General features: G+C 48.1%; 1 protein-coding gene across 2 annotated transcripts; it reads right to left on the bottom strand.

Annotated features, from left to right (window-relative positions):
• Positions 1 to 33,307: 33,307 nt before the first annotated feature.
• LOC115083545 (zinc finger protein 883-like) lies at positions 33,308 to 64,037 on the bottom strand. 2 transcript variants are annotated; one of them, XM_029587430.1, is made up of 4 exons: positions 63,837 to 64,037; positions 58,594 to 58,935; positions 44,666 to 44,798; positions 33,308 to 35,930 (listed from the first exon to the last, which is right to left on the bottom strand). In XM_029587430.1, the coding sequence occupies exons 2-4, from the start codon at positions 58,918 to 58,920 to the stop codon at positions 33,520 to 33,522; spliced, it is 2,871 nt and encodes a 956-aa protein (XP_029443290.1). In that variant the 5' UTR covers positions 58,921 to 58,935; positions 63,837 to 64,037; the 3' UTR covers positions 33,308 to 33,519. The 2 variants fall into 2 exon arrangements, with proteins under 2 accessions (XP_029443290.1, XP_029443291.1); XM_029587431.1 differs by lacking the exons at positions 58,594 to 58,935; positions 63,837 to 64,037 and adding an exon at positions 54,834 to 54,838 and having other exon boundaries at positions 33,308 to 35,801; positions 44,709 to 44,712.
• Between the last annotated feature and the right edge of the window lie 3,566 nt (positions 64,038 to 67,603).

Below are 67,603 nucleotides of genomic sequence, written 5' to 3'. Positions count from 1 at the left end.
CGCTGTGCGCACAACCCAGATGTGCGCGCAGTTAAGCGTGTATCCCTACGGACGTGCTGCAGTTAGGCACCTCGAGCTTCTGGCCTGCTCTGCGTGTACTGTCGGTGAGGGGAGAAGATGGCGCCGACGACCCCGGCAACAAGATGTGTGTGGACCCTCGACCAGATCGGGGCCTAGCCAGAGGATGGTTGCACAACCCGATTTAAACCTCGCCGGAGGAAGGTCGGTACGGCTGTTCGAGCCTTGGAGACCGGAGACTTAGAAGAAAAGGTTTCTACCTTACCTGGACTCGGCGCTTACCGGTCGCGAGCCAGGCAGTCTCCAGCTGCCGGGGAAGAGGGAAATACCTTCACCGCCACGCTCGAATCTGCACCCGCTGCCTTTCAGCCACCCTGGGGGCTACGTCCACGCTGGGAATCGGCCGGCGGACTAAGGCTCACCTCTGAGGGATATCGAATTGACCTCAGGAAAGTCTCGACTGGAGGAGGGACCCTTAGGTTTCACCGCAGGAGAAGCAGGGCTCTCTTCTTAAAGGTAAATTTTCCTCTTTCTTGTAAATGTTACACTATTCTTTTGGGTAGTGTCCTCATCTGCTATGGGAGACAGGGAAATACTGAAGAGCTAAGCATGCTGCATGGGTATATGTAGGCTGAGGTCAGCTTTGAAATCTGACGCCGTCTCCCAACTGCTATCAGGAGAACAGAATACCCATTGGTTCTGAGTTAATCTGTCCACACTAAAGAAAACGAAATTATCAGGTAAGTAATTTCTCCATTATCTGGTCGGTGTGTCTTGTAAGCTGCATGGAGCAGGGACCATCTACACGCTAGGAAATGTGTGAATTAGAGATGTTTTTAAATAAATAAACAAAAATCTATTTCCTGCTGGAAAACAAAACAAGCTGGACTGATACAAATCTTACACAAAAACTAAATGCTAGCAGAATCCCTCACCTCAGTCCCACATGCAGGGCCAGAGGAACCACTAGGCGAGCTAGGCCTTTGCCTAGGGCGCCGAGACTTAGGGGGCGCCGCGGCAGGCAGTAGAATTTTGAAAGGGCAAAAAGTGCCCTTTCAAAATTCTGCCAGCCCCCGACTCGCCTAGGTGGAGAGCAAGTGCCGAGACTTAGGGGGCGCCGCGGCAGGCAGCCAACTCCCAACTCGCCCTGCCTCCCCACCAGTGCCACCCTCCCGACACCCCCCTAGTGGTCCAGCGGACGTCCCGGAAGCGATCTGCTGCTCCCGGGGCCTTGGCTGCCACTAAGGAAAATGGCGGTGGTGGTCTTCAGCCCCTACCATGTGACAGGGGCTACCGGTGCCATTGGTTGGCCCCTGTCACATGGTAGGGGCTGAAGGTAACCGGCGCCATTTTGCTTAGTGGCAGCCAAGGCCCTGGGAGCGGCAGATCGCTCCCGGGACCTCCGCTGGACCACTAGGGGAGAGTGTCGGGAGGGTGGCACTCGGGGGGAGGCAGGGCGAGTCGGGGGCTGGCTGCACCCCTTAAGTCTCCGGCTGCGGTGATCTTCTTTCTGTGAGTGTGTGTGTGTGTGAGAAAGGAATCTGCCAGTTTAAAAAAAATGAAATATGATAATACATATACTTCAACTTTTGAAAAGCTGGATGAAAGATGAAATTACTGAATTTTAAGCATCCCTCTTCTGGAAAATAAAATGTAACTTAAAGTGGGTAGAGACAAATATTAAAGCAAAAAAAAATTCAAGTATTTAAAATGTTCATCTCAGCAAAATCACAAATTTAAGATACTGATGCCAGGTGGGGTTTGGTTGGGTTTTTTTGAAGCATAATTTAAGCAAGACGACTAGAATAGAATCTGAAACGGTTTTGCTTTTTTTTAAGCCTTTAGAAAATGTATATTTTTAAATGACTAAGACTGGAATCTTCCCATTTAAAAGGGAAGCGAACTAAGGATGTCTTTCTGTTCCATATCTCCCACATGAATAATCATACGACTGATAGTTTGAAGAAAGACATTTGCTTTACTGCCTGAAAGCGTAAAACAAAAGAAGCTGTATGGTGTGGGTGGCTGTCCCTTGGGAGGACAGAACCTGAAGGAAGGGTGTCATTTCGCCTTCTGACAGGAATGTGGTTTTCTTATTTAACCGTTAGGAGTATCACTTTCACTTTTAGTAAAAGTGAAAAATGCTGCAAGTCTGAGAGTGTAATGTGTATGTGAGATAGGGAGGGTGCTTCTGTATGTGTGTGGTGTATATGTGAGTGATGGAGGGTGCTTCAGTATGTATGTGGTGTATATGTGAGTCAGGGAGGGTGCTTGTGTGCGTCAATGTGTGTGTGCGAGAGAGATGGAGCATGTTAAGAACATAAGAACATAAGAAATTGCCATGCTGGGACAGACCAAGGGTCCATCAAGCCCAGCATCCTGTTTCCAACAGAGGCCAAAAACCAGGCCACAAGAACCTGGCAATTACCCAAACACTTGTTTGGGTAATTGCCAGGTTCTTGCCAATGTTTTTGGCTGGCTTGTGGCTGTGAGAGAGGGCATGTGTGTGACTGAGCCTGTTTGTAAGTGAGATAAAACATGTGTGTGATTGAGAGCTTGTGTGTAAGTGAAATAGAGCATGTGTGTGATTGAGAGCCTGTGTGTAAGTAAGAGAGAGCGAGAGAATTGTGTGATTGAGAGAGACTGGCCAGAGAGGTGACATGTGTATGTGTGAGAAAGACTGATCAGGGAGATGACTGGGGGGGGGGGGGGGGGTGTGAGAAAGAGAGAGACTGGTTGGGGAGATGATTGGTGTGTGAGACAGAAACTGCTCCTGAAGGTGTGACTGGTGTGTGTGTGTGTGTGTGTGTGTGTGTGTGTGAGAGAGAGAGAGAGAACAGACTGGTTATGGTCCCTAAGGGTGAGGACAGCTTCAGCAGCTACTGCTGCTTCTGGTATGGCCTGCAAGGAAAAGGAGTAGGAGAACTGCTGGAGAGGGTAAGTAAAGGTGGCTTTTTAAGTTCATTTTTCTTGATTGACTACCATTTTAATTATTGGGTAGTATGTGATGTGTCTGCTGTTTGAAATATTTTATTTGGTGTTTGGTAAAGCTTTCAAAATTTGCATGAGTCTTTAATTACTGGATATTCTATTCACCAGCTGTTTTGAAATTATTTTATTTGTATGATTTTATAATTATGATTCATGATTTATAAATCTTCATTTTATTGATTGTTTCATGAGGAATGGTGACATTTTTGTTTTTCCATTGTTGCACTGTATAGAGTCTGGCGTGATGTGTTTTACAGTTCAGTTTTTGTCTGCACATTTCTATTTATACTTTATGTGGCTTTATTCTGTATTTGGTGAGAGTTTGTGTTCTGCATGCAAAGACTGAGGATGAAGCATTCTTTTAGAATGTGGTTTCTCTGTAGGGATCTGTAGTAGCTTGGCATGTTCTGTTTTCCTGATAGGTGTATTGACATTTTAGATTCCGATATAATATTTTTGGTATTCTTTTTGATAGGTAGGGTTGTTATTCTTTGAGTGTTGGCAGATAGTACTGTGTTGATATGGGAGGACCATGCTGAAATATATCATAATAGGTATGATGCCATATGACGCCATAGCCACGACTGTTCTGTTATATGGAAACTGATACGATTTGATATTTTGTTCAAGAATGTCGGTATAGAAAAATTATAAATAAATAAATAAATATGAATTCCAAGATGCAAAGTTTTCTTGTTGGCATCACAACTGTGCATGAAATTATCACAACAACTTGAATATTAATTTTACCTCAGAATGTCATTTTTCCTGTAAAATATGTTATAAGTGCAAATTTAAAATTGTGTATGGGGAGGGGGCGCCAGACTGTAAGGTTTGCCTAGGGTGCCTAATACCCTTGCACCGGCCCTGCCCACATGGAATACAGAGACAGACCCTCACCAAATACAGGATAAGGGAATATCAAATTGAAAAAAAAAGTAATACAATTTATAAAATAACAATAGTAAAGCAAAATTACAGTTTACAGAGAGCACAAAAGATAAATCTCAGGTTTCTGTATGCAAGTAAAAATAGTGACCTTTGAGAGGAGTCTCCTGCAGGCTAACTCCCCTCTCCTCTCTTTACGGGGTGGTGCTTAGCGCCCCCCCCCCAATTCAAGCTTTGACCCCTAAATCCTAACATTTTAATGCTCAAGTTTCTGAAAGTCAAATTATTGTGAATCCTAAGGGCAGCAATCAGAGCCGCTCATAAGAATGGCTGCAAACACAGAGTGCGACTTAAAGACCTGGATTGCCACCTTGACTTCCTTTCCACGCTCCCGGTGCACAGCGCCCCCGCCCGGACCCCTTTACATTCAGTCCCGCTGCCTGAAGAAAACGTCACAGGGACACCAGAAAAAAACGGGTTAGAAAGACACCGCTTACCCTCCGGGGCCGAGCTTTATTGCAGTCGCTAAAGAATCATCACTCTGCGACTGTTGGCGGAGCTCTGCTGCCGATGAGTCATCATTCTGCGACTGCTGGTGGAGCTCTGCTGCCGAAGAGTCATCACTCTGCGACTGTTGGCGGAGCTCTGCTGCCGATGAGTCATCACTCTGCGACTGTTGGCGGAGCTCTGCTGCTGATGAGTCATCATTCTGCGACTGCTGGTGGAGCTCTGCTGCCGATGAGTCATCACTCTGAGACTGGTGGTTGAGCTCTGCTGCCGATGACTTTTCATTCTGCGCCTGCACGTGGAGCTGCTGGAGGGATTGTGCAGCAAAGGAAGAAGCCGCAACAACATTGTGGGTTGCTGGCAGTTAGGTGGCCAGCCCAGACCTAACGCAACCGGCACAAATGGTTTTTCCCCCCTGCAGAATGGGAAAAGAAATAGCCCAGCTGAGTGTGAAATAGCCCATCCTGGCAACAATGTTTGCACTAGTGTGGGGCCATAATGTTTGCAGGTGAGCTAGGAGGAATCCCCCCCTCCTGTAGGTGTGTCGGAGGAATATTTATGCCAAAGAAAATATACATAAAGAAATTAGAAATTGTCTCATTACAATAAATGCAATATATACTGCAGAAAAAGTACACCTGGAGAAATCTTGAACGGCAAAGAAGAAAAATATAATCTTCAAAAAAGTATTAACCTAACCTAGTAACTCAGTAAAATGATCGCATCACCACATTGTGCTTTTTAAATAAAATACAGCATGACCTTTCCTTTCCACTTCCCTGCAGCCACTATTTACTCTTTATTCCTGTGAATAAAAAAACTCAGCTCACACTTCCTCCACTTCATAAGAACATAAGAAAGATGCCATACCGAGTCAGACCAATGGCCCATCAAGCCCAGCATCCTGTTTCCACCAGGTTCTAACAAGCACGTGGCAAGTATCCAAACATAAAATAGATCCCATGTTACTATTGCCAGTAACAGCAGTGAATATTCCCTAAGTCAACCTGATTAATAGCAGTTAATGAACTTCTCCAGGAATTCGTCCAAACATTTTATAAACCCAGCTACACTAAGAGGTAGATTTTCAAAGGGGTACGCGCGTACCCCCCGAAAACCTACCCCAAACCCCCCCTGCGCGCGCCGAGCCTATTTTGCATAGGCTCAGCAGCGCACGCAAGCCCCGGGACGCGCATAAGTCCCGGGGCTTGCATGGAGGGACGTGTCAGGGGCGGAACCGCGGGGGTGTGGTTTCGGCCCGGGGGGGCGTTCCGGGGGCGTGGCCGCAGCCTCCGGACCGGAACATGGAGCGCAGCAGCCGGCCCGGCACGCGCAAAGTTAAGCCTGCTTCCAGCAGGCGTAACTTTGCCGACAAAGGTAGGTGGGGGGGGGGTTTAGATAGGGCCGGGGGGGTGGGTTAGGTAGGGGAAGGGAAGGGAAGGTGCAGGGGGGATGGAAGGAAAGTTCCCTCCGAGGCCGCTCCGATTTCGGAGCGGCCTCGGAGGCGCGTGTGCGCAGATTTATAAAATCTGCCCCTAAGTGTCCTAAGCACATGCTCTAGCAACGAATTCCAGAACTTAATTGTGCATTGAAAAATAATTTTCTCCAGTTTGTTTTAAATTTGCTACTTTTAACTTCGTGGAGTGCCAAGGGGGAGCAATTTTAAGCAGCAGAGTTTCAGGGCTGGCCTCACAGGTCTGGGACAGTGGAAGCACTAGATGTACTAGGTCAGTGATGGCCAACCTTTTGAGCTCAGTGTGTCAAAATTCATAAAAAATAAACCGAGCATAACTCGAGTGGTGCTCTAATTAATAACAAAAAGTTATAATTTTAATATATGTACTGTATTTATTAATAAAGCAAAAACATATAATTCTTTACCTTACTTGCTTAGTGACTTTTTAGTTGCTGAATTTCATTGGCTAAATCTTCAATTAAGCTAATAAGGATTTTAAAAAGCCCCTGCTGTCCCTTTCTGTGGGAGCTCTTGATTTCCAGTCACCCTGATATTGTCCAGGATTAGGAGGTTATCCTCTCTCTCTCTCACACACATACTCACATGTCCATTCTCTCTCACACATACACTGTCACATACATACACATTCATGCTCTTATAGCCACCATAACCTCTCGCTCTCACACTGACAGGCTCTAAGACACTCTCTCCCCCTCCACACACACACCCCCCCCCACCCACACACAAACTCTTACTCCCCTGGATTTTCTCATACACACTCATGCTCTCACACTCACTGGCTCCCTCACATACACACAAACACACACACCCAGGCAGGCTCCCATTCATTTTCACACCACTCCCGCTCCATCCTCCAAGCAGGCACCAATTCATTCTCACGCAGGCACCCATGCATTCACACACATACACCCCCAGGCAGACTCCCATTCATACACACGCACACACTAAAGGCAGAGACCCCCTTCTCTTTCTTTTGCCAGCAACCTCGGAGCCTCTCTCATTCCTCTGCTGCCACTGTCACTGCTGCCGCATGGCTATTTGGGAGGCGCTGATTGCTGCTACTGACACTGAAGCCCATTCTGCTGCCTCCTCTCTGCAGGCCCCGTGGGTTTCCACTTCCTCCATGCTGATCTCATACATTGTGAGATCCGCATAGAGAAAGTGCTATTCTTGCACATTCCCAAAGTTTACATGTGCCAATCACTAAAAAGTAATTTATTTTGTTTTTACCTTTGCTGTCTGATCTTAGTTTTCTAATTGGTTGGTCACAGGCTTTTTTTTCCCACCTTCCCTTTCTAATTTTATTTGCCAATTCCTTTTATATTGTCTTTTTTTTCTGTTTCTTTTCTCTCCATCTTCTTCCCTCAAACATACAGTCAGATTCTCATTCTCACATACATTTCTCTCTCTCACACACACACAGGCTCTCACTGGCACATGCTCTCTCTCATACAATCATTCATACACACAGTCTCTCACTGGCACATGTTATCTGACTCTCACACACACAGGTTCTCTCTCACTCCCACATGCTGTCTTGCTCAAGCACAGGCTCTCACTGGCACATGCTCTCTCTCATACAATCATTCATACACACAGGCTCTCACTGGCACATGCTGTCTGTCATACAATCATTCATACACACAGTCTCTCACATGCTGTCTCTGCAAACATTCAGGTCCTCACTCTCACACACAATCTCTCAACTCATCTCATACACGCACACACACCCCCCCTCTACAGACCCTCAGCTTCTCTCTCACCTCTGGGCCTCCTCTTCGCGGGTCGCCGCAGGATGGGCTCTGCAGCGGCCCTGATCTTCTCGGGCCGCGGCGGCCCTGATCTTCTCGGGCCGCGGCGGCCCTGATCTTCTCGGGCCGCGGCGGCCCTGCTACCGGGCTCCTTCCTCTTCTCGGGCCACTGCGACTTGGGATTCGCGGCGGCCCGTAAGCACTGCTCTTCTTCTGCATGCGCTGATGCTCCTCCTCCTTCCTGCCCACGCGGCTCCGGCAACGTTTACTTCCGGGGCCACACAGGCAGGAAGGAGGAGGAGCATCAGCGCGTTTAAACGCGATCTTTTTCTTCAGGCCGTGGTGACATGAGCCTCACCATGGCCCTGAACATCTCCCTGTCACTGCACCACATGAGCCTCCCTGCGCCCGGGGGCAGTGGGGGGGGGGGGGGGGATACTAAAAAACTAATTTTAAAGGGTCGGGCTGTGTTTTTGGGTTATCGGCTCCGCGCAGCCGATAAAAAAAAAATAAATTTCCCGATAGTCTACGAAACGCTGCGCGTGTCAGCAAAAACGTCTCGGCGTGTCACCTCTGACACGCGTGTCATAGGTTAGCCATCACTGTACTAGGTAGTTTCCTAAAGTTCTACAGTTTTTAGGGCGACAGCAGCAGCAGGACTGGATCAGGCTGGCAGAAGCTAAGGCCCAAACCTTGCTGCATCAGTGGGAGCGAGCTCCCTGTTGCTTCTTCTGCCACCCTTGCCCAAATGGTTGTCTCCCATTGTAGTGGCTTTCAGTAGCGCCATAACCCAACTTCACTTCCAAATTCATGGCAGCACTGACACTGCCACCTGTGCTCCCAGAACCACATTTGAAATTGTGGAAATTGGCAAGAACACTCCAGGAGCTGGGGGGGGGGGGGGTTCGGAAATAGAGGAAGTTACATTTTCTGGGGCTGGAGGGGGAGTGAATGCATGGCTGAAGTCTTACATAGGGCATCTCATACCCTTGCACTGGCCCTACTGCCCCAACCCTGTCCTTCCAGTAAAAATAAAAAACCTTCATAAGCATTTTCCCCTAAATAAGAACATAAGTTGCCAAACTGGGTTAGACAGAGGGTCCATCAAGGCCAACATCCTGTTTCCAACAGTGGCCAATCAAGATTACCAATACCCAAACATTAAATAGATCCCATGCTACTAATCCACGCATTGAGACTCCGGGACTTCTGCGTGTGCATTAAAAGAGATGCGGGGTACTAATTCCCCAAAGAAAGCTGAAATATATGCAGTTTATTGAAGCCCAGAATCCATTTCCTTACAAGAGGTTGGATATTATAAATGCCCTTATTCCTGAGACACCTTTTAAAGGACCCACAGAAATGATGCATCACATCCCACAAAGATCCAGTGTTCACCAGGAATGTGTAGGAAATTTATAAGCGTAGGCTGCAGTCTGGACTCTGCCCTCGTCCCCCCTCCCTGAGGGAACTAGCAGTGCACAGAAGATAACACTTATTTTACCTTATATATGTGATCCAATCAGCTCAGGAACTCACCCTCATTTGTCTAAGAATAGAGATTTATTGTAAGGCATTACGTTGCCAGAATAAATACTAACAACTTAGCAATCTTAGGGACTTTAGCAAAGAATGCACTCATGGTTATTAGCTTGACAGGTATGAATAAATTAGCAGAAGCATAACATATCCTCTTAGCTGGAAAGTAATTATAATTTATAAACAGTTCTTAGCAATTGTTGTGGGAACACTGGAGGTGGTCCCATCTCTGGGAGTTCGTGTACCCTTGGGCCACGACACCGCCGCAGAGGAGCTCCGGCAAGCGCCGTGGCAGGCGAGGAGTGTCCAAGCACGGGCTGATGATTCAGGAATGCTGAACCCTGACCACTACCGACCCTGATCGCATAGAGAGACCCAACGACGCAATGTTGGTCTCTGGAGTAGCCCTCTGGCCATTCGATAGCCCTTTCGGACCTGCCGCACGGGAGCAGCAAATGTGACAGGACGGACAGTGGCTGAAGGGCAAAGACATCAAACGAAGACGACAAATGAAGGTGAAGACTCAGGATAAGTGAGGGCTTCATGGAGACTTGGTTACATGAAGAGTCGAGATGAAGATTTGAAGGGCTGAGACAAGACTCAGTGTATCCAATGCTGAGATGAAGACTTGTAGGCTAAGACGAGCCTTAGGTTATATGGAGGATGCAGACGGATCCACAAGGTTTGAAATTCTCCAGTGGAATTCTGAAGTGGTACTGCCACATCGCACGCCCTACACTACCAAGCAAGGCAGGTCGTGGACCACGTTCTCAAGCACCCTACACTACTAAGCAAGGCAGGTCACAGACCACATTTGAGGTCTCCCAAGCCAGGTTGCTTGAAGATTCAGGGTGAAGACATGAAGACTCCAGTGAGGCCTGAACCAAGACGCACCCTCCCGGCCAATCAAGGGAAGGCATGGACACACCAAGATGGACATGCCAGGATGCCTCCACTTGATATGAACTCTGCCAGCTTAAGGCAGAGTTCATATCAAGAGGAGGCAGGTACAAGTAGCTCCGAAGATCCGGATAGGATTCAGGGTAGGAGAGGAGTTCAGGATCCAGGGACTCGGAGACCCTCACTCAGTGGGGGAGCTCAAGTGGACTCGGAGTATGATCCTGAGGCTAAAAGCTCAATGAGGGCACTCGGAGCGAGGACAATAAAAACTGGTTTCATCTGGAGGCTTTCGCTGCCAAGACGAAGAGCATCTGAAGTTTAGGAGATATAAAGAACAATACATCAGCAGATCTAACAAGACAGATGACGATGACATCAGGCAATTGGAATTGACGAGATGAAGACGTGGGGTCAGACAAGAGACCTTATGAAGATGAAGACATGGAATTCCAACAAAGAACATGGAACAGCGTGCCTAGGAGAAGCTGGATGCAGAAAAGTCCAAAGGAAGACTGGCTCCTTGCGAGGGCAAGGATGCAGTGAAGACTGAACCTCTTTATACTGCTGGAGAGGCGACTCCCTTGATGACATCAGAGGAGGACCACTCCCTCACTGGCCCTTTAAGTAGTGAAGAGAGGCGCGGTCTTGCCCCTTAGGAAGAAGGGGCAGGACCTTGGAGAGCGGCTTCCTTGCCGCTGAAGAGTGCAGGAGCTGGGCCGCGAACCAGGCCTCAATGTGAGCGGCGACGTCTAAGCCGCTGAGGAGAGACTGCTGGTGGCTCCATGCCGCAGGAAAGGGCGGTTATGGGTTCTGGCCGTGAAGAGGAGCATTGGAGTGGCCTCCCCAGCTGCAGGAAGAGGCCCGAATGGGCCCCGATGTCGGCGGTAATGTCCAGGCCGCCAGAAAGAAGCTGAAAGCGGCTCCTGCCTCAGGAAAGCCCGGGGATGCCGGCCCCTCCCCATGGAGGGAACAAGGTTAACGGCGGCCTCCGGGCCACGTAGAAGTGCTGACTCGGCCTCCTGGCCTTAATGGCAAGACCCGGTGGCTCCTGCCGCCAGAGCAAAAGGTCGGTATCTCCGACCGCATAAGGAGCAACAGGAGCACCCTGCCATGCCGCGGCCTCCGAGCTTCGTGGGAATGCTGACAGAGGCCTCGTGGCCACAGGGCAGTCCTAAAGCGGCTCCAACCGCGCTTGAATAGGCGTCGGCGGCCACCAGGCTACGGGAAGAGAGAGGTGGAGAAGCTGCCCATGGCGCTAGCCAGAGCAAGTTCATAACAGCAATCTTAGACACTTATAATGAATCTTAAGTACTTTGAAGATTCTCGGTCTCTGATCTGCGAGTGAAGCTGGAGGTCTCAAACGCTGTCTCTGTCCGTGTGCTGCGTGAGAAGCTAGAAGGCCCGAATGCTGTCTCTGTGACTAGGAAGCAGGCTGTGGGTCTCTGCTCCTGGATGTAGGGGAGAGGTCTCCCCTGGTCCCTTGAAAAGAACCTGGCAAGTTCAACTCTGGCTGAAGTAGCAGGGCTGGAGACCCTCTTCCAAGCAATGCTCCAGGACCTGGACTTCCTGTAGGTGCTTGATTGCAGGGCGGTGGAGGAGTGATTGCTCAGATGGCTTCTGGCCAGTGTGAATGGGATCTTCTTAGCCCAGCTCTGAGCCCCTCTTCCCAGCTGCTTTTAAGGATAGCGTATGCAAATTCAATAGTTTCATGCATATGAAAACAGGGACAGGTGTCACATCCTGACTGGTTCTTCTTTCTTCCCTTTGGTTGCCTTGACCGCCCAGCCTGGCTTCCACACCTCTCCCCCCACCCGGGAAGGCCAACCTTCTGCCACCTGGCAGCTGACTTGGATCTGGTTAGGTTGCCAAGTACTTCTGAGCTTGGCTGAAGCCTCAGGTCGGTCGCTCTCACCTACAGACAGCAGGGCTGCATTGTCGCATCTCTTCTCCAATTCCTGAGAGAAGATTTCAGTTTTTAAGAGAGGCTTAGAAAAACAGTGTGCTTGGCACAGGAGATAAGAAAGGCAAGTATTGACTTTCAAAATCTCTGTACTTCTCAAAAAACAGGCCAGGATCCAATGTGAAGTAAAAGTTCATTTTGCTGTCTGAACAGTGGGGAACCGGCTGTATTGTCAGAAAATGTCTTTCTTTGTAATCTTGCATGTACGGTGTAGTCAGTTAAATCACGTTTATATTGAAGCATATGAAATGCAATTTTTACTATTACCTAGATGAGGGCCTCTTTTGAGATGCCTTCCAACTTCAGACACCTGTGTCCTTGGAGGCTAAAAAAAAAAGTATAAGAAACTTTACTTCTTATCTTTGTTCTTGGGGAGTTAGAAAATGAGAGCCCCCACCTGGCTACTCTTGTCGGGGGGAACGACGACTTAATTTTCCTCAATTGGGATGCCTTCCAACTTTCATACCTTTGTCCTCGGGGGGCTTCAAAAGCTGAGCCCCTACCGGCCTGGCTGTTCTGTCTATTTAAAGCCCCTGTTAAGGAACAGTACAGGGAGCGGAGCGAGAAAAACCTTGACTGACCACCAGAGAGACTTTAAAGGGCTCAACGCTTCATGATCTTGGTAAGCTTTTAAGTAATAATTATTTCTGCATAAGGGAGCCCTAGCTAGTATAATTAACCCAGCTAGTATTAGCTAAGCACGTACTAGAAAGAATTTATTTTACAAGAAAAATAGCTTTAGTAGATATTTATCTAATTGCTATAGTTGCAGTAACTATTGCTATCATACTTATGCTTTTGGCTCTGTACTGTTTGATTAAGATAAGATTTGAGAAGTATAATGCCTCATAAGCTAATCACACGCCTTAAAAGATTATAACTTTCACCTGAATAAAGAGACTGTTATTTTCATACAACCAGTTTGGTTCATTTCTTTTAATAACTCTATTGGAGAATCCTCATCTCTAAAAAATAAACTCCTTCCCTAAGGGCTGGAGGGTCTTATGAAAAGGTAGGATAGGAGCAGAGCATATCCTGTCATTCACTGACAGTATCACTTGTAGGAATGAAAACTATCAGAGCTGTAATCACCGATCTAATGAAGAAATCACAGTTTACCACATTTCATGTGTGATATATGACCATAAAAACAGAAAATCTGAATCAAATGTAGGGAGACAAGAATAAGGTGCACTCGGTTGGGGTCAGGTAGCAGCATGAGAGGATCTGGGTGGGGCAGACCCGGGGATGTTCATGGATTCCCTATTTGAATGAAAACAAAGGGGTACATTTTAAAACTCTGGCGCGCGTAAATCCCGGGGTTTACGCGTGTGGCTGGGCCTTATGCGTGCCGGGCCAATTTTCAAAAGGGCCCGGCCAAGAGAGTAAACCCCGGGACGCGTGTAAGTGCCGGGGCTATAAAAGGGGGTGGTCTGGAGCAAAAGGTAAAATGTAAAAAAATTGGGGTAGCTAGGAGAGGGAGAGGGGGAACTGGGGGAGGCCCTGATGCGTCAGCGCGCATATTTGCAAAATTATACCCCCCTTGTGCGCACTGACCCATAACTTTATAACATGCGAGCGCTAGCGAGTGCATATAAAATCGTGCGACCATGTGTGCGGGCCAGGTAGTATGCTGACATGGACGCACGCGTGTACCTTTTGAAAATCTACCCCCAAATGTTTTCTAGCTCTGTTGATGTAATACTACTTAAAGACCACTAGATGGCACTTTATGTGTGTGAGCATTGTATTGATCTGGTAAGGTGATGTTGGGGAAATAGTGTGGATGTTGCCTTAAAGACTTGGGCTGCCGTGATTGGGTCATCCAGGGTTGGCAGGATCAGTAAAAGGTTTGAGTTTTGCTCTTTCTGCCCTGCCCATTCCAGAAGTGGGTTGGGGGATTGGAGCCTCCAGAAATTTGATCTTCTGGAGTAGCCAGACTGAGGGCTCCTCCTCCTGCCCCGAGGTGACGTGGTGAGAGGCCAGGAGCTCAGGGGTGGAGTCACCATCTGCATGATGGTATATTGAACCCACCAAACAAATTTGGAAGGAGTGACCCTTAAGCTATAGGGAAATCCCATTCCATCATTGCATGTACCCTTCAGGGATTGCGCCATCAAATAATTTTGATAGCACTTTTTCTGGTGGGGAGAGATTTTATTTGTCCAGAGACTGTTCAAAGGCAATAGCAGACAAAGTCTAGGGAGTTGCGGGGTCAGTTGCCAGTCTGATTCCTGGCTAGTTCTTGTCCATAAGAGCTCCAAGCTTCGAAAGCTAAGTAGAGGATATTATTCCTGCCTGAAATCTGGATGTTTGCTCAGCCTGCTGCACTGAAGGGCAGGTAGTGTGGACCAGTGGTTCTCAACCTTTAGTCTATCAGGACCCACCTGAGAGATGGCGCTCACATGCGTGACACACAGAGCACATGACCATCATGGGACTAAATACAGGCACATGCTCTGCATCCACAGGAGTCCCCCCTGCTTCCTAACAATGAGTGCAGAGCAGAACTGACATTTCCCTGTACAACTCACCATACAAAAAAGAGATTCTCATTCTGGTGTCATCCCAATAACAGCATCACAAACTCCCTCGTGCATTGTAAAATAATACAAACAAATCCCTCGCTGTACACATCTATCAAACCTCAGCAGCACTAACTCCAAGAAATGAAACAGCACCAGCCCTACCCATGGAAAGGCAGCAGCTCACCCCCAGTGCAATATCATATTGAGAAAATACACTAAGGCTGACACAAACCTCATCTCAGTCACATACACGCAGAGCACAGACAGAGCTGCCTTCACCTAATACAGAATAAAAGAGCACAAATTACAAATGTGCAAACAAAACCTGGACTGGAAACCCCAAGACCACCTTCTGCATGCAGTGCAAAACTGGAGACTAGAAACAGAAATATATTTCCTCCTGCACTGAGCAAAGTTCAAAGAGGGAAGAAATGCATATCCTCAAAACTGACATAGGATGGCCCTTGTACCCCGTCACTCCCCTCCATGCCCCCATCACCCCTCACTTCTCCCAACTGCTCAATCGTCCTTCACATGCTCCTATCCCTGTCCTACATTCCTGACACCCCCCACCCTCTACATCCTCTTCCCCGGGCTCCCTCTCTCCCCTAATCAAATCTTTCTGCCCTTCCCTCTCCCCTTCCCTACCCAGAATCCCTCTGACCACCTCTTTCCTACCCCTCCCTGCTCAGCATCCCCCACTCCCCTCTCCCCCAACCCAGCTGCCCCACACCTCCATCTCTCTTTCTTGTCCAGTAACCCCTACCTCCTCCGCCTCTCCCTACCCAGCAACCTCAACCTCCTTTCCCCCACCCCTGACTCCCTATCTCCCAAGGCCTTCCTGCCCAGCACATTGCCCCCTCCTCCTGGCTCTCAGTCAGCAGAAAAGCCTTCAGTCCAATCCAGAGTCTCCCTCCCTCATTATCAGCAGCAGATGAGGGCAAGAAGCACTGAGGAGAGGAAGATGAGGCAGCAGCAGCAGCAGATCTACACAGCTTGCACCTTTCTCCCTTATGCTCCTGCTTTCACATCCAGGCTCCATGGGATGAAGAGAGCATCAGCAGCCTCACTGCCAGGCCAGGCCGAGGAAGATAATGTTGGTGTCCTGCCGGGCCCATATGAATAGGAGGTGGTGATATCGTGCTCTGATCTGGGTGCAGGCGGAGGGAACAGGCCAGGAAGAGGAGAAGGAAGCAAGAGCAGCTTCCTGTCATAGTCACTAAAAGAGAAGTCAGCCAACTCCTGTCCAGACTGATGAGGAAAGATCAGTCCTCTGCTGGCTCTGCGGCACAACTCCCGGGACTTCGAGACTCAGTAGTGTCGCTAAAGCCAGAAGAATGCTGGGCTGCACAGAGAGAGGAATAACCAGTAAGAAAAAGGAGGTGGTGATGCCCTTGTACAGGGCCTTGGTGAGGCCTCACCTGGAGTACTGTGTTCAGTTCTGGTGCCCGTATCGCAAAAGGGACAGAGACAGGATGGAGGCGGTCCAGAGAAGGGCGACCAAAATGGTGGGAGGTCTCCATCAAACGACTTATGAGGAGAGGCTGAAGGACCTGAATATGTACACCCTGGAGGAGAGGAGGAGCAGGGGAGATAGGATACAGACCTTCAGATACCTGAAAGGTTTTAATGATGCACAATCGACAAACCTTCTCCGTTCACAAGAAATCACTAGAACTAGGGATCAAGAAATGAAACTCCAGGGAGGACGACTCAGAACCAATGTCAGGAAATATTTCTTCACGGAGAGGGTGGTGGATGCCTGGAACGCCCTTCCGGAGGAGGTGGTGAAGACAAAAGCAGTGAAAGATTTCAAAGGGGCGTGGGATAAACATTAAGGACACCTAAATGCTGGAGGATAGAAAGGAAGAAATGCGTACATGGGATATCTTGCTGGTGGGGCAGTTACTACCCTTAACCAATAAGCCTTCATACTGTTAATGCAACTCCATCATTGCTCTCTGCTTCCACAGCAAGAGGAAAAGGGGAATTAGATTCAGACAGCAACCAACAAGGACATTGAATTTTACAGTCTGGGAAAACATGTAAGCATGGGGGTAACTTGCTGATGTGCCTGTTACTACCCTTATTTATTTATTTATTATTTTTATACACTGAGGCCTCCTATAATAACTTTAGTAGTCATCAGGAACAAACTTATCTGCCCAGGTAATAGTCTCCAAGCTGTACCTTGTACCCGAGTCCTTGCTTCTGCCATGCCTTGCCATGTACCCATGCTCGCACCAGCTCACCTCCCACGGTTTGGCTTGGGGCTCCTCCCTGGGTCGTGCCATGGCCCAAGGGCTCACAACGCTGTTCAGAGACGACCGCGCCTCCGTGCCTCAGAGCGTGACGGCCAACGGAGGTTGCGCTCGTAACAGAATCCGAAGGCCTCCAAGCCCTCAGCTCGTAACAGCAGCCGGAGGACGCACTCGTAACAATAGTAATGTGAAGATCCTTTTCCCAGTGGTTCATATGTGCTGGGGGATGTGAAAGATCAGCGTTGAAGAAAGCATATATCCAAGATATCCACCGTTTAAGTGTCCCTGCTTGGTCACAATAGCCTTCAAACAGTGATTTCCCCCTGGTTAAATCCGTTTGAACATATTTCTGGGATAGATAGTGCCGCAGTTGGCAATAAAAGTAATGATCCGAGGCAGGTAAATTGTATTTTTGCCTGAGCTCTGAAAAATCCATTAACTTACCGCTGTACCAAAGATGCTCTAAGCGAGAACATCCTTGTCTCCCCATCTCACTGCCCTGCTTCTAGAGGCACCAGGCAGAAAATCTGGATTATAAAATATCAGAGTCCTAGGGAAATATTGCCTGTGACCCACCAATAAAGTCTTCCATTGGTCCCATAATTTCAATGTGAGAGCGACCGAGGGGATGGCTCCCGTGTCTTTCTGTCTGTCCTTACTTGGTAGCCATACTTGGGAGGCAGGTGACATCCCGCGTAGCAGGTCCGTTTCCAACCGCACCCAGCGCTTATTTGTCCCCTGGTTATGCCAATCAATCAATTACCGTGCACAGTTGGGATGTTACATAATAGCATTGAAGACATGGATCACTCAGACCTAGAAACAATGCAGCCCTGCTCACTGGAGGTGGGCGTCTCTTCCAGATAAACTGAAATAGTTTCCGTTGTCATCTCCGAAAGGTGAGATCAGGCACTGCGATGGGTAGTGTCTGAAACAGGTATCCTAATCTAGGTAGAATATTCATTTTAATAGCGGCAATTCTACCAAGCCAGGATAAATCCGTACGTTCCCACTTTTGAAGGGCCACAAGAATTTTCCCCCACAATCCCTCATAATTTATCTTATATAAGTCAGCAAGGTTGGGGCCTATTTTCACTCCGAGGTATTTTAATGCGGTTTGTACGATTTTAAAAGGAAACTTCTTTTTAATCTGCCGTAGGTGGTCGCCAGGGAGGGTGACATTCAGAAGTTCAGATTTATCCATGTTCAGTTTGTACCCAGAAACCGCACTAAAAAGTTTAAACTCCTCTATCAAGGGCCCTAGGGAACGAGTCGGCTGGGCTACAGTGAACAAGCTGTCATCCGCAACCATCGTGAGTTTGTAACCATACCCTCCTACAGAGATCCCCTTTATCTCCGCCTCCCCTCGAATTTTCATGGCCAGGGCCTCTAAATATAGCGCAAAGAGTAGGGGTGACAAGGGGCAGCCCTGCCCAGTGCCCCGTTCAATCCCAAAGAATTTTGAATATTCCCCATTTACCTTAATACAGGCACTAAGGGAGGAGTAAAGCCTCTTTATTTTTTTTCAGAATCATTTTTATTTCCAGGACATACAAGTCAGGACACCAAGGTGAGCAAAACAGCAATAACAATAAACTGTGGGACAACGTCCACCACTCAGGAGCCCAACCTGCACGCCCTTTTCTTCAGTTAGAGCGTAACCACAAACATAACACATCCCCCCTACAAATGTAACCCATACACACACCCACATTCATACCTCACACACCCTTCAGTCCCTAATGAGTCCCCCGCCTTCCCTCGGGAGTCAAAGTAATAGAGACCCTACGGCCTCGTAGAGAAAGTGCACTGGTAGTGTCCACAGTGCTACCAGAGAAGGTGAAGGGTGCAGTGTCGCTATTAAGAGTCAGAGTCAGCGCCAGGCTGTTTGAAAATCAGTTGCTGTTAAACCGGTTTGTATATCCTGGAGTAGTAGAAGGAAGCAGGCAGACCAATAGTCACAATAAGATTTATCATACGGGCGAGAGTGTGCGAGAACGGCAAGGCTCTCCATTTGCATAGCCGAGGCAAGTCGAAGGTGCCAGGCGTGAAGTGCAGGACATGTAGCCGGTTTGATCCATGGAGCTAGTATCGTGCGGCAGGCTAGAAGGATGGCGATATGTCCAAACCTGTCCATTGCCCCATCTACCGCAACTACGCTTCCCCGTAGCCCGGCCAAAAGAAGACGGCTGGACCTTCGGAGATAAATCCGTAAGCATTGGGCTATGAGTGTGAAGACCCCATCCCAAAATACTTTCAAGGTCGAGCAATTGAAAAGTCTGTGAGCCAGAGTGCCCAAGTCCAAGCCGCATTTAATACAATGAACAGATGGCAAGCGGCCCATTCGGTATCGTCACACATCAACACAGATAAGATGGTGTAAGATGCGAAATTGTAGCTCGTGGAGGGTAACTTCTGGTATTGTTTTATACAGTGATTTAAAACAAGTGAGGATAGTTGAAACCGAGAGTTCCTCCCCCAAGCTTCAGTCCAACATCGAGCCACTGAGCGGACATGATTAGGTTCCCTATATTCCTTGCCCATTGCACTCCATCCTTTGGATTGAGTTCTGTCTGAGAGCAACATGAAAAATCCGTTGGGCAAAGGTCGATTCCAGATGAAAGCTCTCCGGAGTCCACTGAAAGGAATGAAGGTAGTGGCAAGCCTGGAGATAGGCAAAGAAATGCCGGTGGGGGATCGCATCGTCCCGTTGCAGAGAGGCAAAATCCACCACTGTGGGCGAGTCACGTTGGTAAGAGTGAAAAAGGAATGTCCGTCCTCTTTGCAACCAGTCATCAAATATGGCTCGGTGATCCCTTCCCGGTACAAAGTTCCTGTTGCCAAAGAGCGGGAGCAACAGGGAGGTCGCGCCTGCCGGGTGCGCCTGGGCCCAAAGCCATCTCCATGCCAGGGCCGAAGAAGCCGCAGGGAAACATCCAGGGTGCGAAGCGCTGTAGAGTCCACTTGTAACAGAAACAGAGGGGCCCAGGGGGCGGTGATATTAGTTAGCAGGCCCTCTTCACAGTACACATATTGATCGAGTATCCACTCCCCCACAAACCTAAGTTGACACGCTACATTTTATAAGCGGAAGTTAGGCAATCCCAGTCCCCCCGAATCCATGGAGTGCATCAAAATTGGATATCTCAATTGAGCCTTCCCCCCGGCCCACAGAAACTTCTGGAAGGTGTGTTGTAACCAAAGAACATGTTTGTTAAGAAGCCAGTGTGGGAGCATATGGAGTGTATAGAGTAATTTAGGAATGACTGCCATCTTAAGGAAGGCGCAACGTCCAAAAAACGAAAGTGGCAGAGGGCCCCAGGCCTTCAATTGGGCCCCCAGACCAAGCAATGTGGTTTTAATATTGAGGGCATAGAGCTCTGACAAGTCCCGTGGGATCCATACCCCTAGGTATTTGATCTTGCCAGGCGGCAAAGTGAAGGGGAACTCCCCAGGCCAGCTATGCGGCAAGTGGGGGTCAAGCGAGAGGGCTTCTGATTTGGAAACATTTATGGTGAGTCCCGCAATCTCTTTAAAGAGAGCAAAGCTCTTAAGAATATTCGGGACACTCTGCTGTGGCTGGCCCACAAACAACAGTATATCATCTGCAAATAGCCCTATTTTAATTTGATGCCTCCCAATACGAAGGCCCCAAAACTCCTTGTCCTGGCGAAGGTGAATAGCTAGGGGCTCCAGGGCTAACACAAATAAAAGGGGGGACAGGGGACATCCCTGGCGGACCCCACAGTGTAGAGGAAAGGGTTCAGTCAACACGCCATTAATCAGAATCTTGGCACTGGGGCCTGCATACAAGGCCCTGAGCCAAGTCAAAAAATTCCCCTCAAAGCCATCATTTTGTAAACCCCAGAAAGATACTCCCAGGAGAGAGAGTCGAAAGCCTTTTCGGCATCTAGACTCAAAATAAGGGCCTCGACGCGAGGATGGTAGCTCAAGGCCGCAATCAGTCGACAAACGTTTTTAAGCCCCTGACGTCCCCGGATAAATCCGGTTTGATCAGAGTGTATAAGGGTAGGGAGAATCACGTTCAGCCGAGATGCCAACACTGCTGTGAATATCTTTAAATCACTGTTTATCAAGGAGATGGGGCGGTAAGAACCCACCTCCTGGGGATCTTTCCCAGGCTTGGGGAGCAGGATTATGGTGGACTGGTTTTCTGCTGCGCTAACCAATGTCCCAAGAGTAGGCCATTAAGGTATTGCCCTAGGACAAGGAGCACTGGGAACTTTTAAGATCTTATAAAAATTCAGGACCCAGGCCGTCAGGTCCCGCCGCCTTTCCGGGCTTCAAGTTGTGAAACACCGCATGGAGTTCACTATCTCGAATAGGGGCCATTCAACCACAGCTGGTGATCACGTGTCAGCCTGGGCCAAGAAAAAGCTTTAAAGAACTGAGAGGATGCTTCTAAACTGCTAGGTTTTGCCGCGTATAAGCCCCAGTAGTATCTAAAGATCTCTCAGCAATATCCGACACCGTAGATTTAGGGACCCCTCTCCCATCCTTTATACAGGTAATAAGCAACTTAGGCCCCCTCGGCTTGATCAACCGCGCCAGCAGCTTACTGGGCCAGTTCCCATGTTGATAGAGTTGAAATTTATAGTAACAGAGAGACTTCGAGGCCTCTGAGGCAGCAGAGTGTTTAGCCTTTCTTTAATGCCATAAACTATCTTTTTAGTGGCGGCCGACAAGGCTTGCATGTGCCGTAATTGGGCTAGTTTAAGGTCAGGAGTGAGGGCCAAACTCTCCTGGTTACGCTTTTTGTTTTGGGTCGCAACGTAAGCAATAATAGCGCCCCTCCTAACTGCCTTCCCTGCGTCCCAAAGCACAGCAGGGGAGACGTCCGCTTGTGAGTTATTGGGTATCTATTCCTCCCGCTGCTCTTTAAAGTATTGATGAAAACCCCTATCCAGCATGAGACCCGGGGGCAAGCGCCACGAAAAGGGGGGTTTCACGGGAGGCCCAATCCCTATGCTTACCGGAAAGCGCTATCGCGCCGATAGAGGCTATGGTCACTCGGGGGCAGAAGGACTCGGAAATCAGGAAATAATCTAACCGAGAGCAGGTATTGTGAGGGTGTGAAAACAAAGTGTAAATCCCTCTCCCCCCGGGTGAAGGGCCCTCCAAATATCCATCAAGCCCAGTTCTTGACACAGAAAGTTTGCTCCCTGGCAGTGACCTTGACGGTCTATTACTTTGGGGGGGTTGCAGTCCTCCTGCTTATTTGGTACAAAATTAAAGTCGCCCTCAAGCAGCAGGTCGTGGTGAGTAAGCCCGGCCACGATCCCCACCAGTTTAGCAAAAAAGTCCTGAGAGTATACATTTGGCGCATGTATGTTACACAGAGCTCTCCCTGCCTTCATCATCCTGCCCCACTCTGTCCTCCTGAAAGGGTCATTGTTTGGGAAGCAAAATAGCTCACCCCGTTTCCGTGAGGAATAAGAGGAAGAAAAGCAGAGCCCCACCCACTCCCTGCGCAGCTTGGCATGTTCTGTGCTCGGCAGGTGAGTCTCCTGAAGGGACACCCGCTGGGAGCCAAGTCTCTTAAAGGCCGTTAGCAACTTTTGCCTTTTAATAGGAGAGTGGACGCCATCCACGTTCAAAGAAGTACATTTTATAGTAGCCATTGGTATCAACCAGGCCGGGAGCCCCCTCCCCAGGGTACAATGCAGGCAGAATCTGGAACGTGAAGTCCTGCGGCTCCCCAGGCTAAGCCGCCAGGATCAAAAAGAGTAGTAGCCACAGTCTGGCATGAAAATCTCGGCATACGCATGGTGCAACACTTTACATGATATACTCCCCCCCCCCCTTCTCCACCCATCCCCCTGCAACCATACACACATCTCTGCAAAACAGCCATTCATACCCATGAACTCCAAGAGGCACAGGCCACTAGCGCTCCCCCTTGGTGAGTACCGGCAGCCCCCTCTGACCACCCCCCCCCCCCCACAGCAGATCAAAAACACAGAAACGTGAACAGTAACAACGAAATTTAACCAATTAGTCTTGATAGACAACTGGAAAACAAGGGATGAACTGAGAACCCCTCCGCAGATAATAGAAGCCCCTTCCAAACGACGAGAGCTGGGACAGAGTTCAGGCCTTTCGTGGTTCCATCACCTCCTTCTCTCTGCGCAAATGGAGAGACTTAGGAACTTTCCCCTCAACACAGAAGGAGATTCAAAAGTCAGTAAAGGGAACCCAGGCGGCACGTGGCATGTAACAGGAGAAATAGTGACCACGAGCCTACTGAACGCGGCAGGGCTGAAGTACGTCTTGTCTGTAGTATTCCGCATTCTCAGTATCTCCAGATCGGAGAAGTCAGATGCTCACGCAGGGCCCTCTGGTGTCAGAGTGGCTAGGAAGTGAGACGCTTCCTCCTTGGTAGTCAGGAACAGTGTCCGATTTGCGTGCTGTATGCGCCGCCGCGCCGGATAGAGCAGCGCAAAAGTGTTTCCACATTTATGTAGCTCTGTACACGCCAGGGCCAGCGCTTTACGTTGTACAGTTACCGCGGCCGAGAAATCCTTGAAAAGAAGTATTCTACTGCCCAAGTACTCCAGGACAGGATGTTTCCTATATTCTCTCATGATATGAACTTTATGACTCCAATTCAGAATGCGGGCCATCACAGGACGCGAGCGTCCTCCCACCTCGCGCGTCTGTCCCATCCTGTGGACCCACGAGCTGTGCCAGGCCCAATTTATTTGGAAGCCAGTCCTCCAAGACTACATAAATTTCAGGATACGACACCGATTCCGGCAAGCCCACGATTCGAAGATTATTGCGGCGATTTCTATTTTCTTGATCCTCTATCCGCTCTAGTAGAGTAGCTTGTTGATTAAGCAAAAGCTGTACCTGCTGTTCCGAGGCCACGAGGCGATCATCTTGTTTCCCCACGCGCTGCTCCATGCTGTCCGGCCTCTTTGCCTGGCCCTCTACTGCAGCCTTTACGTCATCCATGGCCGTTTGTATTTTTGTTAGTCTGTTGTCGAGAGCCGCGGAGACTCTCGACGAGATCTGGAGCAGCACATCTTCAGAGATAGCCGCTAGCTGTTTCAGGCTGTCAGCCCTGGTCGCCATTTTAGGTACGAGGCTTCGCCGCTCCGTAGCAGTGCCGGAACGGCAATGGCGCACACCGCATTCCCCGATGTTGATTTTGCCCAAAAACACGGCGTTAACACTCCAGGCGAGAAGGACCCTGCCGGTTGCCACCTGGAGTACGGGGAATCGTTTTGCACGGCGATGGTAAAGGATTTGGGGGAGGGGGTCGCGGAGCTCGTTCCTTAGGCTTCCGCCGTGGGTGACATCATCCCCGGAAGTCAGAGTAAAGCCTCTTAATCCATGTTAAGAAATTACCTCCCATCCCCATTTTTTCTAAAACCAAAAATAAATATTCCCAATGGACTAAGTCAATGGGCCCCCCGGGAGGAGCCCGTAGGGGCCCAAGCCCTTGGGACTTAAGTGCTGCTGTGAATGTCCTGAAAGGCCGATGCGTAGGGAAGGCAGGGGCCTAGTAGCAGCAGAGGCGGCCAGAGGTCTGCCAGAGAGTCACTGTGAAAGACCAAGTCAGGAAGCTGGCCGCGGAGGTATGCAGGAACCAGATCCTGTAGACACAGGAAAGGGTTCGTGGGCCCCCGGGAGGGGTTGAAGGCTGGCTGTAGCGAGATTGTAGGTAATCAGAAGGCACAGATAACCGCAGACTGCGGCGAGGCAAGCTGCAGGCAGAAGCGAAGTCAGAAGCAAACCGGAGTCAAAGGCAGGCAGCGGGCTGTAGCGAAGTCAGAAGCAAACCGGAGTCAAAGGCAGGCAGCGGGCTGTAGCAAAGTCAGAAGCAAACCGGAGTCAAAGGCAGGCAGCGGGCTGTAGCGAAGTCAGAAGCAAACCGGAGTCAAAGGCAGGCAGCGGGCTGTAGCGAAGTCAGAAGCAAACCGGACTCAAAGGCAGGCAGCGGGCTGTAGCGAAGTCAGAAGCAAACCGGAGTCAAAGGCAGGCAGCGGGCTGTAGCGAAGTCAGAAGCAAACCGAGGTCAAAGGCAGGCAGCGGGCTGTAGCGAAGTCAGAAGCAAACTGGAGTCAAGGCTGGAATCAGGAGACGCAACTGGCAGCAACTAAACAGTTGTGAACCTTGTTGCAAGACGTTTAGGGAAAGACTGCACACTGGTTATATCGGAGGCAGAGCGTGACGTCACCCGAGAAGGCAGAGCTGGACCTCAGAGGGCTGGGCGTGCGTGAGGCCGGTGAGGAACAGGCCTGCAATGGCGTCTGCCACATGGAAGGCGTGCGAACGGAGGGACCCCCGGGGTCTGGGCCAGGCGGCGTCCTGCGGCTACCGGAGCAGAGGTAGGCGGGCCTGAGCCCGATTAGAAGAGGGGCGGTCGGGACCGCAACATCTACTGTGAGTAAGATCATAGGAAGCTGAGTTGCCTTAGCATGACCTAGGATGTCTATTACCCTTCTCACATTATCTGCTGCTAAGCGACCAGGCACAAAGCCGATCTGATCTGGGTGGATCAGTAGGGTAGCTACCCTTCCCAAACGAGTCGCTAAGACTTTTGCTAAGATTTTTAAATCCAAGTTTATTAAAGAGATGGGTCTATACGCTCCACATTGAGTGTTGTCTCTATGCAGCTTAGCTAAGATAGTAATTCCTGCTTTGTTAGCATGAGTAGTAATTTGACCATCTTCCAATAGACTATTAAATGCTGCCACCAAAGGTTGAGATACCACCTTGGTCAGTTTTTTTTTATAGGAGCAGGCTGTAAAGCCATCTATACCTGGTGATTTTCCCAATTTTAAATCTTTAATGGCTTGGAGTACCTCCAACTCTGTGATAGCTTGATTTAGTGTCCCAGCTGAGATTCATCCAAAAGAGGAAGTGGTATATCAGCTAAATAGTTTTCTATCATTTGTTTGCTGATATCAGATCTCCCAGTGTAGTTGCTGATAAAACTGGGTAAATCGATTACATATACTATCATTGTCTGTGACCACTTCTCCAGTTTCCAACTGAATTTTCAGTATTTGATTATAAATCATCCTAACTCTCAATTTCCTAGCTAAATGGCTTCCTGCCTTATTACCCCCCTCGAAAAATGCTTGTTTAGCTTTGTCCAATTGAAAGGCAACATCCTGTTAGGATAAATCCTTTAATTCAATGCGTAAATGCGCTGTTGGCCCGTTCTAAAGTCTACTCCCCACTTGTGTCCAATTTCTAATTTACCAATCCTTTGTAGTATACTTAAACGTTTTGCATTTGTTTTTTTCTGCAAATATGATGCCCTTGCATTCAGTTTACCCCGAGCCACCATTTTAAAGCATTCCCAAACTGTAGCTGCTGTTACATCTTCCGTAGTATTTTCCTGTAAATATTGTGTCATTTCCCGTTCCAAAACGTCACAATATTCTTGGTCGTTTAGAAGGCTTTTATTAAGTCTCCAATATCGCTCCCCAGATTGAACTCCCAAGCCCTTTAGTGTGATCCAGATGGCAGCATGGTCTGACCAGGTTATGGGCGCTATCCCCGTATCCTGTACTTTATTCATCAGAGCTTTGTCAACTAAGAAATAGTCAATCCGGGAATAAGACTGGTGCACCTTAGAATAAAAAGTATAGTTACAGTCAGTGGTATGTAATAGACGCCATGCGTCAATTAAGTTCCATTCTTGCAGGAGGAATTTTAATTCCTTTCTGTTAGCTCCTGAATAACCACCAGGTCCCTACTAGACTCTAGGAACGGATATCTAGTCAAATTAAAATCACCTCCAATTAGGAGTTTGCCCTCCACCCATTGCTTCATAGTAGTGGACAGTTGTATCAAGAATGGCCCTTGCCCAGAATTTGGTGCATACACGTTAATCAATGTATATATGGCCGAGCCCAACATAAATTTAAGGTTAAGGTATCGACCCTCGGTATCACGCACAACCGAGAGTACGTTCACAGTAACAGATTTATCAAAAAGGATCCTTACCCCACCATATTTATTATCCTTAGTTGCCGCTGAGAAATATTGATTGGGAAAATGGGTGGAGAACATTAATTTTTTGTATTTTTTCCTCAAATGTGTTTCCTGGCATAACAGGATATCTACCCGGTCCCAGATTGCATCTTGTAGTAGGCATTTTCTCTTACGGTGGGTATTTAGACCTTTAACATTCCAAGAACATATTTTGAGTTCTCCCATATTAGCGGCAAATTACATAGTACGCGATTCTGTCACCCACTGTACAAAGCACAAGATACACCATACCCCATATACACATAATGACAATCCTTCCGTTGTATAGACACTCCCCAATAACTGCCCTACGATCCTGCTGTGGTGAGTCCCCACAAGGATCCTCCCTGTGGGTGGAGTCAACTCTTGCCACAGTCTAAGGGCCCACTTTCTAGTTCAACACACACACAACTTAACATTCCTAACCCTGCCCACAAAACTGAATAGGGAAAGAGACCCTGTTACTGCTGCACTCGTTCACTATGCTCTGTGTATGGAAGTTGCAGAGCAAAAAACACTCTGAACCACTTAATGAGTGATGACACTCACCCCACACACTGAGTCTGATGATGCCACCTCTGCCACCAGAAAAACAACAAACAGAGGTCTATTGTGTAACGCCACTTGCCATCCCTAACATTCACTCAGGGTAACCCTGTGGTCACTTGGAAGATCCCGCCAAGCACTGCCCAGGCCAGCCTACACCAGCATGGCAATTTCTTATGTTCTTATATTGGTACCTGCCACCTGAATTCCTGCTTGCCTCTGGGCAAATTGCCCACCCACAAGCTATCCCCTGGTGGTTTCTAGGGAAACTGAGGCCCCTCACAACAAGTGTCACACAGTTCCTAGAAATACACCCACAGACCAACAATACAGATTATTGGGATCATTAGTTCAAGACAGGGAGAGCTAACAAACCAATAAGTTTATTAAGAAAAAGTAGGAACAGTGACCAGATAAAAGATTTAAACTGTAAACAGAAATAGGCAAAAAAGGACGATACTGCAAAAGTTATCTGAACACTTTTCAATACTTAGCTGGGGAGGTCAGGAAAAAGGCTGTCCACTCTCGTTTGTTTGGAACAGGTCCACAGAAGCTGAACAGGGCCTCAGCACAGAAATCTTCTTCCTCTTCACTGCTAGCTGAGGCTGGAGAGTTCCAGAACCCTCAAGGTAAGTTCTCTGTCTCCAGGGCCAATCAGGAAACACAGTATTAATAGTGAGCTTTCTGGCCAATGGCACTGCAGGGTGTGTTTCAGTGTTACATGTACTCAGGGCTGCTGGGATGTGAATGCTGATCAAGCCACCTTCAGTCAAAGCAGCATCCAAAGCCTCTGCCTGAACTACAGTGCAGCGGTCAAACACTACCTGCAAGCCAGCACACAGAGAATGAGCTCTCTGGGGAAAAGTGTCACAGGGCAAAAAAATAAACTACAAATCATGCAAAACCCCCATGTTGCCAAAATCGCTACTTAGCTGAATAACATATTCAGCTAAGTAGCACTGCTCCGATCCACCCACTGCCCAACCATAACTTACTCAGCCATTGAACATAACTGGATATTCAGTAGCAGTAAGATAGATGGATAATAAGTCCTACTTATCCAGTTTTCTGACATCTGAATATCAATCTCCCTGATTCTTATAGCTTATTTGATGGAAATGGAGAAGTTTTATTGTTCTTGCATCCAGCATTTTAATATCTGTATTAGGCCAGTCTTCTTGTGGTCCAGTGCACACGCTGGAGGGATTTCTCTTGGTGGAAGTGAATTTTGCATTGTGAAATCTGCATTGTGGTTAAGTATTTTTGCTTATTACTTTCAAGTTTTGTAGAAAGCTTCTGTGAATAATTCCTGTCTGTGTTTTAATTTTCTTTATAGTCTGTGTTTCATTTCTTTATAGTAAGATATTATTCTAGTAAGTTAATTTGCTGTTTGGTTGCTGCATAAATTTAAGGAAAAAAAACACCCGAAAAAAAGCTCTCCAGCTTTTAATCTGTTAAAATCTCTTTCTCTTTTGGAGTTAGCTGGCACAAATAATCTGTTCAAATCTTATTATTGGGGCATAAAGACTGTTTTTTAAAACAATTGACCAAAAAGGACAGACAACCTTCCAGAAGTGACCTAATCTAACTGGATTGGGTGTGTCTCAGACCTTGGGGGAGGTAAACTTAGAGCAGGAGAGCCATTGTGGTCCAGTGCACAGGCTGGAGTATATTATTGGTCTGGTTCTTTGCTAATTCATTTGCTTTAAGATTCAGTATAACTGCATTTCTCTTATTGTAGAGCTATCTTTATAATCTGTTTAATAGTGGCACATAAGTACTGAGAGATCATTTAATAGATAAAGGACTATTAATGTTCCAGGAAGTGCCCTGCTTTACCCAGCTTGTCCCAGGTTAAACTGTTTGACTCCCTTCCACTCTACCCACCCACCCCTGGGGCTTGTTTTCTAATAAAGACTGCCTAAATTAACATTGGCAGCGAGATAAATTAGTACATTGGTAACAGTCAAGGACATACAAATCACAAATTACCAAAATGAGGACTATCCAATGTAACTGCTGTGGAGCCTTTATTCTGAGGGAAAGCATTCTGGAAACTTAGAGCTTGCCCAATTTGTGCACAACTCTCTTCCTTGAAAAAGGAGCTGACTGACGTTAAAGATCAATTAGCTTCAATTAAAAGTATTACACCCACATTGCATTACTCAGAAAATAATTCCCCAATATCACAGAAAAACCAGGAGTCAAGAAAAGGAGATTCATTAGGCTCAGGTAGGACCCACAGTCACCCATTCTTGACAGATGGGCAGCCAACAGGTATCCCCCCCCCCCCCCCCCCACTCAAACAGGTCATTAAGAAATTCTTTAAAATCCAGGAATACAGTGGGCTCTGGTAGAATTAGATCTGTGATGAGGAGACACACAATGTACCAAATGCAAAAAGAACAAAAAGCCTTCTCTATATTAAAAACTGAAGAAGTTCTTGAGAAAAACATTGAAGTGTTACCAGAAAAGAGAGAAAAAACACAATGCATACAGAATTTCAAGATCCATAACCAAAAGAAAAATCTAATTGAGATGGATAACTCTGTCAACAGTGACACAACTGCAAAAAGAAAGAGTGAAGTGAATAACAAATCTCAACTAAAGTCTCATAAGGAGTCCAGGAAAAGCAATAACCTTAAAGAGAGTACCTGGAAGGCTATGACCACAAATGCTCATAGTTTGGGAAATAAAATCCCAGATCTGCAGGCCCTAATGACTGAGGCAGAATTGGACGTTGTTGCTATCACAGAAACATGGTTCACAGAATCTCATGAATGGGATACAACAATACCAGGCTACAACTTGTTAAGGAAGGACAGAGTGGATAGAAAAGGGGGAGGTGTGGCTCTTTATGTCAGAAACAACATCCAAGCATCTGAGCTGCAAGGAAGTTGGGGTAAGGAAGAAGCACTATGGGTCGACCTAAAAAAAGATGACGGAGCGTCCATTTATATTGGAGTGGTTTACAGGCCTCCAAACCAAAAGGAAGAGCTGGACAGAGATCTGGTTGAAGACATCCATAAGATAGGTAAGAAGGGAGAAGTGGTGATCGTGGGTGACTTTAATATGCCAGATGTAGACTGGAAAATCCCATCTGCAGAAACTAAAAATAGTAGAGCGATAGTGGATGCCATGCAAGTATCTTTGTTCAAACAAATGGTATTGGAACACACAAGAGAAGGAACTATACTCAACTTAGTGCTCACTAATGCAGATAATGTCTCTGATGTCCAGGTGGGCGCCCACCTCAGCACCAGTGATCATCAAACGGTATGGTTTAATATCACTAAAAGAATATGGAAAAGAACCATAAAGACCCGAGTTTTACAGTTCAAAAACTCAGACTTTGAGGAAATGGGAAAGTACCTGGAGGAAGAACTAAAAGGATGGGAGAACGAGAGAGATGTGGATCAGCAGTGGACCAATCTAAAAGGAGCAATCACCAAGGCAACTGCTCTATATGTTAGAAATGTAAAGAAAAGAAAATTGAAACCTATCTGGTTCTCAAAGGAGGTGGCTGACAAAATTAAAGCTAAAAGAACAGCATTCAAGAAATATAAAAGATCCCAAAGGGAGGAGCACAAAGAAGAATATTTGTTTCAACTGAGGGAGACAAAGAAATTAATCAAGTTGGCAAAAAGTCAAGCAGAAGAGAGGATTGCCAAGGAGATAAAAAATGGTGACAAAACATTTTTCAGATACATCAGCGAAAAGAGAAAGGTCCAAAGTGGTATAGTGAAATTGAAAGGTGGTAATGATCAATGTGTGGAGAGAGACGAAGAAATGGCAGAAATATTAAACGAATACTTCAGCTCTGTGTTCACTAAAGAAGACCCTGGAGAAGGATCATCTCTACACAACAAGAAACTGGAGGGAAGTGGAATAGATGAAAATCCTTTTACAGTAGAAAATGTGTGGGAAGAGCTAAAGAACCTGAAAGTGGACAAAGCCATGGGGCCTGATGGGATACATCCAAGGATATTGAGGGAGCTCAGAGATATTCTGGCGGGTCCGCTGTGTGACCTGTTCAATAGATCCCTAGAAACGGGAGTGGTGCCGAGTGATTGGAGAAGAGCGGTGGTGGTCCCGCTTCACAAGAGTGGGAACAGGGAGGAGACTGGCAACTACAGACCGGTTAGCCTCACTTCGGTGGTGGGAAAAGTAATGGAGTCACTGCTGAAAGAGAGAATAGTGAACTATCTACAGTCCGGAGAATTGATGGACCAGAGGCAACATGGATTCACCAGGGAAAGATCCTGTCAGACAAATCTGATTGACTTTTTTGACTGGGTAACCAAGGAATTGGATCAAGGAAGAGCACTCGATGTCATATACTTGGATTTCAGCAAAGCTTTTGATACGGTTCCGCACAGGAGACTGGTGAATAAAACGAGAAGCTTAGGAGTGAGTGCCGAGGTGGTGACCTGGATTGCAAATTGGTTGACGGACAGAAAACAATGTGTGATGGTAAATGGAACTTTCTCTGAAGAGAGAGCGGTTTTAAGTGGTGTACCGCAAGGATCGGTGTTGGGATCGGTCCTGTTCAATATCTTTGTGAGCGACATTGCGGACGGGATAGAAGGTAAGGTTTGTCTTTTTGCGGACGACACTAAGATCTGCAACAGAGTGGACACGCTGGAAGGAGTGGAGAGAATGAGACTGGATCTAAGGAAACTGTAAGAGTGGTCGAAGATATGGCAGCTGAGATTCAATGCCAAGAAGTGCAAAGTCATGCATATGGGGAGTGGAAATCCGTATGAACTGTATTCGATGGGGGGGGAAAGGCTGATGTGCACGGAGCAGGAGAGGGACCTTGGGGTGATAGTGTCTAATGATATGAAGTCTGCGAAACAATGCGACAAGGCGATAGCAAAAGCCAGAAGAATGCTGGGCTGCATAGAGAGAGGAATATCGAGTAAGAAAAGGGAAGTGATTATTCCCTTGTACAGGTCCTTGGTGAGGCATCACCTGGAGTACTGTGTTCAGTTCTGGAGACCGTATCTACAAAGAGACAAAGACAAGATGGAAGCGGTACAGAGAAGGGCGACCAGGAAGGTGGAGGATCTTCATCGGATGACATACAAGGAGAGATTGAAGAATCTAAATATGTACACCCTGGAGGAAAGGAGGAGCAGGGGTGATATGATTCAGACTTTCAGATACTTAAAAAACTTTAATGATCCAAAGACAACGACAAACCTTTTCCGTCGGAAAAAAATCAGCAGAACCAGAGGTCACGAGCTGAGGCTCCAGGGAGGAAGACTAAGAACCAATGTCAGGAAGTATTTCTTCACGGAAAGGGTGGTGGATGCCTGGAATGCCCTTCCGGAGGAAGTGGTGAAGTCTAAAACTGTGAAGGACTTCAAAGGGGCGTGGGATAAACACTGTGGATCCATCAAGTCTAGTGGGCGTAAATAAAGAGGAGGCAGCAAACACTGCACGGAGCGGCAGTAGCCACAGAGGCGTTCACGGAGCGGGATGCCAGTGGCCAGTAGGTGTTCCACCTTCAGGCAGCAAAACACTGCACGGAGCGGCAGTAGCCACAGAGGCATTCACGGAGCGGGATGCCAGTGGCCAGTAGTTGGGGTTCCACCTTCAGGCAGCAAAACACTGCACGGATCGGCAGTAGCCACAGAGGCATTCACGGAGCGGGATGCCAGTGGCCAGTGGTTGGTGTTCCGCCTTCACAGAGGGCTGCCATTTCCAAAAAAACAAAAACAAGAAACAAACAAAGCAGGGGTGGGTAAGAGTATGGGGCAGGGGTGTGGCCTGCTTGTTGCGACGGTTGCTACCCCTGATTGAGATGGATGTTCACTGGGATGCGGCTACAGCGCTGCTCTCTGCATGGTGGAGGGGTGGAAGGGAGTTGAGGCCGAAGGGTGCTGGAAGCCAATAGTGATGAGTGGGAGGGAGAAAAAGGGTGGGAAAAAATAAATAAATAAATGGATGAACTGCGTGGCTTGCTGGGCAGACTGGATGGGCCGTTTGGTCTTCTTCTGCCATCATTTCTATGTTTCTATGTTTCTGTTCAAAAACTATATAAAAGCATGTTAACTGAATTTGACACCTGTGCAACTTTTCTGGTGGCTTGCAAGGTCTTCCTTTCTACTGAAGTTTTACCAGACACAGTACATTAACTTGATTTTCCTCCAGTATGAATTTTCTGATGCTGCATGACAGATGTCTTCCGCCTAAAGCTTTTACCACATTCAGTATATTTAAATGGTTTCTCTCCAATATGAAGATTCTGATGCTGCATGAGAGATTTCATCCAACTAAAGCTTTTACCACATTCAGTACATTTAAATGGTTTATCTTCAGCATGAATGTTCTGATGCTGCATGAGAGATATCTTCTGAGTAAAGCTTTTACCACATTCAGTACATTTAAATGGTTTTTCTCTTGTGTGGCCTCTCTGATGCAATATAAGAGATCTCTTGGAACAGAGGCCTTTACCACATTCAGTACATTTAAATGGTTTTTCTCCAGCATGAATGTTCTGATGCTGCATGAGAGTGTGCTTGTAACTGAAGCCTTTACCACATTCAGTACATTTAAATGGTTTTTCTCTCGTGTGGCCTCTCTGATGCAATATAAGAGATCTCTTGGAACAGAGGCCTTTACCACATTCAGTACATTTAAATGGTTTTTCTCCAGCATGAATGTTCTGATGCTGCATGAGAGTGTGCTTGTAACTGAAGCCTTTACCACATTCAGTACATTTAAATGGTTTATCTCCAGCATGAATGTTCTGATGCTGCATGAGAAAGATCTTCTGACTAAAGCTTTTACCACATTCAGTACATATAAATGGTTTTTCTCCTGTATGGACTTTTTGATGCAATGTAAGAGATGTCTTGGAAATGAAACTTTTACCACATTCAGTACATTTAAATGGTTTCTCTCCAATATGAATGTTCTGATGTCGCATGAGAGATCTCATCCAACTAAAGCTTTTACCACATTCAGTACATTTAAATGGTTTATCACCAGCATGAATGTTCTGATGCTGCATGAGAGATATCTTCTGACTAAAGCTTTTACCACATTCAGTACATTTAAATGGTTTTTCTCCTGTATGGACTTTTTGATGCAATGTAAGAGATGTCTTGGAAATGAAACTTTTACCACATTCAGTACATTTAAATGGTTTCTCTCCAGTATGCATTCTCTGATGCTGTATGAAAGACATCTTCTGACTAAAGCTTTTACCACATTCAGTACAATTAAATGGTTTTTCTCCTGTATGGACTTTTTGATGCAATGTAAGAGATGTCTTGGAAATGAAACTTTTACCACATTCAGTACATTTAAATGGTTTCTCTCCAGTATGGATTCTCTGATGCTGCATCAGAGTCTGCTTGTAACTGAAACCTTTACCACATTCAGTACATTTAAAAGGTTTTTCTCCTGTATGAAGTCCCTGATGCGATGTAAGAGATGTCTTGGAACTGAAGCCTTTACCACATTCAGTACATTTAAATGGTTTTTCTCCGGTGTGGATGCGCTGGTGGATTATGAGTTTGGACTTGTGACTGAAGCTTTTACCACACTCAGTGCATATAAATTGACTTTCTACTTTGGGGATTTTCTTCTGTTCTGAGTCAACTGCCTTACCATGCAAGCTTTTTTCAGACTGAATGCAAGACAATGGTGTTTCACCAATAAGTTTTTTTCTGTCTCTTAAAATAACTTCCCTCTCAAATAAACTTTTATTGCATTCATTACTTGAAAATGCTCCCTCTCCTCGTTGTCTTGTGAAGTTTTCTTTCTGATTGATGTTTCTGTCACCATCAGTACTAATGAATAATTCTTCTCTCTGTATTTCTTGGTTTATTATTAGGACTTGCATTTGAATGTTTTTTCCATTTTCAGAACATAAAAATGTTCTCGCTTCGGTCTCCATTTTCTGGTGATGTAATAAAGAGAACTCAGAACTGTAAGATTCTCCATCTTGAGGGCAATGAGAGGGTCTCTTATCTGTGTGCGTTCTTTGGTGTATTACTAAGGATTCCCTGCAAGAAAAGGTTTTCTTGCATTCAATACAAGTGAAAGTGCTCCCTTCAGTGTGGATTCTCTGGTGTAATTTCAGAGTTAACTTCTGTTTGCATGGAAAAGGCCTCGCTGCTGGGTGATTTCTCTGGTGCAACACAAAATGACACTTTCTATTAAAGTTTTTCCCACAGGTGACACAGTGAAAGGATTTCTTCCCTTCCTCCTCTTTCTGCTGGAGGTCAGAAGTCATTTGATCACTGTTATTACTTTGGAAGGGATTCTCTCTTCTCAGATGTCTCTGGTGCTCAGGGATGTCTGTGAACTCCCTGTCACTTCTCTCACAAGCAGTGACTCCATCCGGTGAGTCTCCTGCAGAGTCTTGCTCTTTCTTCTCTGATTCCTGCTGTCTTTGGCTAATGTCTGTGAGAATCTTGCCCAGAGGACTGAGGGGGGAGACATTTCCTGATTGTCTTGGTGAAAGTGCTAATACTATAGGGTATTCTTCTCGATTCTCCTCCCTCTTCTCTTTCTGTATGACCTCATTGTCTGCTGGATACAAAAAGAAGGAATTAATCATGTGTAAGTCACAATGGCATGGAAAGCTACCAATAACCTAAGATGAGACGTTCAGAAGGATCACATAATGAGCGCATGGGATCTCTGATATTAAAGAATTCTGTGACTTAACAGAAAGCTTTATGTGATGCCTATGAAAACTTCTCTAAGATGTCTTTATAGAAATATTCAGAGAAGTTAAGAAAATCAATGGGTTCTCTCTACCATACTGTGTAGGATGCAGAAATAAAGCTGATGCAATACAGGAACTTTGGAGATCACACAGGTCCCTCCTCTAGGATTCCTGTAGGTCTGGTTGCTCTGGGCTTATCTATTTATTTAATAACATTTATAATCTGCTTATAGTGGATCTGCCAAAATAAACATTATAATAAATTAAAATAATAATCATGGACCATTAAACTTCAGCGATCTAAAAACAAGGGTTAAAATTTAATCCACTGCTAGAGCAGCAACCGAAGTAATTCACGCAGCAGTAGAGTTGCATGATCCCAAGGAAAGCTTCTTATAACTAAACGGGCTGTGGACGTTTGGAGCATCTGCAAGGCTCACAGGCTAGAGTGAGGCAGACCAATACCTAACTCCCCCCTCTCCTCCTAACACTCCTAAATTGATAATCTCTTAGTGTCTTCCTTTTGTACATATGTATATAATTACAAACCTAGTTGAGTATTTAATGCAATTTTCCCCTTGTTCACACCCTCATTTATTCATTTGTTAACTTGTTTTATTTGTTCAATGTAAAGTGCCATGCTTGGTGTTTGTTTGTGTTACACTGTAAACCGATGTGATATCCTGGATGAATGTCGGTATATAAAAATTTTAAATAAATAAATAAATAAATAAATAAATAAACTTGATGCAATCATCAATAGTAGAGGCAAAATAGATTGTACATCCAGATTGCTTCTCCCAGCTCCCACAGAGGATTCAGAAACCCAGGAATAAATGAGTTAAAGTGGGCTCTGGTAGAACAAGACCTGTAACTCAGACACCCAATTTCCCCAACTTTGCAGCATCCTGTATATCCACCCCACTACTCCCACACAGAAGTCAGACATCCAGGATTAAAAAACCCAGGAAGGTCAAATTACTACTCAGCTGATAATTTTCTTTCGTCTAGGACAGGCAAGCCTGTCCACATAAGTGGGTTATGCACGCCTACCTGCAGATGGAGACAGAAACCAACTGACTCGCTGATGTCACCCTCATATAGCCCTGTACTGACGTCAGTGTGCCAGTATTCCGCAAAAGCCAACTGTGACAACTAATTAACACTAGAACTGTAAGTCCGGAGTTAAAAACACCTCCTCCCCCACTCATTCACTTCTTTTTTTCTTCCAGCGAGCAAAGCACTGGACTCAGATGAGAAGGAAATGCAGAAGCCATAACAGACAAAGAAGGCAAACACTTACAAGGCCCTTAGACAACCCGAAGATCTGCATAGGCCTACGAATTCTATATCCAATAATGTCCCAGAGAAAGGACAAATACAAAAAATCAGTACAGTACTGTACAGGCAGCTCAGGGCAGGTTTGTGGATTGGCCTGCCTCTCAGAGAGGAAAGGAAATTATCAGGTAAGTAGTAATTTCACCTTACTCTGCATCCAGGCAGGCCAGTCCACACAAGAGAGATGTACCAAAACTACTTCCTCGTAAGGTAGGAGGCTGCTTGTGCTCTCTTTAACACTGCTCCGGCAAAAAATGCAACTTCTCGAACCCTCACCACCATATAGTAATGCTTGGAGAAGGGATATAACCAAGACAACGTCACTGCTAGGCAAATCTTCAACAAAGAAAGAAACTATAACTCTGTCCAAGATACCAGTTCCTAAATGTAATCCACTTTGAAATGGTGAAAAAAGAGCAAAAAGTGGAATATAAATCTAAATAAATAAATACCGTTAGCACTGTCGTCGAACGAGCCATAATTAGCCTGGGTAATGGCAGATCCACATCCACCTAGGCCGCTGTGATCACATCTTTAATCCAAACTGCCACTGTGGTACGAGAAGCTGTTTCTCATGAAGTACAAAGAGACGATCTGTTCTCCGCAAGGTCTCAGTAACCTTAAGTTAATGCAACAGATGTCTCCGCACATCCAAGGGATGCCACATCCACCGCTCCATCCAACGAGGGCAACAATATGGACAGATTGAAAGAAAAAGTCAGGTACCACCTTGGACATGAAGGAAGGTACAGTCCTAACCTGTACTCTGTCCAATGTAAGCACCAGAAACGGGAAGCTACCGAAGAGGAAGAAATGTGGGGCCTGCCAAAAAGGTCAGCACCAAGGTCAGGTCCTAAAGCATACAAGTGTCCACAGTGGCAGTTGAACAGGCTTAACACCCTTAAAAAATCTAGACCCTTCTGGATGCGATGAAAAAAGGTCTCACTTGAACTCGACCCCTATACCAAGCCAAAGCTGCAACTTCTAACTTCAGCGTACTTAGCACCAGCCCGATAGTCAAACCTTCCTGCTGAAATACCAAAATCAAAGAAATCACCGCTGTGGTGGGAACAGAGAACCATTCCCAAAGAACCTCCAGAGTTGCACATTCGCCAAGGACACCGAACCTACTCCTCTGGCTGAGGTAAGGACCAATTCACAGCCCGCATCTGCTAAAAAGATGGCAGAGAGATCCATAACCGTTCTGTAATTCACTCCAGAATCATCAACTTCCTGAGAGAGGAGCAGATAAGATTGTGCCACTAGGGCGCAACAGGAAGCAATCTGTAAAGTCATCACCACTGCTTCAAAGGCCTGCTTAAGGACAGCCTCAATCCCCCAATCATGCTCAACCTTCAAGGCCACTCCTCCCTCCACAGAGATAATCATCTGATTAGAGATGGCACAGACAAGCGCATCCACTTTGGGAAAATAAACGCTCTCTCGCCGCTGGATCCAGGAGATACAGGCGTTCCAACGTACAACACCCTTTAAAATTTGCCTCTGCGTTGCCCCATTCAAGATCAATCATAGAAACATAGAAATGACGGCAGAAAAGGACCAAATGGTCCATGCAGGCTGCCCAGCAAGCTTATGGTAGCACCAGCCGCGCCCATACAGGTTTCCCCATAAAGGGATCATCAGGAGGTGGCAACTGCCGTGGCATACAAGTTACCCCACACTTAGTTTCCCAAACTGCTAAACTCAGGGCCCTCGTTGTTCAATTCTTTGTTATCCCTTGCGTTGAAGCAGAGAGCAATGTTGGAATTACTTGACAAGTATAAGTCTTATCAGTTAAGGGTAGTAACAGCCACATCAGCAAGTTACCCCCAGGCTTGGTTTCCCAGCCCGTAAAAGTCAGTCATGTGCTTGTTGGTTGCTGTCCCCTTTTCCTCTTGCTGTTAAAGCAGAGAGCAATAATGAGTTGCATCAACAGTATGAAGGCTTGTTGGTTAAGGGTAGTAACCACCACACCAGCAAGTTACCCCTGAATGGCATCCATAACAGGGAAAAAACAAGAGGCTTTACGCAAGGAAGACAAAATAGGATTCTTCTTTGGTTCAGACATGGAATCTGCACAAAGAACACTCGGCATCTTTAATGTCTGGGAAATCAGGGCCGGCAGTTCATCTCTATGTAAAAAAGGCAACATTGTTCAATACGGTTCCAGGGTCTGCCTCATCATCAGTGCCATCCAGGTTCCTGTCGGGAACACCCGCAGCAAACTGAGGCGAGCTCCGGCACTTAAACATAGAACTGGAAGAGGGAGGGTTAGGGTGAGGGTCCGACCTGACAGGACTGGGCGAAGCTGAGGACTGCGCCTGAAGAAAGGATTGCAAACCCTGAAAAGAAACTCCAATAGTATGAGCCACAAACACACACACACACACACAAACTGTGCGCACCACCAAACGGAAAACCTTGTGCGTGCAAACGTCGCTTCCAGAACTGGGCGCACAGCACATGAGCAGAGCCAGACGCACTAGAAGCACCAACGTTCCACTAGAGGGCAGTAAAGCAGGCACAAAAGCGGGCAAAACTGCAGCTGCGGCCATCCATGCGGCTTGCAAGAAACAAGCCTTGCTGTGGGGCCTAGCCCACTGGAGCCGCTCAACCTGCCAAGTTCCCCTAATACCAATGGGAACAAACGCCGGAACGGCGCACCAAGCGCGGAAACCGGAGGAAGTCCTGCAGAGCCCTCTGTCATCACATTTTTTATTATCGGACTATAAGGCGCACATAAAAACCTAAGATTTTCTCAGAAATCGGAAGTGCGCCTTATAATCCAGTGCGCCTTATATATGGATTTTTCTCAAGCACAGGCTCGCACTCACCTCTAGGCCTCCTCTTTGCGGTCGCCGCAGGATGGGCTCTGCAGTGGCCCTGCTACCGGGCCTCTTCTTCTCGGTCCGTAAACGCAAGTGCTGCTCCACTTCTGCGCGCGCTGATGCTTCCCCTCCTTCCTGCCCACGCGGCTCCGGTAAAGTTTACTTCCGGTGACGCACAGGCAGGAAGGAGGGGAGCATCAGCACGTGCAGAAGTGACGCACAGGCAGGAAGGAGGAGGAGCATCAGCACGTGCTACTGCCGACCGCGTATGCGACCTGCCAGCGGGTGAGTGCGGCAGTCCGCGGACATAGCTCACGGACCACCAAGCATAACAAGCTGTCCCTCTACCGGTTTACCCGGATTCCTCCTGACCCGAGCGCAACCGACCTGCCAGCGGGTGAGTGCGGCAGTCCACGGACATAGCTCACGGACCACCAAGCATAACAAGCTGTCCCTCTACCGGTTTACCCGGATTCCTCCTGACCCGAGCGCAACCGATTAAAAAAAAGGCTCTGAGCCGTGCAGTATCTGTGCTCCAGCATTAATGTGCGTGCATTCAATAAATGTTTATACCCACTACTCCAAAATGCCTCCTGTTAAGAGACATGCTTATGATGCAGATTTTAAGCTTAAAGCTATAACTCATGCAGTAGAGCATGGAAATAGAGCAGCTGCGAGAGAATTCAACATTAATGAATCTATGGTGCGTAAGTGGAGGAAACAAGAAGATGCCCTATGCCAAGTAAAGAAGACCAAACTGAGTTTCCGAGGAAACAAAGCAAGATGGCCACAGTTGGAGGACAAAATAGATCAGTGGGTTATCGAACAGAGAACCGCAGGTAGAAGCGTCTCCACTGTCTCTATTCGACTCAAAGCCACAGCGTTAGCACACGACATGGAGATCAAGGTCTTTCGAGGAGGTCCTTCATGGTGCTTTCGTTTTATGCAAAGGTGTAATCTCTCCATCCGCACCAGAACTACTGTCTGCCAGCAACTGCCAAAGGATTATGAAGAGAAGCTGGCCATTTTCCGCACCTACTGCATAACCAAGATAAAAGAAAAGAATATCCAGCCAGAACACATCACTAACATGGATGAGGTCCTCCTCACTTTCGATATCCCCGTACAACGTACTGTTGAGAAAACAGGGACCAGTATGGTATCTATACGTACCACAGGAAACGAGAAGTCATCTTTCACTGTAGTTCTCGCCTGTCAGGCTAATGGCCAGAAACTACCACCCATGGTCATTTTCAAGAGGAAGACTTTGCCAAAGGAAAAGTTTCCTGCTGGTGTCACCATCAAGGCTAACCCAAAGGGCTGGATGGACGAGGAGAAGATGATTGAGTGGCTGAGGGAGGTCTACGTCAAGAGACCGGACGGCTTTTTTCACAAATCCCCATCCCTATTGGTCTATGACTCCATGCGCGCCCATTTGACCGATAATGTCAAAGCCCAAGTGAAGAAAACTAATTCAGAGCTTGCCGTAATTCCGGGTGGATTAACCAAAGAGCTCCAGCCGCTAGATATCGGCATCAACAGGTCATTTAAAGTTAAATTGAGAGCAGCGTGGGAGCGTTGGATGACAGAAGGTGACCACACATTCACCAACACAGGGAGGCAACGCCGGGCGAGTTATGCCATTATGTGCCAGTGGATCGTGGATGGCTGGAAGAAGGTATCAGTCTCCAGTGTCATCCGAGCTTTCATGAAGGCTGGAATCATCACTGAAGAGCTAAGCAGCAGCAACGAGACCGACTCGGATAATGATGAGGGGGACCCGAGCATGCTTGATATAGAAATCGCCCAACTGTTTAACTCAGACACTGAAGATGAAGGATTTGATGCGGTGGAGGAATGAACAGTTGTTTTTTTGTTTTGGTTTTTTTTTAACTGAAAGAAACTAGAGGAGGAGGCTGCTGCAGTTATCATGTGTGCTGGGGGGGAATGAGAGAACCAGCCAGCCTGAAGAGAATGTATGTGTGATTTTGAGAGTGTGCATGTGTAACTGTGAGTGAGAACCTGTGTGTACCGTAAGTGTACCGTATATAAGAGAGACAATGGAACTGACTGGTCAGGGAGATGACTGGTGTGTGTGTGTGAGAGAGAAAGTGATTATGGGAATGAGAAGCCTGTGCATGTGGAGACAGCTAGCATAGGAGTGAGAAACATGGGTGTGTATGAGATACAGCATGGGAGTGAGAAGCCTGTGTGTGTGTGTGCATGCATGCATGAGAGCGAGACTGATCGGAAAGGAAGATGTGATGTAATGCCTGAGGGACGAGTTATGCCACTATGTGCCACTATGTGCCAGTGGATCGTGGATGCCTGGAAGAAGGTATCAGTCTCCAGTGTCATCCGAGCTTTCATGAAGGCTTTCATGAAGGCTTTCATGAAGGCTGGAATCATCACTGAAGAGCAAAGACCGACTTGTTACAACTGAACAAGTTGAGAGTTATTGTTGAGAATTATTGTTGAGAGTTGAATAAAGTTCAGTAAAGTCTGCCCTATGGTCTGAGCTTTGTTTCATTTAATGCGATGCGCCTTATAATCCGGTGCGCCTTATAGTCCGAAAAATACGGTATTTGTATTTTTTTTAAACTTACCTGAGCTCAGCCCTCACCGGTGAGTACAGACACCACTGCTTTCGGCCTCCTGCACCCGCTGCCTTTAAGCTGTACAATTGTTTAGCCTCACCCTTACTGTTCCTTATTTCAAAGGTTTTCAGTTCCCTAATTATCTTTATTTTTACATCAGACTGCTTGCTGTGGCTAAACCTTCGGGGAAGGCTTCTCTCCTGGATCCCTTTTCTGTAATATAAGTCTCAGGAATCACACAGGAAGACTTTTTCTTTTTAGAATTTTACAGATAATTCATCTTTTATTAGTATTGAATCACAACAACAAGCATAAGTTTCATTCTATGTAAATAGGTTATAAGTATTCCAGTATAACTGTAATAATGGTCGTCTTCCTGGGGAGAAGGGTACAACGCAATGTACCTGCTGAGAGAGTACAGGCCTTCTCCCAGTGTCCAGGGCTCCAACCACCCCTTATATACAGGTTTTTCTCTCTCTCTGACCTCAAGCCCTCTGCATGCAGTCAGCAGTCATCCTTCTGACCGCCAGGACACACATTTTCCTTCGTTCTACAAATAGCTTAACTTCTCCCATCTGTTTCCCCTTTGGTGCTCTCAGGCACGGTTCCCACAGATAAAACAAAATTTTGGGGTCACGGTGATTCACAGGCACATGCACCCGCCCTCTGCCAGATCCCAGGTTTCCCTGTGTTGCTGCAAAGGAACAAGAACAGTACAAGTTTCCACAGTTTTGCAGCCCTTAGTCCTCAAAAGGTCATAGGTCGTTGCAAAACTGTTACAAGGGTCAGGTCTTGTCTCTACATTTCCCTCTTGAGGAATTCCAGAATTAGGGATTCCTCACTATTAGGGAAAAATGAAAGAGCAATGGGTGCACGGGTAGGCAGGGCTCTTCAGCAGTGATTATAGATTATTCAGAGGGGATCTGGGAAATCCCCACCACCACTTTTCTTCTCCTGGTGCTTCAGGTTTATCTCCCTTGCTACCTGCCCCATTGATGGCGCCGTGGCTGCAGTGATTGCCCCCGTGCTGTGAGTGTCCTTGCTCCTCCTTTCCTGCCTATAGCCCCTCTTCCTGCTTTGGGTGATGTTCAGATGCGACGTAATGATTCCCGGAGCCCTAATAATCTTATAATATATTGAGACAATAAAATAGGTTTCCCAATCTTACTTGTGTCTGTAGAAATTCTCTCGCTTTTACTGGTTGAGGAAAAGGGATCTCAGGTATCAGCACAGGGAGGAGATCTCAGGGATGGGAGGGAGAGGGAAAGAGTATGAGAAGGCCAGGGATGGGGTGAGAATAAGGAGAGAGGATTAAGGACAGGAGATTAGAAAGTTTGAAAAAGAGGGGGAGGATTGGAAATCTAGGATGGGGAAGAGGGGGAAGGAGAAGAGGGGAGGATGGAGTAAGAGGGATTTCAGAGACGAGGATCGGGGAGCAGGGAGCAGGGGAGAGGTAGAAGGAGAGAAGAGGAGGTTCCATTACCTGCAGACAGAATCTGAGATCCAGGGAGGGAGATCCAAATTGCTATTGCTGTAGTGGGGAGTGGGAGAGTGGCCCAGAAAGGAGAAGGAGATACTCCATGCCGCAGGAGACGGAGGGCTCTGGGGATACACTGGGCTGCTTCATTCTTACAGCATCAGTGATGAGCTGCCAATTCCTTATCAGGGGGTTCACCCCAGCTCTGTCTGCCTCAATCACACCCTTCCTGTTCCCTACACAAGAGAGGAGGGAAATCCAGGGCTGTGTGCACATTTACTGTGAGGCGCTGACCCAATGATGTTTAGTAAAACATCCTCCGTGTAAACTAGAAATGCAGATAATGCAGTCCTTACCTAGACCTAGAGAGCTCAGGGTCTCATAATTCTCCTTCATCACCTCCCTGTAAAGCTCCTTCTGTTCTTCATCTAAATACTCCCACTCCTCCTGGGAGAAAGAGACAGCGATGTCCTCAAACGTCACCGGCACCTGAAACACAAACCAGAAACACTCAGGGACACGAGGAGGGGCTCAGCGGCTTTAACCTCTTAACATTTTATCATGGAAGAGAGGACACCAGGACCCCTCATCCCCAGGAACTGCCAGACTTGTTCCCCTGTCAGTTTCCTTTCTGGACCTCAGGGTTTGCAAGTTTAACTATGAAAAGATTCTTTAATCCCAGAGACCGAGAATATCAAAGGTCTCTGCCTGGATAAATCAGTGAATAATAAAACCCAGGATCTAACAGAGCATTACCCAGAACCTCAGGAACATCTGATTCTGTTACATCAGGAGGGCTCGCTGTGCTCTCATCCTCCGGACTGCTCAGCCCCTAACCTTGGGGCATCTTTGATGCCGTTCCCTCCTCCTGCACATCCAAAACACTGCTAAAGTGAGTCCGTTCCTCCTCTATAACTCTGCTTAAATCTCTCCCTTCCTCCTCGAGCCTGCCACCAAAACCCTCCTCCCTCTCTTATCTTCTCCTGCTTAGACTTCTGTAACTCGCTCTTTGCTGACCTCCCGCTGAATCGTTTTTCTCCCTTGCAATCTCTTCCACATTCAGCTGCATGACTTCTCTTCCTTTAACCTCGCTGTGATCTTCTCAGGTCGCTACATTGGCTCTCTGTCCACTTCCACCTACAGCTCAAGCTTCTCTCCCTCCCCTCACTCTGCAGCTCCTCATTTCTTTCTTTTCTCTCCCTTCCTCGTGATCATCAGGCAAGTTGCCCTTATCTGTGTCTTTCTCCACCACTTTTCAAGAGACGACTAAGAGGGGATATGATAGAGGTGTTTAAAATTTATTTATTTATTTTATTTATTTAACGCTTTTTATATACCGGCATTCGTAGGACACATCATGTCGGTTTACAGGTAACTGTGAAAGGAAATTACAATGAATGATGAAAGAAGGCTAACTAGATAATATACGAAGTACAAAAATAGAGAGTCAACGAGCAGAAATACAACTTGGTTGAACGAAATGGATTTTGAGTATCCATAATAAAATTAGATATGCATATGAACTTATAAACAAAGTTAGGGAGGCGTGTGCACTTATGTACAATTAAAAGCAGGGGCGGGGGGGCAAGGAGGGAGGGTCTAGAGAGGTCTAAAATCATGGGTCTAGAGAGGTCTAAAATCATGGGTCTAGAGAGGGTCTAAAATCATGAGAGGTCTAGAACGGGTAGATGTGAATCGGTTATTTACTCTTTCGGATAATAGAAAGACTAGGGGGCACTCCATGAAGTTAGCATGGGGCACATTTAAAACTAATCGGAGAAAATTATTTTTCACTCAACGCACAATTAAACTCTGGAATTTGTTGCCAGAGGATGTGGTTAGTGCAGTTAGTATAGCTGTGTTTAAAAAAGGATTGGATAAGTTCTTGGAGGAGAAGTCCATTACCTGCTATTAAGTTCACTTAGGGGTAGATTTTCATATAGGGCGCCCTCGCGTACTTTTGTAGGCGCATCAGGCACAAACAAAAGTACGCTGGATTTTAGTAGATACGCGCGGAGCCGTGCGTATCTGCTAAAATCCTGGATCGGCGCGCGCAAGGCTACTGATTTCGTGTAGCCGGCGCGCACCGAGCCGCACAGCCTACCTCCGTTCCCTCCGAGGCCGCTCCGAAATCAGAGCGGCCTCGGAGGGAATTCGCTAACGCCCTCCCCTCACCTTCCCCTCCCTTCCTCTACCTAACCCCCCCCCACCTTTGTTGGGGGATTTACGCCTCCCAGAGGGAGAAGTAAATCCCCGCGCGCCAGCAGGCTGCTGGCGCACCTAGACGCAACCCGGGGGCGGTTCCGGAGGGCGCTGCCACGCCCCCGGACTGCCCCGGGCCGAAACCACGCCCCCGGGCCCGCCCCCGAAACGCCGCCGACACACCCCGAAAACACCGCGCCCATTGGCCACGCCCCCGACACCCCCCCCTCGGAAAACCCCGGGACTTACGCGAGTCCCGGGGCTCTGCGCGCGCCGGCAGGCCTATGTAAAATAGGCGCACCGGCGCGCAAGCCCTGCTCGCGTAAATCCGGGCAGATTTACGCGAGAGGGCTCTTAAAATCCGCCCCTTAGAGAATAGCCACTGCCATTAGCAATGGGAACATGGAATAGATTTAGTTTTTGGGTACTTGCCAGGTTCTTGTGGCCTGGATTGGCCACTGTTGGAAACAGGATGCTGGGCTTGATGGACCCTTGGTCTGACCCAGTATGGCATTTTCTTATGTTCTTATTTAGCCCTTGAAGCGGATAAAGGCGGGGGAATGAGACTGTGATTTCGGCACAGGAAGGATTGTTCCTGGGATGGAAAGTCAGAGGATTCCCAGGCGTCTCACGCCAGACTCAGAAGAGGAGGAAAGCTTTTCTGCTACTGAGGCTGCGGCTCTTACAAACTGGAGGGGCTTTTGTTTCCAAGGTAAAATATAACAAGAACAGGGAGGGATTTTCTGACCCAGCACAATTACCACAGTTCTTCATAGGGGAAGCTCCTGTGATACCAGCAGTGTCCCGTCCAAATGCACCGAGTCCCCCATCGATGGAAACGGCCGCTGTCGTTCTATTGAGGAATTTCTTTGGTTAAAACATTTTTTCCTTAGGTTGGAGAAGTTTCACCCCCCCCCCCCCCTTATATGAGGACTTTATATTAGAGAAAGGAATAAGGAACTGACTGGAGAATTACTTGTGAGAAAATGTATCCTATTCTCTGTATTTCTGAATCAAGATGAATCTTGGAAATTTTGAAAATGTATAAATAAACAATTAAAAAAAAACCTCGCCTTCTTGATGCTGCTTTTAAATCCTAAGTTCTCTCTGAGACGCTTCTTCAATATTCTGGTTTGTTGTGCATGTTTGCCTTGATTAGACTGTAAGCTCCCTGGAGCAGGGACCGTCTCCTGTGTGTGTCTATACAGTGCTGGGTACACCTAGTAGTGCTTTAAACATGATAAACAGTAGCAGTTGTGCTAAATCCTAACATAGAGTTAGACATTTCAATGTCTGACTGCACATTTATTTATTTATTTATTTATTTGAAACTTTTTATATACCGGCATTAGTAAGCATACATCATACCGGTTCACATTGTAACTAGAAGGTTGGAATTACAATCAACAGGGAGGGGAAAACTGGGAGGAATATACATAGAGCAGGCAGGTTGGAAATAAAGCAATTAACAAGTGTAACAGACTATTTACAGGTATATACATGGCGGCTTAAGCAGGATACTGACCGGAGCTTAAATACAAATGGGGAACCAGTTAGACGGGGGCTGGTAGGAGGGGGGGGGGGAGGGAGGGTTAATCAGGGTTTGCTTGTTGAAAGAGCCACGTCTTAAGTCTCTTTCTGAACTTGGAGTAGCAAGGTTCAAGCCTGAGGAAGGTGGGGAGGGCATTCCATTGTTTGGGTCCTGCAATGGATAGAGCGCGGTCCCTAGTAGAGGAGAGGTGGGCTTTTTTTAAAGGGGGAATAGAAAGGGTGCCTTTATTGACAGATCGAACAGGTCGTTCGGAGCGTATGGGAGAGAAAGGATCGTCAAGCCAGTTGGAGTTATGCGAGTGGATGGATTTGTGCACTATGGTGAGGATTTTAAAGAGTATGCGGAATGCTACGGGGAGCCAGTGGAGTTCTTTGAGTATGGGGGTGATATGATCAGCCTTCCGTGAATTGGTGATGACCCTGGCAATGGCATTTTGGAACATTTGCAATGGTTTGATGGTGGATGAGGGTAGGCCAAGGAGGAGGGCATTACAATAGTCAAGCTTTGAGGATAGGGTAGCTTGGACGACCGTGCGGAAATCATGATAGTGTAGGAGGGGTCTGAGTTTCTTCAGAATACTGAGTTTGAAGAAACCTTCTTTTAGGATGGCGTTGATCTGTTTTTTTAGATTGAGTTGTTGATCGAGAATTACCCCAAGGTCTCTTACTGCAGGTTGGGATGTGATGGTGTTGAAGGCTGGGTCGTTGGAGATCAGGGATTTGGGAGGAAAGTGGGGAGAGATGAGGAGCAGCTCTGTTTTGGAAGAGTTTAGAGCGAGGTGGATGTTGGTGAGGAAATCATTTATGTTGGAGAGACATGAGTTCCAGAATTCTAGGGCATCTGAGAGAGAGTTGTGAATGGGAATGAGAATTTGCACGTCGTCTGCATAGAGGTAGAATTTGAGGCCGAGGTCTGAGAGAAGCTGACATAGTGGCGTGAGGTATATATTGAAGAGAGTAGAGGAGAGGGAGGAACCTTGGGGGACACCTTGAGACAAGGGATAGAGTGAGGAGTTGGCGTTTCCTATCTTGACTGAGAACTTTCTGTTAGATAAATAGGATTTAAACCATAACAGGGCTAGGCCTGAGATGCCTATGTCTGTTAGACGGTTGATGAGGTGGTTGTGATTAATGGTGTCAAAGGCAGCTGAGATGTCGAGGAGGGCGAGGAGGTAACAGTTGCCTCTGTCCATGCCTATGAGCAGGTGGTCTGAGAGGGAGAGCAGGAGGGTTTCGGTGTTGAGGTACTTACGGAAGCCGTATTGGGCTGGATGCAGAAAGTTATTGTTTTCGAGGTATTCTGTAAGTTGGGTGTTCACAATCTTTTCCATAATTTTGGAGAGGAAGGGCAGGTTAGAAATGGGGCGGAAGTTGGCAGGGTCTTTGGGGTCTAATGTTGGTTTTTTTAGGAGGGGCTTAACAATTGCTTGTTTGAGAGCGTCGGGGACAGAACCTGAGGAGAGGGAGGAATTTATGATGTCTGCAATAGGTTTGGAGATAGAGCTAGGGATGGAGAGGAGAGATTTTGTGGGGATGGTGTCTGAGGGGTGAGATGCAGGTTTGAGTTTACTGAGAATCGATTCCACTTCTTTAGAGGAGGTCAGGTCAAGGGTTTGGAGGGTGGGTGTAGAAGGGAAGGGTTGGGGGGGGGGGAAGGGGGGGGGGAGGGAGAAGGGGTGTATGAAGGAGAAGGGTGTTGAAATCTGCGGAGGATGTTGGTGATTTTTGTGAGGAAGTATTGTGCGAGTTCTTCACTCTTGGTGGCGGCTTCACAATCAGGGATAGCGGGTTGGGGGGACTTGGTAAGGTTGGCAACATAATTGAAGAGGGCTTTAGGTTGTAGATTAACACATCGCTTTAAGATGTTTCTTTCAAATTAGGAAACGATCAAAATACAATCAATCTGTATATAATTCTTTATTTATAACTTTTTCATTTTTACAAAGCAAAAATTGAAAAACAATTGTATTCAATTACAATAACAGTAATGAATTTTTATGGAAACATTGGATTTACAAATTATTTTTTAAAATAAAAAGCAGTAATAAAGTTTAATTTCCAAAAAAAAAAAAAAAAAAATACAATCAATCAAATAAACAGCAGGGCAGGAAGAGTTTGGTGTCCTGGCCAGTACCCTGGCTCCCATTTCCAGTTACTTCCATGGCTCACATGCCGGTTGATTAAGTGACGTATCCCATTTCAATAGAGCTTACAATCTAATCAAGACAAAGAGACAGGACAAAAAACACTTGGGGAATTTATTTTACTAACAAAATCGTTAAAATTAATGAGGCTGTAGAGGAGGAAGTGACATCATCGGGCTTGATGGCTGCCTGAGCCACGAGCTCCGCAGTTAATTTTCTACAAAAATCAAAAACGGGAGTGAGAAAGAAATTTAATATTGCCGAAATGCACACGAACCCGGTCTGAACACTTGGGTGATGGCTGCAAAACGAAAAACGGTAGATTTCCAATGGTTTTCATACCGGAAGAATGGGAGACCGAGGGGACGAGACTGCCGACCAGGACACCGGCGGAGAACCCTCAGAGGACGCCTTTAATATAACCTCGGAGGAAGCGCCTACAAGATCAGAATTTCAAGACTGGTTCTGCAGCCTCCGCCAGGACCTAAAAAACTGCAAGAGCGAAACGCAAGAAATGCTGGGCGAGTTCCACGAAGAATTAGCTGCCCCGGGGCAAAGGGTGGATGACAGACACTCGAATGGATGCACAAGCAGAAAGCAGCAAACGGCTTCACGAGGCCTATTCTGAACTACAGGAAGAAAATCTGAGTGTGCGTGCCAAGTTGGCTGATCTGGAAAATAGGACCAGAAGAGGAAACATACGTGTCAGAGGATTTCATGAATCTAAGGAAAACGCTGACTGTACCGATACCATCCGCAGGTTCTGTGCATTCTTGCTGGATGCTTCCCCAGAACGTGAGGGGGGCCCAGCAGGCAACCATAAAACTAGATAGGGCCCGTAGAGCCTTGAGAGCACCAGGTAATGGGCAACCAAGAGACATTATAGGATGCTTCCATGACTATAGCATAAAAGAACAAACAGCGGGAGCTGCACGGAAGGAAATGAGATGGACTTGGGAAAACCAGGAGATATCTGTATATGCGGACCTGTCTCAAGCCACACTCCAAAATAGACAGGAACTGAAAGAGGGGACTGCATTTCTTAGAAAAGAGAACATAAAATAGAGATGGATGCACCCCTTCGGCTTAACATATACCTGGAATGGCGAATCTGCACGCCTCTTAAATATAGCGGATGCCATAAGAACCTTGAAGGACCGAGGATTCACTGCGACAACTACGCAAGCAGTGGGTAATAAAAAATACCTACCTAAGGATCAACAGCCCCGATGGCAACAGGCAAATACCAGAAATGGAGAAATTACTTACCTGATAATTTTGTTTTCCTTAGTGTAGCAGATGGACTCAGGACCAATGAGATGTATAAAAGCTACTCCCGAACCGGGTGGGAGGCTGCCCGTGACCCACTTAGTACTGCCCTTGCAAATGCCGTGTCCTCCCGAGCCTGAACATCCAGATGGTAGAATCTGGAGAAGGTATGGATGGAGGACCATGTCGCTGCCCTGCAGATCTCGGCGGGTCACATCATTCTGGTTTCTGCCCAGGATGCTGTCTGGGCTCTGGTAGAATGGGCCTTGACCTGAAGAGGTGGAGGCTTTCCTGCTTCTACGTAGGCCGCTTTGATAACTTCCTTGATCCAGCGGGCTATGGTAGCCCGCGAGGCCGCTTCCCCTTGTCTCTTCCCGCTGTGAAGTACGAAAAGGTGGTCCGTTTTTCGTACGGGTTCTGACATTTCCAGGTATCTGGACAGGAGTCTGCCTATATTGAGGTGGCGTAGACTACGAGCTTCTTCCGAATTCTTCAAGTCATCCAGCGACGGTAGCGAGATGGTTTGGTTAAGATGGAAGTGTGATATCACGTTGGGAAGAAACAAAGGGGCCATGCGTAGCTGGATGGATCTCAGGGTGAGCCTAAGGAACGGCTCACAGCAGGACAGTGCTTGTAGTTCTGAGATACGGCGGGCTGAGCAGACTGCCAGCAGAAAGGCTGTCTTTAAAGTTAACAGATGGAGAGACAGACCTCAGAGGGGTCTGAAGGAGGTTCCTGCCAGGAAATCCAGGACCAGGTTGAAATTCCACAGAGATACCGGCCACTTTAGTGGTGGGCGGATGTGTTTGACTACTTTCAGGAAACGTGCCACGTCCAGGTGAGAAGCTATGCTGTCGCCCCCGCTCTTGGGGCCGTAGCATGCCAAAGCGGCAACCTGTACCTTGATGAAGTTGAGGGACAGTCCCTTCTGTAGCCCGTTCTGTAACAATTCCAGGACTAGGGGAACTTTAATTGAGCGTGGCTTGATGTCATGGTCTTCGCACCAGGCTTCAAAAACTCTCCAAATCCTTATGTATGTTAGAGATGTGGAGAACTTGCGTGCTCGGAGGAGGGTGTCGATTACAGCCCCCGAGTATCCGCTCATTCTCAGGCGAGCCCTCTCAATGGCCAGACCATAAGAGAGAATTGAGCTGGGTCCTCGTGGAGGATTTGTCCTTGTTGGAGCAGGTCTCTGTGTGGAGACAATGGTAAGGGGTTCCCTGCCAGCAGTCTTTGCATGTCTGCGTACCATGGTCTTCCTGGCCAGTCCGGAGCCACCAGAAGAACTAGTCCCCTGTGTTGCTGTATCTTGTGAATGATTGTGCCCAATAGGGGCCACGGTGGGAAGGCGTATAATAGGGTCCCCTGTGGCCAGGTCTGTACCAGGGGGTCGATCCCCTGGGACTGAGGTTCCTGCCTGCGGCTGAAGTACCTGGGTACTTGGGCATTGGACCGGTTTGCCAGAAGGTCCATGTCTGGTGTCCCCCACCGGTTCACTATCATTTGGAACGCTGCGGGTGAGAGCTTCCATTCTCCTGGGTCTAGCCTTTCCCTGCTGAGGTGGTCCGCCGTGATGTTGTCTTTCCCGGCGATGTGGACAGCCGGGATCTCCTGGAGGTGTACTGTCTATTTCCAGAGACACCTTTTGTCTTCTGGTTCCCCCCTGCCGGTTGATGTAGGCCACTGTTGTGACGTTGTCTGACATCACTCTGACCGCTTTGTCTCGGAGTCTGTGAGCGAATCGTAGGCAGGCTAGTCTGACTGCCCGGGCTTCTAGGCGGTTGATGTTCCATCCCGACTCTTCTGCGTTCCACTGCCCTTGGGCAGTTAATTCCTCGCAGTGTGCTCCCCATCCTCGTAGGCTGGCGTCTGTGATGAGCAGGGTCCAGGTTGGGGAGGATAGTCTTTTTCCCTGGCTCAGGTGGCTAGCCAGTAGCCACCACCGTAGCTGGGTCCGGACTCTGCCCGGGAATGATAGACGTACTGCATAGTTCTGAGACAGCGGATTCCATCGTGACAGAAGTGAGCGCTGCAGGGGTCTCATGTGAGCTCGCGCCCATGGTACTACTTCCAGTGTGGATGCCATCAGGCCGAGGACTTGTAGGTAATCCCATGCTGTGGGGCAGGATTCGCTCAACAGGGCTTGTAAGCGGTTCCACGGTTTTGATCTCCTTGTGGGGGTCAGGCTGACCTTGTCTTCTTTGGTGTCGAATCGGACTCCTAGGTATTCTAGAGACTGTGAGGGCTGCAGACAACTTTTGTTTGTGTTGACCACCCATCCTAGGCTCTCCAGTAGAGTTTTGACTCTGTTGGTTGCTTGGTGGCTTTCCTCTGGGGATTTCGCCCTGATCAGCCAGTCGTCTAGGTAAGGATGTACGAGGATTCCTTCCTTCCTCAGTGTTGCCGCCACCACCACTATGATCTTGGTGAACGTCCGGGGTGCTGTGGCTAACCCGAAGGGTAGTGCCTGGAACTGGTAGTGACGGTCCAGGATTTTGAAGCATAGATAACGCTGGTGTTCCTGATGAATTGGGATGTGTAGGTAGGCCTCCGAAAGATCCAGGGATGTGAGAAACTCTCCCAGTTGTATCGCCCTTATTACGGAGCGTAGGGTTTCCATGCGAAAGCAAGGAATCCTCAGGTGGCGGTTGACCGACTTGAAGTCCAGGATGGGCATGAACGTCACCTATTTGTTGGGGACGATAAAATAAATGAAATAATGACCAGTATTTATTTCTTGTGCAGGCACTGGGATTATGGCCTCGGGGGCCAGTAGTCTGGTCAGTGTAGTTTCCACTGCCGCCATCTTGGCGAGGTCGTGGCAGGGGGACTCCACGAACTTGTCTGGAGGGGTTTGCAGAAAATCCAGGTAGTACCCCTCCCGAATGACTTGACCGAAGTTATCTCGACCCATCTGTGTTAGAATAGGGCTACTCTGCCCCCTATGGCTTCTTCCCTTGGATGGGTCGGCTGAATCTCATTGTGGGGTGCGGATGGGGCCTGTACCCAAGCTGGTTCCCCTCTTGTTGTGCTTGTTCTGAAAGGACTGGTTCCTGCCCGTAGGGCGGGGCACTTGATAGCTGTTTCTGTATGGATTGAAGCGCTGTGAACTTCTGCCCCTGGAGGATCAGGGGAAGGGTCGCTGGTTTCTCTTCATCCTGTCCTCCAGTAGGCGCGGCAATGGGGACTCGCCCCATTTGTTGGCCAGATTCTCTAGCTCGCTGCCGAACAGGAGGGATCCTTTGAAGGGCATCCTTGTGAGGCGAGTTTTGGAAGATGCATCGGCTGACCAGCTTCGGAGCCAGAGTTGTCTCCTGGCAGCCACCGCAGATGACACTCCTCTGGCCGCTGTGCGCACCAGATCGGAAGCAGCGTCCACAAGGAATGATACTGCTGGTTCCATGACTTCTCTAGGGGTGTTGCTCCTGGTCTGAGATAAGCAGGCACGTGTCACTACGGTGCAGCAGGCCGCTATTTGTAGGGACATAGCGGCTACGTCAAAGACTGTTTGAGGATGGATTCCAAACACCGGTCATGTGCATCTTTGAGCGGTGCTCCTCCCTCCACTGGGATAGTAGTGTGCTTCGAGACCGCACAGACCATGGCATCAGTTCTTGGGCATGCGAGAAGGTCTTTGGCCGCCGGGTCCAGGGGGTACATGGCTGCCATAGCTTTTCCCCCTTTGAATGTGGACTCTGGAGCGCTCCATTCCAGGTCAATTAGCTGCTGGACGGCTTGCAATAGCGGAAATGGCGGTAGGTCTGGCGGAGGCCCTCTAGTAGGGGATTCGGATTGGCCCCCCCCCCCCGAAGCATCTGTGCCTGGGATAGTGAGCTCCTTCAGGCTGTGGGTGACCAGGTCAGGGAGCTCGTCCTTTGTGAAGAAGCATCTCATGGTTCGGTGAGGCTCTGTCCTCGGGAAGGGGGGGGAGTTCCCCTTCTAGGGGCTCGGCTTCCTCTTCAGAGTAGTCCGTGTCCCCGTAGATGGGGCTCCTGGGCGGTGGAAACCTTTGTCTAGGCTTCAAGGGGCCTGGGGCATAAAGGTCCTCTGGCAGAGGATGTAGCTGGTCAGCCAGGGGTTCCATTTGCATGTGAACAAAGGTGTGTAGCCCTTTGAAGAACTCCACCAATGAGATAGATACTGGAGCCAAGCTGAGGGGTGTTGAGGCCCTGGGGGCCCCCATCTGCGGGGGGTGTCCCGCTGAGATTTTCTACGTCCGGGGTATCCACTGAGGAGCTATTACTCGGCCCTGGGTGGGACTGGCCCTGGGCTGGATCTCCCGGGGGCTCCTCACACTGAGTGCATAGAGCGTTGGCCTCCTCGCTTTGTGCGGCTCTGATATGGCATACTGGGGAGAGACCTTGAGCTTTTATTCCTGTTTCTGGTGGTGCCATGGTTGTCGGAACGTAAACCCTTATGCGCTCCGGCGCGTCTAAGATGTGCGTGTGGGTTGTGCGTGCAGTTGTGCGCCCAAGTCGTGGGTATGCGCACGGCCCTTGTGTGTGTAACGTTATGCGCACATGTAGTTTGTGCGCCTAGTTACTCTTCTGCGCTCGAGTCGAGATGACGAACAGAGCGGCAAATAGGGCCAAGATGGCGACAGCGACCACGCGGGCAATATGGCGACCACCTCGGAGGGTCTCCACGTGGGTAGACCCTTGAAACTACCCGGGGCCTGGCCCTGCTAGGGTGGATTAACCCGGCAGCACGGGTCCCAGCCGGCGACCTGTGTGACTCCTCGAACCTCGGAGTCAACGCTGAAGATTTCTACCTTACCTTGTCTTCGGCGCTTCCCAGTTTCGTTCCGGGCGGTCTCCGGCTGCGGGGGGAGAAGGCAAATACCTTCACCGCCACACTCGAGGGTGCACCCGCTGCCTCTCAGCCGCGCCCGGGATCGGGGGCTAGGTCCTCGCCACGAATCGGCCGCCGGACCGAGGCTTACCTCCGAGGGACCTCGGAAATCACCTTGGGAAATCTCAACTGGGGGAGAGACCCGAGGGTATCACCGCAGGAGAGCGAGGCTCAACTTCAGAAGTAGGTTTTTCTTCAAATTTGGGTTTTCGTCGTTGAATTGGTTCTAACGCTGTGAGAGCATGCAGATAGTCCCCAACTGCTATGGAAACGGAAAATACTAAAGAGCTGCACTTCCTGCAGGGGTATATGTACTAGGGGCTGACGTCAGATTGAAGTCTGATCCGTCTCCAACTGTTAGCAGGAGTACACTATACCCTTTGGTCCTGAGTCCATCTGCTACATGCTAGGAAAGTGCAGTTTTTTTCAGCTCTCATTCCAGTTCCTGCTTCCAGGCATAGACGTCTTGGGGTACCCGCTCCTCAGGGGCCCTCTCCTCGTTTTGGCTATCCGCTCCTCAGAGGGCCTTTCGCTTGGGACATCTGCCTGCCCCATTCCCCGGGGCTTCCCTGGAACCTTAAGCCACACCTCCGTGAGTACCACGCTCCGCAGACTCCTTCCTGTGCTACCGAGGATTCCTCTGGTGTACCCTGCTTCGCGGACCACTACCATCCCTACTGAGGTCCTCACCGGTGTTCCCTGCTCAGCGGATCACTATCATCTCTACTGAGGATCTTTACCTGAGTACCCCGCTCCGCGGGCCTTACCACCTCTATTAAACGGCCTCATCAGTGCGCCCTGCTCTGCGGACCGCTATCAGCACTACTGAGGACCCTCTCCAGTGTACCCCGCTTTGCGGACCATTACCATCTCTTCTAAGGACCTCATCGGTGTACCCCACTCTGCGGACCACTACCATCTCTACTGAAAACATCATCAGTGTACCTCACTCTGCGGATCCATCATCTACACTACAGATGTATCCACTCGGTATATTCTCCTATCCATGGACCCGGTGTATCTGGGTCTGTGAGACCTTCTCTCTGACACCCCCCGCTCTGCGGGTTGTGTCACCCTTTCTCTTTAATAAAGACTCTAGCCTGATACTGTGTCTGACCTCACTGTGACCTCGCCTCCCGACGGGGAGGCTCACGGGGCTCCTCCCTGTGGGCGGTACCATCTCTCACCTCGGCCCAGGGCCCACACACGAACTAATCCTAACTCAGAGGAGTTCTTCTCTACTTACCCAGGCTCAGCGCTTACCGGCTGAGTACAGAGATGATCTCTGGCTGCGGGATGAGAGGGCTTAGGCCTTCACCATTGCGCTCTGCTTCCTGCACCTGCTGCCTTTCAGCAGCAAAGTCCACGCCAGGAACCGGCTACCAGACCAAGGCACATCTCTGAGGAATCTCGGAAATCACCTCAGGATTTCTCAACGGGGGGAGGGACCTTTAGGTATCACCACAGGAGAGCGGGGCTCGATCTTTCTTCAATTGGTATGGGGATAGCACCTCCACATCTGCTGGGAGACGGAGAGACACTGGATGGCTGAGGTCACTGCAGGGGTGTATCTAGGATGACATCAGCTTTGAAACCTGACTCCGTCTCCATCTGCTGGCAGGGGAGCACATAACCCATTGGTCCTGGGTCCATCCGGCTATACGCTAGGAAATTTATGTTTTTTATATTGACTTTGTTGCTCATTTTAGTTTATTATCCATAAATGTTTTTACTTTTTTATGTTGTAATATTTATATTGAATGTAATGCTTTGTTTTTAATCATTTATAATTTTAATTGATTTTATTTATATTTATACTGTGAACTGTTATGACTGTTATCAGAATAACGGTATATACATTAATATAAACAAACTAAATAAATAAAAGTGGGGGATGGAGAGGTATAGACGTGACCTGACTGAGAACTGAACACTAAAAATGACCAAGGTTTAGAAAATTAGTTTTGGGGGTTCATCTATATTCTTCCTTGAAATTTGTGGATCAGCAACAAGAGACAGAAGATCTTTATACATTTAATTTTCATTAGAAAAGAAATGTTCTTAATTGGAGGAAGAGATTCCTTAGATATTTGCAGAGCCTCCCCTAAATAATGATTAATCGTCTCCCCTGGTGAAATATTACCTCTTGGGAAAGTTGATAATTCTAAAATATTTCTCTTTTGGCAACATTTTCCATATTCTTTATTTTGCTTCTAACAAACTTTATCCTGAATGGACACAGGAGAATTAATGAGTACATTTCCCACCTTGTTCTCCAGCGCCTGCAGCCGCTTAGCATGAGCAGAGATTTTCTTCCCCCGGGTCACTGAGGAGATTTCCTCTTCAGTCCTTTCCAACTTGCTGCTCATTGTTGCCTCCGGCCGCTCCACAACCAAAGTCCTGGGCTGCAGTGGATCCAGAGCCAGCCCTACCCCCTCCTCTGAGCCCGGGGGCTCTGCCAGAGGCTGCACCGAGGAGGGATCTGGCTCCACTGAAGTCCCAGAACCCATAAAGCCATCCATCGGCTCGACAGGAACATCCATAAGAGACAGGCAAGATTTAGACTTTCCCTTTCTATTCGATGTAGTCAGCATCAGAGACAGGTCGGGCTGAGGACGCGAGAAAGAGAGAATTTGGAGAGTTAATTCCCTCCTGTACCAGGCACTTTGTGAATTAACAGAAAACCCTTTCAGCAACTTTGAATCAAACCCATCACATTTAAACAGCGCTAACTCCCAAAACTCACATAGCAAGAATCCTATCTCTGAAATAACAAAACCGGAAATGAGGTAACCTGCCCTAAAGCAGCTATATAATGAACTTTTTGTAATGGAGAAATTACTTACCTGATAATTTAATTTTCCTTAGTGTAGACACATGGACTCAGGACCAATGGGTATTGTGCTCTCCTGATAGCAGATGGGAGACGGAGTCAGATTTCAAGCTGACGTCAGCCTACATAAACCGTTGCAGCGTGCTTAGCTCTTCAGTATTCTCCTCGAAAAGCCAGTGTGGATATATGTTGCTTGATACTTGATTACACTTGAGTATACTGGATTAACTTTGAACAGGTTCGACTCATTATATATATAAAAACGTTTTGGCATTGGAGTCCGCCGGTGCGCTGAAACAATAAACGCCGACACCTAGGTAACTGCGGGTGTCTTAACAGAAAGGTAGGCTGAGGCTTATCCGTACAGTCTCGAGATTGATATCCGAGGTTCTCTATTTCAGGAGCAGCCGTGGGCGGGGTACTGAGTCCATCTGTCTATACTAAGGAAAACAAAATTATCAGGTAAGTAATTTCTCCATTTCCTAGCATGTAGCCAGATGGACTCAGGACCAGTGGGATGTACAAAAGCTACTTCCCTACAGGGTGGGAGGCTGCCCGTGGCCCACTTAGTGCTACCCTTGCGAAGGCTGTATCCTCCCTGGCCTGGACATCCAGGCGGTAGAACCTGGAGAAGGTGTGTAGGGAGGACCATGTCGCCGCCCGACAGATCTCGGCTGGTGAAAGAAGCCTGGTTTCAGCCCAGGAGACTGCCTGGGCCCTTGTAGAATGCACCTTGACCTGTAGAGGTAATGGTCTTCCAGCCTCTATGTAGGCAGCATTGATTACTTCTTTGATCCAGCGGGCTATGGTCGCCCGCGATGCTGCTTCCCCTTGTTTGTTCCCGCTGTGGAGAACGAACAGGTGATCAGTTTTGCGCAAGGATTCCGATCTCTTGAGGTACCGGACTAGGATTCTTCCGTCATTTAGGTGGCGAAGGAGATGTGAGTCTTCCGAATCTCTGTGTTCATCTGGTGATGGTAGGGATATGGTCTGGTTCATATGGAACTGGGAAACTACTTTCGGAATGAAGGATGGTACCGTACATAAGAACATAAGAAATTACCATGCTGGATCAGTCCAAGGGTTCATCAAGCCCAGCATCCTGTTTCCAACAGAGGCCAAATCAGGCCACAAGAACCTAGCAATTACCCAAACACTAAGAAGATCCCATGCTACTGATGCAATTAATAGCCGTTCGCAGCTGTATGGTACCTGGGGTAAACCTGAGGAACGGTTCTCGACAGGATAATGCTTGAAGTTTGGAGATGCACCGAGCTGAGCATATTGCGATCAAGAATGCAGTCTTTAAGCTCAAGAGGCATAGAGACAGGCCGCTTGTTGGGCTGAAGGACTCCCCTGCTAGGAAGCATAGTACTAGGTTGAGGTTCCATAGAGGCACCGGCCACTTTAAAGGTGGCCGAAGTTGTTTAACTCCTTTCAGGAAGCGAGACACATCAGGATGAGTTGATAGTCTGATGCCATCCGCTTCGGGCCTAAAACAGGCCAGTGCTGTGAAATGAAACCTGAGGCAGTTGAGAGTCAACCCCTTCTGCATGCCGTCCTGTAGGAATTCTAGGATCGTGGGAATCTTGGCTGTCCTCGGAAGGAGGGCGCGGTCTTCACACCAGGCTTCAAATACTCTCCAGATCCGTATGTAAGACAGAGATGTGGAGAACTTGCGTGCTCGGAGTAGGGTGTCAATCACGGTTTTTGAGTAGCTGCACTTCTTTAGGTTAGTCCTCTCAAGGGCCATACGGTAAGAGACAATTGAGACGGGTTTTCGTGGGAGATCGGTCCCTGCTGAAGAAGGTCCCTGTATGGCGGTAGACGCAGAGGATTCCCCGCCAATAGTCTTCGCATGTCCGCGTACCATGGTCTTCTTGGCCAATCCGGGGCGACTAGTAGCACCAGTCCCCTGTGGTGCTCTATCTTGTGAATGACCCTGCCCAGTAGCGGCCAGGGTGGGAAGGCATACAGGAGGTCTTCCTCTGGCCAGTTCTGGACGAGAGCGTTGATTCCTTGAGACTGTGGTTCTTGTCTGCGGCTTTAGAATCTGGGGACCTGGGCATTGTGACGAGTTGCTAGGAGACCCCATCGATTCACTATCAGCTGGAAGGCTGTGTTCACCAGCGACCATTCCCCCGGCTCTAGGCTCTCTCTGCTGAGGTAATCCGCTGAGATGTTGTCTTTTCCAGCGATGTGGGAGGCCAAGATCCCTTGCAAGTTTGTTTCTGCCCACTTCATGAGAGGGTCTATTTCCAGAGACACCTGCTGGCTCCTGGTTCCTCCCTGGCAGTTGTTGTAGGCCATGGTTGTGGCATTGTCCGACGTGACTCTGACAGACTCGCCTCGGAGTCTGGCTGAATCGCAGGCAGGCTAGTCTGACCACTCGAGCTTCCAGGCGGTTTATGTTCCATTCCGCCTCTTCTTTGTTCCATTGTCCCTGGGCTGTTAGTTCCTGACAGTGGGCTCCCCACCATCGCAGACTCGTGTCCATGGTGAGCTTATTGTAGCCACCATTGAAGCTGATGCCGAATCACTGTCGGTAGCTGGAGGCGAATTGAGTAGTTCTGGGACACTGGATTCCATCGTGACAGTAGGGAGCGTTGTAGTGGTTGCATATGGGCCCTTGCCCACAGAACAACTTCCAGAGTTGAGGTTATGAGGCCGAGGAGTTGAAGGTAGTCCCAAACTTGGGGCGAATCGAGTTCATCAGGTTTTGCAATTGACCCATCAGTTTCCTTCTAATTGGAGGGAGAAGGTAGACCTTGTCCAGCTTGGTATTGAACCGGACTCCCAGGTATTCCAGTGGCTGGGAGGGCTGTAGGCAGCTCTTGGCTGTGTTCACGACCCACCCGAGCTCTTGTAGTAAGTTCTTGACTCTGGTGGTCGCGTGGCGACTCTCCTCCGGAGACTTTGCTCTGATCAGCCAATCGTCCAAGTAAGGATATACCAGAACTCCTTCTTTCCTCAGTGCAGCCGCTACTACCACCATAGTTTTGGTGAAGGCTCTGGAAGCGGTGGCTAGTCCGAAGGGTAGCATTCGAAACTGGTAATGATTGCCCAGTATTGCGAAGCACAGGAAGCGCTGGTGGTCCTGATAGACCAGGATGTGAAGGTAGGCTTCGGATAGGTCCAGGGAGGTTAAGAATTCTCCTGGTTGCACTGCCATTATGACGGAGCGTAGGGTTTCCATGCGGAAGTATGGTACCTTCAGGTAAAGGTTGACAGCCTTGACGTCCAGGATGGGTCGGAATGTTCCTTCTTTCTTGGGAACAATAAAAAAATGGAATAGTGACCAGTATTTTGTTGAGACATAGGCACCGGAGTTATTGCCTTCAGGCTGAGTAGTCTTGCTAGCGTGGTTTCCACTGCCAGTCTCTTGGAGTGGGAGTGGCACGGTGATCTAATAAATTTGTCTGGGAGGATGCAATTCCAGGGCGTACCCCTCTCGAATGATCGTCAGGATCCATTTGTCCGATGTTACTTCGACCCATCTTTGGTAGAAGAAGGTAAGTCTGCCCCTATGTCTTCTTCCTGTGGATTGGCCTGCCCCTGAGCTTGCTCCTCTCTTAATGTGTTTGTTCCAAAAGGACAGAAACCTTCCTGAAATACAAGGTGCTTGGGACTGTGTGTTCCTGTAAGGGTTAAAATGCAGCAATCCTCTACCCTTGGTTCTTCGAGGGGAGGAGCACTGGTATGTTCTTTAGTTCCTGTCTTCAGGTAATCGGGGTACTGGAGATTCGCCCCATTTGCTGGCTAACTTCTCCAGTTCGCTTCCGAGTAGGAGAGATCCTTTAAAAGGCATTTTTGTAAGTTTCGCCTTGGAAGTCGTGCCAGCCGACCAGTTTCGGAGCCATGGCGATATTAAGTCGGAGGTCCCAAAAGTTAAAAATAGTCAAAAATAAAAAATTTAAAATGGGCCCGCGTGAAAACCGGACGCTCAATTTTGCCGGCGTCCGGTTTCCTAACCCGTGGCTGTCAGCGGGTTTGAGAACCGACGCCGGGAAAATTGAGCGTCGGCTGTCAAACCCGGTGACAGCCACGGGTTAGGAAACCGGTCACCGGCAAAACAGTTTTTACTGCTTTTCTGTGTTCTTTTCCGGTGCCGGCAGAAATTAGCGCCCACCTTTGGGTAGGCGCTAATTTCTTGGCTGCACATTTTACTTTCTGTATCACGCGGGAATGAATAATAGGGCCTTCAGCATGCATCTGCATGTTGTGGGCGCTATTAGTCTCGGGCGGGGGGGGGGGGGGGGCGTTGGACGCACGTTTTCGACGCGCTATTACCCCTTATTGAATAAGAGGTAAAGCTAGCGCGTCCAAATGCGGGTTAACAGTGCGCTCCGCCGGTGGAGCGCACTGTACTGTATCGGCCTGTTTACGGGGTGGTGCTTAGCGCCCCCCCAATTCAAGCTTTGACCCCTAAATCCTAACATTTCAATGCTCAAGTTTCTGAAAGTCAAATTATTGTGAATCCTAAGGGCAGCAATCAGAGCCGCTCATAAGAATGGCTGCAAACACAGAGTGCGACTTAAAGACCTGGATTGCCACCTTGATTTCCTTTCCACGCTCCCGGTGCAGAGCCCCGCCCGGACCCCTTTACATTCAGTCCCGCTGCCTGAAGAAAACGTCACAGGACACCAGAAAAAAACGGGTTGGAAAGACACCGCTTACCCTCCGGGGCCGAGCTTTATTGCAGTCGCTAAAGAATCATCACTCTGCGACTGCTGGTGGAGCTCTGCTGCCGATGAGTCATCCTTCTGCGACTGCTGGTGGAGTCTGCTGCCGTGAGTCATCACTCTGCGACTGCTGGTGGAGCTCTGCTGCCGACGAGTCATCATTCTGCGACTACTGGTGGAGTTTTGCTGCAGATGAGTCATCAGTCTGCGACTGCTGGTGGAGCTCTGCTGCCGACGAGTCATCATTCTGCGACTACTGGTGGAGTTTTGCTGCAGCTGAGTCATCAGTCTGCGACTGCTGGTGCGTGTGTGCGGTCATTCTTCGACTGCACGAGGAACTGTAGGAGGGATTATGCAGCAAAGGAAAAAGCCGCAACAACATTGTGGGTTGCTGTCAGTTAGGTGGTCAGTCCAAACCTAATGCAACTGGCACAAATGGTTTTTCCCCCCCTGCAAAATGGGAAAAGAAATAGCCCAGCTGAGTGTGAAATAGCCTGATCTGGCAACAATGTGTGCACTAGTGTGGGGCCTTAATGTTTGCAGGTGAGCTAGGAGGAATCTCCCCCCCCCCCCCCCCCGTAGGTGTGTCGAAGGAATTTTTATGCCAAAGAAAATATACATAAAGAAATGACAAATTGTCTCATTAAAATAAATGCAATATATACTGCAGAAAAAGTACACCTGGAGAAATCATGAACGGTAAAAAATATAATCTTCAAAAATGCATTAACCTAACCTAGTAACCCAGTAAAAATAATTTTCTCCAGTTTGTTTTAAATTTGCTACTTTCAACTTCATGGAGTGCCAAGGGGGAGCAATTTTAGGCAGCAGAGTTTCAGGGCTTGCCCCACAGTCTGGGACAGTGGAAGCACTAGATGTACTAGGTGGTTGCCTAAAGTTCTACAGTTTTTAGGGCGACAACAGCAGTAGGACTGGATCAGGCTGGCATAAGCTAATGCCCAAGCCTTGCTGTATCAGTTGTTTCTTCTACCACCCTTGCCCAAATGGTTGTCTCCCATTGTAGTGGCTTTCAGTAGCACCATAACCCAACTTCACTTCCAAATTCATGGCAGCACTGATACTGCCACCTGTGCTTCCAGAAGCACATTTGAAATTGTGGGAATTGGCAAGAACACTCCAGGAGCTGGGGGAGGGTGAGGGGTTGGGAGATAGAGGAAGTTAAATTTTCTGGGGCTGGAGGGGGAGTGAATGCATGGCTGAAGTCTTACATAGTACACAAATCTACACATAGAGACATCTGAATTGAATAAATAATTGTGCAAAGAATTTTATTCACAAATTGTAAACCACGACATTTATAAAATCAACACCCACACTCACATTCATTCCTTAAAAATATCAACACACCTGACACTTAGGAATTTATAAATAAATTTCAAAAAATGCACATAAGCATTACAAAACAGCTTATTATTGATGTAATAGAAACACTTTTCTTCATACAGTTTCCAATCTTTTAACGGAGTACATCAATCCATGTACTTCCTATAATTATCTTGTAAATGTCCTTCCCAATTCAATTCGTATGAAAAAATGTTTGTCTGCTAAATTATTTGTTTCCTTGATCTTCCAGTCCAACAACGGATCCTTGTTTCGCCCTTTTCCAAAAGGGCTTCCTCAGGGACAAGCTTATAATGTTGAGATTACTTACTTGGTAATCTTGTTTTCCTTAGTGTAGACAGATGGACTCAGGACAAATGGGATAGTATCCGCGTGCTAGCAGTTGGAGACGGATCTGACGTCAGCACGGGGGCGAGTATATATCCCCACAGGAAGCGCAGCTGTTCAGTAATCTTCCTTGCAAAAGCTGTTATGGATGTGTGTACTGACGCTCAATGAAAAGTAAAGAAAAAAGTGAAAACAGGCCTCCCCTGACCGATTGACAGTGGCTGGAGACCGCCAGCCTTCCCAACCGGAAGGCGTGGATATAGGCAGAGTGTACGCTCTTAGGAACACAAAAGTCAAAGGCTTACCTGGAATCAGTGAAAACCCATGTACACAGGCAGCTGGGTGGGATGCTGAGTCCATCTGTCTACACTAAGGAAAACAAGATTACCAGGTAAGTAATCTGAACATTTCCTGGCGTGTAGCCAGATGGACTCAGGACAAATGGGATGTACCAAAGCTTTACACCCTGCCTGGGCGGGAGGCTGCCTGAGGACCATGCAGTACCGCCCTCACAAAAGCCGAGTCCTCCCTGGCCTGGACATCCAGACGGTAGAACCGAGAAAAGGTATGGAGGGAGGACCATGTCGCCGCTTTACAGATGTCCGCCGGTGACAGCATCCGGGATTCAGCCCAAGACGCCGCTTGGGCTCTGGTAGAATGAGCCTTAACCTGTAGAGGCGGAGCCTTCCCAGCCTCCACGTAGGCGGCTCTGACAACGTCTTTAATCCAGCGGGCAATGGTGGGCCGAGAGGCCACTTCACCTTGCTTCTTCCCGCTGTGTAGGACGAACAGATGGTCTGTCTTCCGCAGGTCTTGAGTCATTGTCAGATACCTGGGCAGCAATCTGCCGATGTCGAGATGGCGTAATAAACGGCCTTCTTCAGACTTCTTCAAACCTACCGTGGTAGGCAAGGATATGGTTTGGTTAAGATGAAATTGTGAAACCACTTTAGGGAGAAAGGAGGGAACCGTCCGAAGATGGATAGACTCCGAAGTGATACGTAGAAAGGGATCACGGCAGGACAGCGCTTGTAGTTCAGAGATGCGGCGGGCGGAGCATACGGCCAGCAGGAATACCAACTTCAGGGTTAGAGACCGTAGAGACAAGCCCCGAAGGGGTCGGAAGGTAGATCCCGCGAGTAAATCCAGAACCAGATTAAGGTTCCATAAGGGTACAGGCCACTTCAGTGGCGGACGAATATGCTTGTTCCCTGTACGTACTAGGATCAGTCCAGACGGTGGGTTGTGTCCCCCGTCCAGCAGATGGAGTCAGAGCAAACTTCTGAGGGTGCTGGCATATAAGCTGGTGCAACCCTCCTAGTCCTCAGTATCTCTCTGACTCCAGCAGATGTGAGGAGGGGAACCCGTTGCTTCCCCTAGCTAGTGGCTTTGTTCCACACTTTTCTGTTTTATATTTCCTTCTTAGGTTGGATCAAGCAGTAAAAAAAAAAAAAAAAAAGTTATTTATTAAGGGGAGATTTTATTGTGTGTGTATTGAGGAGGCTTGGGCTTGCCGCCCTAACTCTTGCTATCCGGACTGCCTCTGCGGTAATTTCTTCATTTCTCCTCTCACTCTCTCCCCCTTCTGCTTTCCCTTTACTTCCGTTTTGGGGGGAAAGTTTGGTAAGTTGTTTTTTTTGTATTGTTTCCTTTGCAGCTTTGCAAGCCGTACGGAGGTGGATGCTGGTGGGGCCAGCCTCTCCCCTACCCTGAGTCGCGGTTTTTTCCTCCCTTCTCGCAGCCCCGCGACGCGCCAATTCCCCGGGGTCGCAGCGGCAGGGAGGTTTCTTTCCCCTGTTGCTCCTGGTGGGAGGATAGCGAGTAGAGCGAGGGCGAGGCAGGCCTGCTCCTCCCGCGGCACGACTCTCCAAGGCTCTCCTGCGCCTCGTTCCCACCCGGGTCCGACGCCATGCAGCGCGCTTGCTGCCCGTCCTGCGGCGGCCCGGGACAGGGCGGCTCGCGGGAAGGTCCGTGCGGCCGGTGTCTCCCCGGGGGGGAATCAAGCGCCGCTCCCCCGACGATTTCGCCGCCGCACTCGTAGCGCCGCGCTCCTCGGGGAGGTGCCACGCCCCC

This window comes from Rhinatrema bivittatum, chromosome 2 (genome assembly GCF_901001135.1).
Source record: "Rhinatrema bivittatum chromosome 2, aRhiBiv1.1, whole genome shotgun sequence".
NCBI classification, from domain to species: domain Eukaryota; kingdom Metazoa; phylum Chordata; class Amphibia; order Gymnophiona; family Rhinatrematidae; genus Rhinatrema; species Rhinatrema bivittatum.
Note: the sequence above shows the minus strand (reverse complement) of the source record. Positions and strands in the feature narration are given on the sequence as shown.

Coding starts and splice junctions, on each gene's coding strand:
- LOC115083545 (XM_029587430.1), bottom strand. CDS start 58,920: ATGCTGACTACATCGAATAGAAAGGGAAAGTCTAAATCTTGCCTGTCT. Junction 44,799..58,593: donor TGCAGGCGCTGGAGAACAAG/GTGGGAAATGTA, acceptor TTTGTGTTTCAG/GTGCCGGTGACGTTTGAGGA. Junction 35,931..44,665: donor CCTGAGCTCTCTAGGTCTAG/GTAAGGACTGCA, acceptor TTTTGTATCCAG/CAGACAATGAGGTCATACAG.